Consider the following 72,089-nt stretch of genomic DNA (forward strand, 5'->3'; position numbering starts at 1 on the left):
GAAACAACCTAGGCACTATCGGCCTGGTGAAATTATCTATGTAAAACATAATAAAAGAATAGGTTCGAAACTTAGCGCTAGATACGTTAAAGAAACCGTTCAGGAGAATCATAACACTACAGTAACTACTGTATCCGGGAAAACTATCCATAAAACAAATATTCGGAACTAGTAACTTAATTAACGATATCCATTTCAGGTACACCTTTCAATCTGTCTTCTCAGATATTCAGCTCCTAGACTTCACTAACTCGTTATTAGTACCTATCATCACGGGAAAGGCTAAGATACAGACAGGCACGTACAAAATAATACATCTCATAGAACTGGACAGTTACGAAAAAATACTAACCGAAATAGAGTACGTTTACAATACAGACACTGACAGACAGCACTACTTACACCCTTATATTTCCTACGAAATTGACCAAATAAAAAATTTAATCGACAACCTTAAACCACGACAGAACAAAAGATCTTTAGACTTCCTGGGCAGCGCTTGGAAATGGATCGCTGGAAGCCCAGATCACGAGGACCTAATAACAATAAAGGAAACAATGAACAATATGCTTGAAAATAATAACAAACAAGTCGTTATAAATAACATTATGACCCAAAGACTAAATAACCTTACTCAGATAAATAATGACATTAGGAAAATATTAAACTCGGAATCAAATATTGGTAATGAAATTATTCTTAGTATAAAATATAAACTTAAAATTTTAAAAGAAGATTTACGTAACATTAATTATGCCATTCATTGGGCAAAACTCGGATTAATAAATTCTTTAATATTATCTCGAAATGAAATAGCAAATATAATTAAAACTTTAAATAAAGAAAACCTGCCCTTTTCAACCGTGGAAGAAGCATTGAACTTCTCCGAAATAAAAATTATAACCAATAGCTCAACTATCCTTTACATTATTAATGTTCCTGTAACGAATCAGGAAAACTATGATAAAATTTTGTTAAAACCAATAAAAAGGAACAATAAAAGTATTGTAATCCCATATAATTTTATAATCAAAAATGAAAATAATATTTATGCAATTAAAGAAAACTGTAAAAATGATATTAATAACTTTTCAATTTGTAAAGCAAAAAATTTAATAAATTTATCAAATAATACTTGTATACCAAAAATATTAAAAAGCCTATTAGCTGATTGCAACATTAGCAATAATCAACACATTAAAACAATAGATGAAATAGCATCGGGAATTATTTTGCTAAATAACTTTAAAGGGAACATTTCAATAAATTCTATTTCTCAAGAACTTAATGGTACTTTTCTGTTAAAATTTCATAACACTGAAATAATAATAGAAGGAAGATCATTCTCTGCCTTCGAAATTTCCAATTTCCATACTCTTCCTGCAGTTTTACAACCCTTGCCAAAAGAGAAACAATTAACCAAAGTTTTATCTTTAGAGATGTTAGACGAAATCCATATTAACAATACAAAGTCGTTAAATATTTTAAAAATGGAATCCACTACCAATCGAATAACAATCATGGTCATTATCATAGCCGTAGGCACAATTGTTCTAATTTTATTAGCAAGGACCCTCTTTTCAAGAAACTCCAAAATTGTTATTCAAACAACTCCACCTAAACAAGAATTCGAATCTAAATCTGAAATTGTCGAGGATCATAAAAATGTTCTAGAAACTAAGAAATCAAAATCCACTAAATTTAACGACATTCCCTATTTCTGATGATTGGGGACAATCATATTTAAGCAGGGAGGAGTTAACACCAAAAATGCAAACATTCCATAACTCACGTTGCACTGCCACGTGACCACGCGTAACAAACAAAACATTCCAAAATATTTTCCCACAATAATGTTCACAAGAATGTTGCAATAGGCAAATATGCTTATTTAGCATATTTACGTTATAAATATTAGCACCTAAGATTTAAACATTGTTAATCGTCAGTTAATCGTCTGTTAATCATAAAGTAATAACAGTCAGCATAACATCTTATTATTCTGTTATATAGTGTAATTTAAATACAGAAAAAATAAAAATAAATTAATATTAAAATTAAATTTGTGTTTTTTTTATAAAATAACACAGTAATAATATTAATTTATATACCCCTGTAAAATTAAGTTGAATTATAAAATTTTTCGGTAAACTGGTACGTTAATTTAACTAGCAACAACTGTTGTTTGTGCTGTACGATAGTTATTTTAACATTCCGACTGTAAAAATAAATCAACTTGATGTAGTTCAAACTTATGACTCATACACTATTTTTACAGTATACATGTTGTTTCTATCTACCTAATGTAATTCAAAACAACGGTCCGTACATTATTTTTGCAGTAGACATGTTGTTTTAACGAACCTAAATTGTAGAAATATAGTATCCAACGCATGCACGCTCATGTTTTTCAGTTATTTCGTTTTAGTCGTTTTTAGAATATTGAAAGTGAAAGAGCGTTTTTGTGTTTATGTGGAAAAAAGTGATTTTATGCAATTAAAATAAATCAATTAGAATATTTTAAATTTAAATTAGAAAATTAAAATACATATGTTGTAAAAAAAATCTATTTTAAAGTGACAGCAATTAAAAAGAAGAAAAATAATAAAAAGCTTTTAATATTTTGTGTAGGATTATGAAACCTAAGCTGAAAACCCAAAAAACTAAAAAAATAAATGAAAACGGCATTCTCATAAAACTTTTAAACTTATGGAATACGGACGAAGCTGTTATTAAGAAAGTTAAAGGTAAGCTTTTTAATAAAATGCAAGGTCTTAATGTATACATACAAATGTTATATCTACTGTGCTTTAGTTAATAACTCCATTTAAATATTATTTATAATTCACAAAATTAGAAACGTGGATTTAACAATTTTTGTTTTTCATTGTACTTAAAAAAAAGAAATTAAACTTATTGTTTTTCTTTTAAACTAATTCCTTTAAACCAATCTTTTTTCTCTAAATTAAACATAATCGGTGAATTTTGTAATACAAACAGCGTATTTCATAGTTACAATACGTGTTAATATAATCGTTTTCAATGTTAAAGTTTTTTATTAAATTTTGAGGATAGCAAATATTGTAAATTTTAAGTTCAAAAAATTAAATAAATTCAACATTAATAGAACATAATTGGTATAAATAACTTTTAATGAAAAAATGTGCTAAATATTATTTTTATTATTTACATATGTATACTGTTAGAAAAACTAATTTCAAAAATTCTAATATAATTTCAATTTCCAGAGCTGAAATGGAATATTTCAAAACTTTTAAGGGCTAAAGAAGAAGATTTAATGCAATTATTCATTAACAACAACCTGGGAGCTTTAATTGATTTAAATTATAATTTGAAAAAATTGAGAAAATCTTACGTAAGGCACACTTTGTTTAGATTGAAATTTTTGGAAAAATTATTATATTATTTGCAGGGATTGATTTCTAAAAAAAACTCTACTCATTACGAATACATAACTCAAAAATTACAGGAAATTAAGCTTTAAGTTAGTATCTATTTATAACTTTTATTAATTAATATGAAGTGCTTTCAATGTTTTTAAATTTTCCATGATACTAACTCATATTTTACACACTTAAAGAAAATACACAACCTTCAAACTTATGATCAGTATAAATGTTTAGAATGTAATCAATATTTTTCGCCTTCAAATATTTTTATATTTTAACATAAAAATATTAAAAAATGTTTTCAAAAAAATAATCAAATTAACCCACTCCTAAATAAATTTGAGACCAATTTTGATAAAATAACTATTCCAAAATCGTCTAATACCGATACAACTGCTTACAGAACTGATAACATTCTAGAGGGTGTCAGTAGTCCACCTAAAAACAATAAAATCAATTTAAACAATTATATTTTGAAATTTGAAAATATGGTGATTGAAATTTCTTTAAATCTTCACAGCCGTAGAAATCTAACAAGAAAAGATGTTTTAAATATACAAGATTTAATATCGAAACTTATTAATTTTATAATTGATACAATAATAATCTCAATAAAAGATATTGCATCTGATGAAACAATTCAATTAATAGAGCTTTTACATTCGCTTTCAGAGCCATTATCATTTGTTTCGTCTGAATATAAATTGATTCAAGAACTAAAAAATTTAGAGTTGATTAAAAACCCTAAAGAATTTACAATAAATAATCAAGTAAGTGAAGTTTACCTGTTAGGTATCTCGACTTTTGGAATTAAATTGTCAAAAGGAGTTGTATTACCTTTGCTATTTCAATTTAAAAAGCAAATTGAAATGAATGGTACCCTGGAAAAAATATTGCATCAAAAAATAAATAATAAAAGTAACGAAAATTCCAATTTTGCGAAGGGGAAACTTTGGAAACAGAAACTATCTCTCTATAAAACTGATGACATAATTTTGCCGTATTTTATTTACATTGACGATTTCGAAGTCAACAACCCATTAGGCTCGCATTGTCAGTCAGTAGCAGGAATATGCTACTCGTTTCCAACTCTACCAAATCCTCTTAGTTTGTCCAACATCAACATAGATAGTCTTATTAAAAGCAGTGATATGAAAAAATACGGAAATGATTCATTTCACCATTTGATTGAAGCAATAAATCATTTAGCGCAAGAAGGAATCGATTTCCATTTTGAAAATAATGTTGCTAATATTAAATTTATTTTAGGATTGATACTTGGAGATAATTTACGTTTAGACAGTGTTTTAGATATGCATAAATCGTTTTCTGCTGATTTCTACTGTAGATTCTGTATGGCATCGAAAGAATTAGCAGGAATATTAACAGTTGAGAAAACAGAACTTTTACGTAATGAAAAAAACTATGATGCAGCTCTTGAAAAAAATGAGCCATATACGTCGGGAATAGAAAAGCGATCTATTTTAAATAATATATTTTGTTTCCATGTGTGTACCAATTACGCAGTAATAATATCTACTGATATGTTTGAGGGGATATGTCATTCAGATTTGTCACTAGTACTTTTAAAATTTATGGAAGACAAACTTTTTACTTTAGATCAGCTAAATAGATGGAAGCAAAATTTTAGTTACGGTGAAACAGAAGTAGGCAATTTGTCCCCACCCATATCTTTAGATCATTTACAAAAAGGAAAATTTAAAATGTATGCTAGAGAAATGTGGACTTTTGTTCACACATTACCTTTTATTATTGTTCATATAATACCCAAAAACAGTCAATATTGGAAATATTTTTGTTCGCTTTTAAAAATTATCGACACACTTTTACTTCCATCATTTACTGAGCAAAAAATTGTTTACTTAGATAATTTGATTAAAAATCATCACCAACTTTATATTGATTTATCAGGAAAGCTGCTTACCCCTAAATATCATTTCCTTACTCATTACCCAACTATAATTCGAAATTCAGGACCACCGAAGTATTTTTCTTCATTCAGATTTGAAGCCAAGCATCGAAACTTTAAAGTCGATGCTAATAATGTATCTTCCAGAAAAAATATTACCTTAATATTATGCAAACAATTTCAATTAAAATTTGCTTATAAAATTTTATTAAATGAATGTAATAAAGAGTTACATACTTCAAAGAAATTTGTAGTAAAATTTCAATTTTATGACGACATTAAAACATACCCACCCTCTTTTAATAATTTTTGTGTATGTAGTTGCATTGACTACAAAGGCACAGAGTACAAAAAAGGCTATTTTGTTACTTCAAGTAACATAGATTTATATTTGTATGAAATTCTCGAAATTTTTGTATTTGAAGACACTTTAATATATCTAGTATGCAATGAAAACTTTGTGAGTACGACGATAATTTAGTATCTTTCATTTTAAGAAAAAAACGAGAAAAAATAGAGTTGACCTTGTCAACTCTGTGATACCCGTACCAATTGGTTATCCTATGTGCGAATAAATAAGCTATAACTGACTATGGAACAGACAATGACTTTTAGTTGCCGTATTACCATATTAATTTATGCAAAATTTCAGTACTGCGTTTTTCAAAATACTGTGTGTGTCAAACTACTATTGAAGTTGTATGGCAGCTACCAGAAAGGGCCAAAATATTTTAACGATATTTTTCAAGCACATCGGCCCTACTAATATATCCGCTTGTGTAAAATATCAATATTACAGCTTTTATAGTTTCTGAGATATAGTCCAATATCTTTTGAAGTTGTATGGCAGGTACCAGAAGGAGTCAAGTAATTTCAAGGACTTTTATCAGACATATTGGCCCTACTAATATATTTGTTTGTGCGAAATTTCAATACCACAGCTTTTATAGTTTCTGAGATATAGCCAAATAAATTTTGAAGTTGTATGGCAGCTACCCGAACCGGAACCCGATCATGTCCAGTAAATCATTTGTGAAAATTTGGTGAACTTAGCTCAATTAATTTTTGAGTTATCGTTGGGACGGACGGACGGACGGACGGACAGACAAGGCTAAATCAACTCAGAATTCGACGCTGATCAAAAACATACACTTGAGTCTATATCTGAGACCGTTATTTCTCAACGTTACAAACGGTAAGACAAATTTAGTATACCCTTCGAACATACGTTCGTACGGGTAAAAAAATCTGTAACGAAAGTTCTAAATATCGAGTGTGCGGAAAGTGCACCTATTCACATCTACTCTTTAAAAGATGGCAGACGAGATATACCCCAAAAAAAGAATTTTTTTTTAATTTAAAACAATCTTGTTCAATTTTTTTCGCAACCCCTTCTCTTATCTCTTACATTAATATTGTAAATATTATAATAATATTTATGTATATTTTTCAATAGGTAAATAAAAGGAAAATTCATTAGGTTTTTAATTATGTTATCTATACAGTAAAATTTTTAATAAGAATTTAATTATTTAGAAGGTTTTGTATTTTCAAAAATTATTTGAATGATGTAAAATTTATGCAACAATTTTTGAGTTTACAAGTGTTTTGAGTAGATACGAGTAATATAATTTATCAGAATAATATAATATTGTATTAGACGCAAAATTAAGATAGAATTCAAAACAACGCTACGAAAATGGATGACCAAAGTGAATTGTTGAATACTACAATAATAAGAGGGTCCGAATATCAATTGGCAGAACTGTCGAATATTGAACAAACTTTAACTATTCAAAATAATTCAACGAATCAAAACATTTATACTTTTTCACCACATCAAGAAAATTTAGAAACTTCTGAAACAGCCCGAAATTTGAATAATATGCTCTTGGAAGAAGAGTTAACAAGACCAGAATTTGTTACAGAAACTAACAATTTGGAAATCGAAGGTAACGCTTTTTCCGGTAATAGTGAAACCAAGTTAATAGAAGCACTGAAAGAAATTGACGAAGAAAACTGGAAATACGTTTTACAGAGATGCAAAGGTATAGCAAAGTTTAATTTTCTATTACTTTTAAATATAACTTTTTTTGCAGAGCTTAATGTCGACCTTGAAAATTTAACTAAAATGAACAGATTTCACATTGATATTCTTGTACCCGTTACCAATTTGGGTCGCAATATTTCTTTTTGCCACGGATTTAAGAAATGGAAAGAGAAAGCTAATTTTACCAATCGAATCACCGATAATACTGGTCTTACTACAGCGGAATGTAGCAGTGTTATACAAAACCAAAATATTTATGTAAGTAACTTTAATTTTCATAAGAAATGTGGTTTATATTTGTTATTGTTAATGTAAGCTAAATATTTTTTTTTTTATTCAAATATCAAAAATCAAAAAATATTGATAAAATCTTTGTTATCTTTTTTAGGTCTTAAAAGAAATAATTAAGGATAAATTTGATCATATTAACGAAAATTACAACAAAAATAAATTACTTCTACCAAGTGATAGAAACGAACTGGTCAAAAGTATTGTTGATTATTTTAAGTCTAGAAATATTGCAATGAACATCAGTATTTTCAAAAATTTAGCGCGTCAAATTTCAGATTATTTTCCCGGGGAAAGTGAAGTATGTACAAAATGTATTATAATTTATTGTCTTATATATTTCAATTAATTTTTTTCAAGAGTTACTACTACTCGAAACAACCTGGAAAGCGGGCAAAAGGCATACTGCTAAATCGGTATTCCAACTTGTCCCGCCTTAAGTGTGAATACAAAGTCCAACAAAACATTTTAGAACGGGAACATGGTCAAATGCTTGAAACCCTGGATCAAAAACGAAAAACATTAAACTTCGAATTCTCAGGTTAGATTTTACGATATTATCAAAATTTATTACATTATATTTAATTTATTATATAAATACATATTTTTACAAAAAAATTATTGTTTAAGATAAAACAAACTTTTCATTGTAATCATATTTTAATAGAAAACTGTTATAAAGATTAATTGAAAGTATATTATTACTTTATTTTTTCTTAAAATATAAAAAGGCGGAGATTTTGAAATGCAATGGTTAAAGCACAATAAGGGTCCATTTGACAAAATTCTGGACTTATGGAAAGAGACCTTAGAATTTAGAAAACAATATTTTGTAAAACATATTCAGAATTCCACCGTGTGCCAAATTTTACATGACTGGCCAAGCTATACATTACCTGATGGATACTTGCTGGTATACCATAACAAATAATATGATGAAGCTTATAAAATCGTTTATTATAATTTTTAGATCGACATAGATTTCTCATACAAGTTTGATATACCAGATGTTGACTTTTATGAAGAATGGAGAAAGTTTGAAACTTCAATATTTAAAATTTTTGAAACGGAACTAAAAACTAAAAATGCCAAAGAACTATTTCAAAAATTGTTATTAAGATCAGACTCATCAACAGGTAAATAAAAATTTTCTTTTCTATAAATATAGACTAATTTTAAATTGGTTATATACATATATATTTTTCTTTGCTACCGGTGTCGATTTTATTCTTAATTCTTTTGCTTTTAATGTACAATATTTTAATAATATTATTCGCTTTATTTTTCTATCATAACAGATTTAAAAAATGCAGTTATAATTCAATTGATGCATAATTATTTGTTTCCAACGCAAATGTTTAAAGAAGAAAGATCTAGGAAGTACAAAAAATATTCCATCATAGATTCGCAGTTAAGTGTAATACAAATTTTTAAGGAACCAGTACAACTCGATTCTCTTTTTCAATCGTCGTCGCCAATACAACCTTTTGTCATAATCATTGCTGATGATATTTTCAACATTAAGCAGAATGTAGTTTATTTTGACAAAAGGAAATATGAATGTGGAAATTTTTTAAAGTGTTTCAACACTTGCTTTAAAATATTTAATGTATTTAATTTGGAGTATCCGAAGCCCGCAAGAAACTTTTGGTACTTTTTTCAAATTTTATTCAAAATTCCAACAGGAAAAAACCTGCTGCCCCCAGAAGCTCACAATATAATATCAAAACTTAAATTAAATATTGAAAAAACTTAGTAGTTTTCAACTAGCTATTACTTTGTGAATAAGAACTTCTTTAATATATTTTTTAATTTTTATTTAAAAATTAATAATTTATCTTATTTTATATTACTTTTTCAGAATTTATATTTTCAAGATCCCATTAACTGTTAAATGGAATTATTTCAATGTATGTACATTTATACGAATTTATGAAAAATATATTGAACATGATTATTTTAGTTACATGAATATGAATTAGATTAACGTTTTAATTATAACAATAATTTATAAGTTCATAAATTGAAATAATTTCAAAATTCCCGGGAATATATGTACATATATACATATAATATGTTTATACGAATATATATCAATTTATTCATGAAAACATATACATATACCCCAATAATAACCCTGCCTATTATTTTAAGAGCAAAGAATGCAATATGAAAACAACAGTAAACTTCATGTTAACTTTATAATTTCGACATTTAATATTAATTCACAAGAGGTTGTCTATTGAGCTACACAAGAATGTAGTATATATTTTATGTAGGGGATGTTAAAATAACAGTTGAAATGATAAGATTTTAACATTCCACCGTTTAATTTTACAGCTCAAACTTTGATAATCCTTAATGACTTAGTTGTCAAAATAACTAGCGAACAGTTAATGCCATACAACAATCAAGAATGTTAATCTTACAAGCGAAGTCCCTAATTTCTTTTTAATAAGCGAGTCGTTAAATTTACAATCCTATCGGTTGTTTTTTTTCAGCCAAATCAACTGTTAAAATGATTGTTGAACAGTCAATTTTAAACAACTGTTCAAACAGTTAAATTGAATGATTACTTCAACGTACGAAATTCAACGACAATTTTAACAGTCTAAAATTTGTATTTTTTATTGTCGAATTCGGTGGCATAAAAAGTACTAGAAAATACGTTAAATCTATTTACCATTTCAATTAATTTTTTCAGTGTTTTTTCGTTCAGTGTTCTATCGTTCAAATAGTCCTCTGTTATCCTTAGGAAATACGCGGGAATGTTAGAACTTTCATTTAGTACCAATATCATATCTGGCCATCTATCCGAATTGAATGCATTATTAACGTCCAACGCCATGAGCAATACCATCCTTCTTTGATGTTGATTTCAGACTCAGCTGTATTTACCTCTTCTGTAAACCATTCTAATTGCATAGATCTTCCTTGTTGGCCTATTGCTGTTGGCAGTCTACCTTTAATTAATTTCTCCAATAATTTTCCTGCCGTATCTAATATGGCCAATGGCCTATAAGACGATGCCGAAAACTGTCCGCCTTTTCCCTTGTCGATGAGTACTAACCGCGCTTTCTTTCATGTTTAGCACTTTTCCATAAAAAATTTTGGAAAAAGTGCTTGTTAGTTTCACTCGGTCCGTCCGTCCGTCCGTCAGTCAGTCTGTCCGTGCGTCTGTTTACAAAACTTCTGCTCCCTGGAAGATATAAACCAGAAATTTTATACATATGTACATAGATCTTTACTAGAAACTAATTTTTGTAGAACATAATTTTTACCTATCTCCCCCCCTCTAAAAGTTATACTACCACAAAATCCTAAAAATGCCATTTTTCCTATTTATTGTAGTAGAACCATATGCATTTTTCAAATTTTACGAACGCAGAAAAGCAGTGGTTTGGTTCGTCTATCACGGCATATTATACTTGAATTTTAAAAAAACAAAATGGCTGTTAAAATTTACCGTTATATCCGTTTTTTCAAATTATCCGTTTTTTTCAAATTTTTGATATTGTTTTTCTTCTAGACCCCGGGTTGTGGGCGCCTGAAATTTTAGTACCTCTTAGGAACTTATAAACAGTTCATTTCGTTAGAAGAAAAATTTTTCCATTTCCAACCCCTCTCAAGTTATCGCTTCTTTAAATTTGTAAAATTTGAATTTTTGACGCCTTATATTTCTGAAACCACAAATTTTTCTAAATTTCTAAAAACGCTAAAGTTGGTTTGACCCAATTTTTTTTTTTTACATTGCTTTTCCTTTATTTATCAATCATATTACAAATTTATTACTTTTGAAATAAGTTTTTATTTTAATATTCCTTTGTTTGGAAAAGTTCTAAAAAAAAACAAAACTTACTTTGAATTATTTTAATAAAACTTAAAACCTAAATATAAAAATAATACTAAAAAAAACTAAAACTACTTTATTACGAATTACAGGTCTCAATAAACTTTTGCTATTTAACTATGGCTAGCATATATGGTGGCTTATATGTTATATGGTGGTTTTTCCGTTCCTATCTCCAATTTTCTGATATGTATCGAACCTAATTCTATCGAAATTTACATTTTCATTTAAGTTTATATTTGGACCATACAAAATTCTATTGTCTGTCGAATTTCTATTAACATGATATATAGTTGGAATTTTATCATCATTCTTTGTTTACTTATTTTTATCCAAATATAAAATACAAAATTCCATTACATAGATTCAACTCGTACCATCCGTATATTGAAATTGGTCTTCGTTATGCAATTGGTTTTACTCTAATGGTTATATTAGAGTATAAAATAATACTTTTCCGATGCCTTACGAGCTTTATTTATTTGTTTTTTTATTATGTAATTTTTATAGTTTTACCGACCGCATTGTATACAACGAGGTAGGTAATGTAATGGCACCAACTTTTGGATGTCAAGTTTCCGGCGGGAACGTACTTCTCCATAATAGCAAAGCGTAAATAAACTGCTTTTAGAGAGACGTTGGTCTGTCGGTCTGCGTGTGCAATCGTGTATCTTAAGTTCGGTTAAACCAATTTTGATGAAATTTTCTTTGTATACATTTTTACGTATATAAAGAGAAATAATCAACAAACTTCCGTGAAATTCAATATTTAATTTCGGAGTGTTAAAAAATGAATCTATAAATTTTTTGGAAAGATCAGGCTCGGACACCGAACTGCGGGCCGATTTTACATTTTTTACCATATCTATTGAACGGATCACTGGAATTTCTCGAATTTTGATATTTGAGTTCTGGTTGTTACCGAAACTAACTGGTGAACTTTTCAGAAAATGGAGGTGGCGCAAAGCGAAATTCTAGTAAGAGCCAAATTTACATTTTTAGGTATATTAACTAAATTTTACTAACGCCTCAAAAATTGTAACTAAGTTTTTAAAAAGCATTTTCATTATCCTTTTAAAATAAAATATAGAATTGAAAGCTTCCTTCAAACATCAAACATGCTCCCATATACTTGTTTCTATTTAAATATCAACATAAGTATATCGGAAGTGAATTTATTTATAATTTGAAATAAAAATGAAATTGGAGAAATCAAAGACTTCATAGAATCCTTAGTAGATGAAAATATTAACCTCAGAAATGAATATAAAATACTAAAAGACGAGATCAGTAGAAACAAAGTTGAAATAGAAAAAATTAAACAAAAAAAATTCATGAAGCATATCAAATAAGTGGGGTGCCTAATGAAATAAGCCGAGATCCTGTTTCCGCATTAAAATCAATTTCAAGTGAAATAGGTGTTATCTTAAACGTTGAAGAACTCAAAGAAATCCATACCGTAAAACAGAAAGCTGGAAGATCAGGTGAGCCAGATAATATTGTTGTTAAGTTTAGAAATTTTGAATTTAAAAATAACTTTATGAAAAGTTTGAAGAAAAAAACGATTACGACAGATATTTTCAACACTGAGAATAACGACAACATCACTTCAGCAACTAGGAAAAATATAATATTTATTAATGAAAGACTGACACCATATTATAAATATCTCCACAAAAAAGCAAGAATGTTGAAAAAAGAAGGAAAAATCGTATTTACTTGGGTTAGAAATGGCAAATTGTTTATTAGACAATCTGAAAACATCAAAATTATACGAGTTTTACAAGAGCAAAACCTAGATGTACAATAACATGATTTGCGATTTGCCATCAAATACCAATATTAAAACCAACATTTTTCATACAAATGATATTATATTCAATAAAAAAGACTCTCTAAAAGTTTTGTACTTCAATGCTAGAAGTTTAAAACATAAAATTGATGATTTAGCTCACATACTTAATACTTTCAAAAATACTATTCATATAATTGCTGTCACTGAGACTTGGATACTGGATTATGAATGTAATCATATCAATGTCCCAAATTACGATATTTTCTTGTAGAAATAATAGAAGGGGAGGCGGTGCTGCAATATTCATACATAATAGTTTAAAATACACAACAAAGGAAATATTCTGTGATAATATTATTAGCCTTATTCATATTGAACTTATTATTAATAACAATAAGTTAAGTACAACATTACCACCGTCTATAGACCACCTGAAACTTCTCATCTCCATATAAGCAAATTCTTCGAAAAGCTTGACTCGCATTTTGAGAGCCTTAAAACTAAAAACGCTATTATCATTGGTGATTTCAATTTCAACATAAAAAGCATAAATGATGTTAATGTACAAAATTATATTACTATAGTAGAGTCGAATGGTTTTAGTATTTGCAGCAATGAAGTTACGAGTCTAGACCATGTACTTAAAGGAAATCCAAATTCCGAAATCTCGATTTTTTTATTTCACCATGACTTGTCAGATCATCTAGGAATGGTTGTTGAGCTGTGTGATCTGAACCTAAAAAATAGCCAAAATAGTGAAAGTGTGGTTATGTACAAAAGAATTAATTATAAAAAATTTAAGAATGAAATAAGTGAACATGTCATTAATGCAATGGACGTCAATCAACTGGCAAATGAAATTATATCTGTTTGTCAAAATGCCATTAATAGCGCCACCGTTTTAAAAAAAAGTAAAGGTAGTAGAGTAAAATTTTTTTCTCCCTGGATTGATGATGAATGCGCCAACGTAATTAAGAAAAGAATTATTGGTACAAAAAATATACCGGAAATAAGAATTCTATGATAATTAAAAACAAGTATAAATACTGGTTGAATAAAGCGACCAATATAAAAATATTGAAACGTAAGCAATATGACGAAATTCAATTTTCAAAAGCTGAAAATGATCCTAAAAAGAATTGGCAGTATATTAAGAAATTGTTATGTGGAGAAAACAAAAAACAAACAGTTTTTTTTCCGAAAGAAGCAAATGCTGATGAAAAATGTGCCAAACTTAATAGCTTTAATGAATTATACGCAATGGTAGGAGAAAAAATGGCTGAGAAATTCGAAAAATCCATATACTTACCAAAATGTAGTGTAGCTTTTGAGTTCAAATTTAGAACAATTAATTTAAAAGAGTGTATACAAGTAATAAATGGCTTATCTATTGCACGTGCGGCAGGGCCAGATAATATTCAGCAACACTTGGTTAAAGCATGTAAAGAAGAGCTAGCTGGCTGTATAACATATTTGATCAACAACTCCTTAATGCAGGCAGCATGCCTGAGCCCATGAAATGCAGTAAAGTAATACCTGTTTTTAAAAACCCTGGTAGTATGGCTGATTTAAATTGCTTTAGACCTATAGCACTTGTATCAGTATTTAGCAAAGTTATTGAAACTGTCGCTAACAACCAAATTAGCAATTACTTATACAGCAAAGGTTTAGTTAAGCGGCAACAATACGGGTTTACGAGAAAATCCAACACGCAAGCAGCTCTTTTTGATATTGTGAGTGATGTACAATCTGCGATCGATAGGGGTGGTAAGGTGGCCACCGTCTTCTTTGATGTTTAAAAAGCTTTTGATAGCGCAGATAGGAGAATTTTGCTCCGAGTACTATTTGAACATGGCATAAAGGGTAAAGAATACGAATGGTTCCGCAACTATTTCAGCGACAGAAAACAGTTCGCAGAATGTGATGGTGTAATGAGTAGTTGTCAGAAAAACAATTTTGGTGTTATACAAGGAAGTTCGCTTGGGCCGGCTCTGTTTTCCTTGTACATAAGTAGTCTGTTGGATTTAAATCTAAATGGCAAACCGTACTTATACGCAGACGATCTAGCTATTGTCTACATTGCTAAAACATGTCGAGAAATAGAAGATGCTATCATTTGCGATTTATTCCTGATAAAAGAATGGATGGTTCAACATAAACTCACTATTAATGCATCTAAAACAAAATATATTTTGTTCAAGCCTAGAGCGAATGATATTTTATGAATAAATTTTAATGGGTCAGACTTAGAAAAGGTAACCATATATAAGTATCTAGGCGTTATAATTGGCGAAAATCTCAGCTGGCAGCAACAAATCAATGCACAATTAACTAAAGCTAGAAGGGTTGCTGGAGTTTTTAGGCTGATAAAAGACAGAGTTCCACACAGATTAAAAAGATCTTTATACTTCAGCATGTTTCACTCATCTATAACGTACCCTATACATATTTGGGGAAACGTATGCAATAAAAATATTAAATTAATTCAAACAGCGCAAAATAAAGCGATTAAGAACTTATTTGGATATAAAGCCAGAACGGCCACACGGGAAATTCATTTGAGCAACAAGTTGCTACCGATTAATTTTATAATTAATTGCAGTCTAGCAACTCAAGTCCATTTAATGTGTAATAACAAACTAAATACAAACGTAAAGTTTTATCTGAACAGTGAAATCCATTCATATAAAACGAGGAATGCTGGTAAAATACATGTGAAGTCGTCGAAGGTTCGATTTAACTTTCAAGATGCTATATATAACAAGGCTTTTACCATCTACAATGATATACCGGCAAATATTAAACAGTTAGGTGATATTAAAAAATTTAAGAGTAAAATCAATGAATACTTTTTAAACTTAATTTAAAAATAATAGATTTTTGAATTTCATCAAATATCTATAAAACTTGGAGAAATTCTCGTAGTATTGCAGCCGGGTCATCTTTATGTTTAAACCCTTTAACAAATTGTCTAAACGTTATCCTTTTTGGGAGTGTAAGTAAGAAATTTCGACATTTTGTCTTTCAACATTTCCTTTATTATGTAATACGTATAACCATCGATATTATCTAATCTCAGTAATTGCTTAATTTCTGTTATTTTTTTTAAAAAGAAAGTCTTTTATTTTTATTTCAAGTAAGGTTTTTTTCAATCTTATAAAATCTTCATTGAACACTACTCATTATTATGGTTACTCTCTTTAGTTTCTCACCATTACAATTATAAATTTTGCTTTTGTCTTGTATAATTATTAACCTCTTTTCTCATTAATTTTATTCTCAATCATTATGAGAATTTTTTTATCAACATTGTCATTGTTCTATTTAAATTGATCAATTTTTTTTGTTAAATTGTTGGTTTAAAATTATTTATTTTTCGTTTTAATTCTGCATTTTAATTTTTTAATTGATCCTTATTTTTATTTTTAGAATTTTTTATCTTTTTACTTTTTTCTTTTTCATCAGAGCTTTTTATATTATCTGAATTACTAGACCTTTTCAATATCTTTATTTCACTACTTAAAGGGAAATCCATATTACTGTTAATTTTCTCCATGCTTTTTTTCCTATTTTATTACTTAATTATTGGAATGCGATTCATATAGAAATCCTTTCAAAATGTACCAAATTTAACTGTCTCTAATATTAATTTAATTTCATTTTTAACCAAATCAGTCTGCAAACTGTCTGACATATAAAACTTTTACGGATAGGAATGTAGTAAACTTTTTACTTGTAATTGACTTTGAATTTTGATCATCCGTAAACGTCAAAACAAAAAAAAAAACTTTTTTAGATTTAAAATAATTTTATACTTACATATTAAAAATTAACAAAAAAAATATTTTTTATATTATTTTTAACGTAATGATAGTCACTCAATACATCAAATTTATTTACTGAATTACTACGTCAGGCTGTGTGCATGTAAAAAAAAAATCTACAATTTTGACGCTTAATTGACTTTTTTTAAACGTTTAACAATTTAAACTTTGACTGAAAATAAAAACACAGTATAGTATTCGTAAACTCAAACAACTCAGATTTTGTAAAATTTGACGTTTAAGAATTTACCATATCTCTTCAATTTATTTAATTTTATTAACACTTTAAGAAAAAAAAACTTATGTTCTAATTTTGGTAATTAATTTTGAAATTTTCACTATTTTATTATTTTAAATTAAATTTTACATTTTTAATTTCTTGATGACGATCTTCTCGTAATCAGCTCTCTCAACACCTATCAACTCATTGGATTATGTATAGGTGTATAAATATGATAGTTTTTTTAAGATAGTTTTTTTAAGATTCTTGAAAAATTTTACATATAGAGAAATTTAAAAATTTTCCTTTGGATAATTACTTTTTAGCACTTTTCCAAAAAAATTTTGAAAAAGGTGCTTATAAGTTTCACTCTGTCCGTCCGTCCATCCGTGGACATGTTTACAAAACTTCTACACACTTGAAGATAGAAAGCTGAAATTGTATATCTACATAGATTTTTACTAGAATCTTTTTTCCGCAGGAGAAAATTTTTACCCATCTCCACACAAAACCCACAGCTTATTGGCCTTGAATGGAATCCGCATAGTAAAAGAAGAGTAACCAATCTGTAAAGAAACTTGGCGCAGATCAGTTGAAAAAGAAATGAAGCCCGAAAGACATGGCCCAATAAAAGAACTAGCACAAAACAGAGTCAGATGGCGAAGGGAGTAGAAGGAAAAAAAAATTTGTGATATGAAGCTTTTAGGTAGATATCTGAATAAATGACGTGTTACATGATATTATTCATCTTTAAGTAATAATTTACAAAAAATCTCGCAACGAATTAAGTTGGTATAATTAAATATCAGGAATATTAATTAGTATAAAGTGGTAGTTTTTTAAATCGGAAAAACCTTTTCCGTTTTAATGAATCTTCTAAATAGATAAATACACTGGTATTTTATATTCTATACCTCAACTACGTACAACTTTATTATCCATTATTTTGTTTCATTTTTTTAATAATTGTTTTAAATCATTTGCTGAACTTCTATGAAATTTGTATTTAAACTCCATAATTTTATATATTTTGGCATGCTGAAGGCGTATTACCAAAACCAATCAAATTATGTTATATTTGATGTCATATACTGTATGTTCTGTATATAGTATATACGTACGTATAGTACATTATATACATATATATGTTATATTGTATTTATACAAAACTATAATTATATATATAATTATCTATAATTATATATATATGAATATTTGCATTGAAGAATAAAGTGGAATTATGTTTTTAAAATTTGTAAGTATTTATTTATAAGATGTATATTTATATTACATTACATATTTTACCAATTATGTCAAGCTTCGAAAAGATTTTTTCGTTGTACCAGTGATATCTTGAATTTAAAAGTTTGCTCAAAATTTTATTTTCCTTTTAAGCTACATTGAACTACTTCAAATAATGAAACTTATTTGATGTTGTAAAAAAGATTGACTCTTAGTAATTGTTGCCTGAATCGTAGCATATTGTCGAATTGCCTAATCAATTTGTTTTATCAAAAACCTATCAGAACTTATTCTGAAAAATAAATCCTTGAGTTATAGTGACATTTATCGTCAAAACTAAAAGAAGATCTTTGTTATAGACACAAATCACTAATCTAAATTGTGTTTACATTATTATTATGTAACAATTTTTTATGAAAAATATCATTATGACATAGCGACTCGCTCTTTAGAACAAGTTCCAATACTTATTACATGTGCTTAGTTTTCTTTCGCTCCATTTAAATTTCCTTTTTAAAGGTTATGATTTGTCACTGTCTCAACGAAAATTTTATAATGTGCATGATATAAAACAATAGTATGAAACATATTAAAAGTAATTATTTTATTTTTATAATATGAAATAATATTAAAAGTAAATAATTATGTATATATAGATAGATACATACATATTATAAGTAATATTATAATTTTATAGGAAATAATAGATATAAAAAATATTTGAAATAACATTATGATTTTATAGGAATGTCATCACATAGATATTAAATTTCATATAAATTTTTTTATGTTTTTGAATTTACAGGTTAGGGTAACATAAAATGTTAATCAAAAAATCTTACATCAGTAATCATGTTACATTATATATATATATATATATAGTATATATAAATACAAAAATTTGATAATTAATAGATTAATATTACTACAAAAATGTTTGCTCTTTTTGATTAATATTACTATAAAAAAGCTTGAACATTTTATTTTAAAATTTTGCCTAAAAAAATATTAATAATTGAGGAGCATAAATTAAATTGTAATTAAATTGTTAATATCTAGATGACGATAATTACAACATAAAAATAAGAATAAAACAAAAAGGAACAAATTTAATTAGGCAATATGAAAAAAAAGATGTAATTTTTCAGTAACTTACAATTTTCATTTAAGGGAAAAAAATTTTACAAATTAAAACTAAATCTTTTCTTTTTTTTATACATGTTTTAAAATTTACTCCTGATTTAAACTTTTCAAAATATAATTTACAATTAGAGCAAAAATAGCAAAGCTAAGTATTATAATTACATTAGAACATACAGATTGCCAATTATAGAATTCAGAATTAATTTTATTATTAATATTATTATTTAAATTATTATCACCCTTATTGCTTTCATTTATATTGTTTAATGAATTATTAATTGGTATTATATCTGTTATATTTTTATTATTGCTTTTAATATTATTATTATTATTATTTCTTGGATTATCATTTTTGTTATTTTTACTATTTGAATTTTGTTGATTATTATTATCTAAATATAAATTATTATTATTATTATTATTTTTGTTATTCGTATTATTATTGATATTATTTTGCCTTTGTTGTTCTAATAATAATAATTCTTTTATTTCATCGACAATATTAGGAAATAGTTCACGAAAATTTGAATTTTTTAAGTTGAATGTTAATGATTTTCTAGCGTACACTTTTTTTTCATATGGCGACGATACGGTTGATCCTAAGGTTGGAGTAGATTCAAGCTGAAATAAACAAAAAATTAAATATAAAAAAAAACATATAAAAGCATATATAAAACAAAATAATATAAATGAAAAATTTACCATGAAACTGAGCAAACCTGTTAAAATGGTTGCAACAGACCACGCTGGATTCCACGTGTCAGGATGAAAATCTAAATTTTGCAAATTAAAAAATAAATTCTTGAAATTTTATTTTTAAATTTTTTTTTCAATTTTATTTTATTAATAAATTAGTGAATGAATTGGTGTTGAGATCAGTAAAATTAAGAATGGGCTAAATTCCAATTGAAAAAGGACCAAAAAGGGGGAAATTCTGAGTGAAATAGTTTACTTAAACTATTTAACTTAAACTGCTTAAAATATGATTACTTTGTAAAATTTACGTCGTAAGCGCATTATTGAAGTCACGGATACTCTGTTTTTAATGATGTGGTAACGTTTTTGCATTTGCAAAGAAGTTTAAATTGAAGTTTTCAAACAAACTTCAAAGTATGTATTAAAATTGTAAAAACTGTTTTCCAAAATGTATCAAAAGCTCTAGCAGTTTTTTTTACAATGTAAAGGTAGTGAAAGCTCTGAGACTGTAGTACAATCATATTAATACCGTACTTAAACTTTTTATACAGCATTACCTCAATCAGAAATTTTTTATTTGACTCCCTTTAATATTAATTTTGTTTATACATACATACAATTATTTTTTTTTTAAATTTGTATTTTACACAAAACATTTTCATAAATACAGTGTTAGAAATTTTTATATGATTACAAAAACAAACAGCTTGAATATTCAAGTTAAGTGATTTTTAAATGAAAAATTAGCCCATGTCAGAAGAATCTAGCAAAATATATTGCATTTTCAACAAAGGACGATCTTAAATGAACGAAAACACTTTCAAAGACAATTTTGAAAAGGTACATACTTATCTTTTAAATATTGAGACACCAAGCAAAAGTAAAAAAAAGAACTCGCCCTCTTTGAGCATTTGGCAAAATAATAATATTAATATTTGTTATTAATGTTATATTATATACAAAAGTTAAATATAATATGTAATTGAAGTATGCACATATTTTTTCTTGTTTTACTAAAATAATAATACTCTTGTTTTGATAAAAAATGTAAAATAACCTTAAAGAATTAACTTTAAAAAAAACTAAACTAATATCTGAATGCATTTTGGAATTGGAGCCACCTATATTTTAACACTTATCAAGTTGATAAGTGGTAAAATATTATATATATATATATAAAATTAAAATCTTACCCGATATACTAAGGCATAGTCTTGTATTAGTTTTGAACCTTCCATTTGGCGTAAACATATAAATTGATGGCGGTTTAAATGGGTATTCGCTGGGAAATAATAATGTTCCATGATAATATCCACCAAAATATGGTGAATCCTCTGGACCTTTAACAACATAATGCCATTCTAGCATATTAGATGGTAATGGTTCAGCATAAATATATGGTACAGGATCTTTTTTAAAACGTAGATAATCTTGTTTTAAACGTGACGTTGCAGTTAATTTTTTAGTCATTATTATATTATTTGGTTTTTTATACTTCTTTTTTTATATATATTTTTATATTTATAAAATATAAAAAATTACTTTGTTAATGCACTAAATTTATTGGTTGAATAATACTTTTTTTAAAAAAGGAAGAAAATGATCTGCAGAAAAAAGCAAAAGAAATTATTATGATTAAGCAATAACTTATATAGAATTAAAAGGATTCATGATTTCAAAATTGCAATCAAGCTCTTATACTGAACAATTTACGAAGTTGTTACCGTTCACAAAAAGTCTACAGCAATTTTGAAATCAAGACAACATTTAATGTATGATGTATTACAGTATAATATGTAGCATAAATGAAGTAATATGTAGACACATAGTTCTGACAAATTTTTTATAAACAGTACGTTATAATATCATATATATCTATATATTGTGATTTTATATATAGATATATTATGTACATATATGGCATTAGTTAATAATATGAAATCGTACATCAGATTTTTTGCTTTTATTTTTTTGCATAACTAAAGAAAGAAAGCAATTGAGTTTCGTTTTCGATTTTTTATAAACAATTATTTTTTTTACCAAAAAAAAAAAAAGAAAAAACAAAAAAAACTAGAATGAAACTAGGACAAAATTAATAAAGAATTTATAGAAAAATTTCTTGACTTTAAAAACTATTATTCATAACACAAAATGCATAACTAATAATCCTACACAGTTCGTCTACAGAGTTCTTATTTTTTATTAATAAAATGAGTTATATCAAAAATATATAATACATGTACTTAATTGGTTTACTTCGAATGCATAATAAATTATTGTTCTTCTTATGAACTATAAATTACAAAGTAAAATTAATCTAAAAACCAATATTTTTCCTAAGAATATTTGAGATAACAAATTTAATTTTTCAAAAAAGAAATATGAATAAGAATTTTTATATTTATACACACCTGTATACATACTCATGCACATTCATAAGTATGTATATTTTTGTCATATATATATAAGTACTTAAATAGCAAATAATATAATTAGATTCACCTCGAAATTAATTTGTTTCATAAGTATGTAACTAATTACACGTATTCATACACAATTTGATCTAGTAGGTGAATAGGTTCTAATATATCATGCATTAAGCCTATGATGTTGTTTTATGTTAAAAAATTCCATAACTTAACTTCAGCCAAAACTCATCTCAATAAAAACAACCAGCGCAACAAAAAAAAAATCTGATGTGATCAGCACATAACCGATCGCAATGTGCATTGTCTAGTTAAGTGAAAGTGTTACAGAATATTATAAAAATGTCTGTTAAATACTTATTTCCAATTTTTAGGATATTAGTAAGCTTATGTGCTACCCGAATTCCCTGAAATGCTCGTTAGTTAGTTTCGAAAACAACCAGAACTCAAAAATCAAATTTCAAGAAATTCCATCAATTCACTCCGTAAATATGGTGAAAAATGTAAAATCGGCCCGCAGATCAGTTTTGGAGCCCTGAACTTTAAATATTATATTTCAATGAAATATTATATTTCGGTTGATTTTTTTTCTTTATGTAGACCGACAGACCGACAGACTGAGAGACCGATAGACCAACAGCTTGCTAAAAAAAAGTTTATTTACACTTCCCTACCATGGAAAAGTCCATTATTACCGAAAACTCGATATGCAAAATTTGTTGCCATCACATGACCTACGTATACACAATACGGTCGATAAAAAGTAAAACAGAAGTTCAATATTTTGCATTCGCATATACTTACATCGTTCTTAATTTCTATTAAATGATATCTTTTTTATTCAACTCATTTCTTAACTTATCTAAAAGAAATTATTGTCGTTATTGCTATAATCTGTATTGACATATGTATTATATTGTTAACACAATGAAAAATTTGGTTTTTTTTTATTACTAACTAATGCCATATGCATAAAATATCTATATATAGAATTACAATATATAGATAAAAGTATATGGCATTATAACGCACGGTTGATAAAAAATTTGACACAATAAATAAACGCACAAACTCTTGAAAAGAATTAAAGAACCATACAAATCATTAAAAGAAAAAAGCTGCTGAAAGAAAAAACTTAATTTTTTGTTTAAGGGGTCAATTGCTTTTAAAAAAATTTTTGTTCTACGTGAATTATCTATGTAAATGCAATTTATGTATTGTAGTTTATAATATATAAAATTTATTACACAAAGTAGGTATTCAGAATCTGTTTCTTGAAATGATAATAAGAACATTACTTAAGTATTACTTTATCATTAAAGAGTTGAAATTTAAAATAAAATTATGAACTGAAATTTCATAATAATATAATATAATTCATGGATAAAAATTAAAATCCATAGATAATTTAAGGATAATAAAGGTAATTGTCGATAATTCAGACATGCATTGGGAATGCCTTAAAACTGTTTTCAAGCATACTTACAAATCTACAAAAATAGAATATTTTACTTTTTGATTTGTAACATACTCGAGCATTTCTTCAATATCACATATTTTTCTATTATGTTCCTCTTCTAATTTATAATAATATTTTTGCATTAGTTATAAAAAAACTTGAAATTTCCTTTAGAACTTTAAGCACATCTGTCATTTTCGAACAGGCTATTTTTGCAGATGTTACAGTTTGGATATACCAAGTGTGTCTTATTAATTATATTAGAACTGAATTATCGAAAATCCTCAAACACGTATTTCAACAATCCTTTCTTTTTTTTTTTTTTTTTGAAAAAATACCTAAAAGCATACATTAATAAATTTAATTATAAAATTTATCTGTAATTTAAAAAATAGATAAAAATATTATATTAATATAAATAATGCGAAAATTTACTTACATACAAAAACTTTAAATACAGAAAATTTAGTTCAAATTTTATTAAATTTCAACAAAAATGTTCATAGTTAGGTTGATAAATAAGCACTTACGAGTATGTTACATAATTATGATTTTTATAATAGAAATTTTAAATTTTTTTAAACAGAAATATTTAAATTTGTGTACCACCTCAATATTACGAATGAATTATAAATATTGACGAGTTTATCTAAAAATGTTTATTCAAAATAAAGTTTTCATAAGTTTGTTAAAGAAAATTTTTAGCAATTCTAATGTCCTAGGTTACTTGCCGTCTATACTACTTTCATATTAGTTTCATATTGTATTTTTTCTTGGTTGGTATATAAGTAGGTAGTATCAGATAAATTTTATTTGGAGGAATTATATATGCAATTTGTAATATTTGCTATTGAAATACATACATAATTACCTACCTTAACATCCTTTTTCTATAGTATCCTTTATTAGGATTTAACATTTTTTTTTATCTTTTAAATTCATTTTAAAATTTAATTAAACAAAATTATAAATATTCTAAATAATTATAATACGTTACATATATGAGAGGTTAGGTACACCTACCACGTAGTTAGCCAATTAACATGTTATGTACCGATATACATACAGAAACATGTGCAAATTTTTTCAGATAATTTTGATAAATTTACATATGTATTCATATAATAAATAACAATATATCCAAACTGTAACACAGTACCATTTATGTGTGCCATTTATGTGTGCAGACAGACAGTTGAATATAGGAATAAATAAATATTTCAATAGGACTATTTTTAGATGGGTAATGTAAGTAAGTAACTACAAATTGATATCCACTTGATTACTGTAATTAATTTCCAAATAAAATTTTTTTTTTTTTTGAATTTTGAAAAAGAAATCAATTTTTCATTAGTATGTTTCAAAATATTCTATTTAAAAGGAAGAAATACAGAAATACAGAAACACAGAAATAGTAATGCCCGTCAACGGGATTCATAAAATCTACCACATTTCCCTTATACATGAATAGCAATACATACAAGTATATAATTTCTGATAAACTACGTGGTTTCGCTATTTACATATATTTTTTATTTCATAAAATTGTTTTTTTGTTTGTTCGTTTTTACTTTTTTATAAATAACTAATAAGTACATATACTTTTAACACAATATATGGGTATTTAGGTACCTACAAATGTATATATTTCTTAAAATTTATTATTTGTCAAGTTCAAAAATAAAATCGAGAAAACATTTAGTATTATTTTCAAGGACTTTTTTAGATGATTTCTTCGTAAAAAAAGTTCAATAAATTAATGTTTCACTTCATAAACGGCAGCCAAGGAATATTATAAGAAAACTAATTATTTCTCCGACACATACTAGGTATTTCACATGATACTTTTTTCTTTTATCTTAAAACAAAAAATATATTTTTTTAATATTGACAATTTTTGCTATTTTATAATTATTTGATTTACGTATGCGTAATTATACATATATATATATATATATATATATATATATATGACCCATATATATATTTTACTAAATATAATACGTAAATATATTATATAATACGTATATAAATATTTCATGCATGTAAATTATCATTTAAATTATATTACAGCTATAGCTATAATCCAATACCTTAATAATTTTTTGTACAAATAAATTTTATCAGTTTAATAAACACAAAAAGTAATTACATTTTAAAAAAGACCACTGATTAAATGTATGTATAAATGTATTATTTGACACTTAAAAATAATGTAAAATATAAAAAAAAAAATCTTTTTTTTTCTTTTAACGTGTATGTATATAAAAACTAAAAATATTGATATTTAATAAATTTGAGTGATGACCAAAATATCAAATTGACTGACGTGTAAATTAAAAAAATAAAAATAACTAAAATAAACAAAAATAAATATGTAAACAAATAAAGCAACAACAATTAATGTCAAATTTGAACATTATACCTTAACTTAGAGGTGGAGAACTATCGATGGTACTATCAATACTATTGATAGCTTTCAACTATCGAAACTATCAATGGATTTAAAATCGATAATACTATCGTCAAACAAACATCAATTTTTGTCAAGTATTAATAAATTTTGAAAAATGGACAAGAATGGGGAAATATCGTTTTGAATTTTATGAATTCCATAACATTATTTTCGTATGTATACACATTAATTTGAAAATTTTATTTTTGTTCTTTTTTTCATTTCAAATATTTCGGGAAGACATGAAGTGAAGTTGGCACTGAGTTTCATTATTCTTAATGTTCCTTCTTCGGAATGGAGAAGCAAAAAACTTATTACTAACTATGTCAGATTTGGAGTTTAACACTTAACATGTCGTTTAAGTACCCAATTTAACTGAACGTTCACATAAGCGAGTTATTAGCATAAATGTATATTTAATGTATATCATAATTTTACCAATATTCTAAAATATTTTAATTTGCCAGTTTATTGGCAGCAAACAAAAAATTTTTTTCGCTTAAGCATATCACAAATTTTAAAATTTCAAAACAAGCGATTTTTTATCGATGAAATAAGGAATAAAAAGTTAATAAAATAAAAATATTTACTAAATAATAAAAATGATTTAAAGTGATTATTATTCATATTAGAATGCCTATGTGAGCTGCTGATAGGTCTAATTACTGTTGATATTTTCCAAAATAATATTATTTATATATTATTTTATTCTTTTTATGTTCGATTGTAATAACACTATCATGTATATTATAATAACGCTAGTATAACACTATTGCATGTTTCTTTACAAATAAAACTCAGGCCAACGGTCCATTATACAACACAGCAAGTATCGTTACAAAACTATTGATATATCGATAGTTTTGCTACGATAAATCGCAAATATCAATGGTGCAATATATTGATAGTTTTCCAACACTACCTCAACTGTCAGGGTTATGCAACGAATTAAAAATACTAAAGGAAGGAGTAAAGAACTAGAAATACTAAAGAAAGCAGCATCTTGAAAACACAATGAAGCCAAATTTTTACTAGATGTCTATTTCTTTGCTCCGATCATTGTCAAAGTCATAACAGAAGCATAATTATTTTCTTTCCTGGTCTTTACTATAAAATGTGTGTAATTTGTAAAAAAATAAGTTAAAAACTTTTTTCAAAGTAAAAACTAAAAAATATTTCAAAATTTTTTTTCATGTGAAAAAAAAACAAATTTAAACAAAACTCATTATATTTCTTTTTCTTTTTGAATAAATTTATTTTATAAATTGCAAATATTTATAAGCATTTTATTATCACAATATTTTATGACCTTCGAAAATTAACATTTTTGTTAAGAAATTTGTTATATTATCAGTTTTGTTTGATAGTTTAACTGAACAACTCTTAACAATATTTATAACAATAAGTATAAATGCATATGAATCTTGAGGAATCTAAAACAGTATAGTTTTAAAAAATTATAATCGATATGATGGTTATTCTTCACTGAAGTAGATGGCATGTTATCATATTCTTCCTATTAATCAATTAAGCTTCACATACTAATTCCTTTTAAAACAAAATATTTTATAAAAAACTATATAAAAAAAATAATAATTTAAAATATTAGTTTGTATGCTACATTTAATCAAAATGTAGCATACAAACGGTAAAATTACGGCGTCCGAAATAATTTTAATTTAAAACAAAATAAAAACAGATGTTTTTTTTGCAAAATTAAAAACTTTTATAAAATTAGAAATTATGAATTAATCAAAGCACTATTGAATTAATATTTCTTTTAATTATTGGAAAAAATGAATAATATTCATATGCAAGTATATGGTATAACAAAAATATTTGTTTTTGCAAATGGAAATAACAATTTAAAATTGTACACCTTTCTCTTTTTCAAAATAATTTTTTCTTTCATTTTATATTTTTTTTATAAATTTTTATAAAATAGTATTCTTTTTTTAACACTTATTATTAGATATTTTACAATTTTTAATTTACAAACTGCACTTGTTTTATAAATAAAAAAACAAAATCTTCTTTGTTTACTTTTTATATAGGGGCGCATAATTTTTTAAGAAAAAAATTACATTTGGCATTTAATGTTAATTTCAGTCTCTAAAAGAGACTTATCCGAAGTTTTTATCGCGCTTATTAAGTATAAGCGCGATAGAAATAAAGATTCCGTGTTTCTAATTCGATGGGAAAGAGTATCTGAAAAAAAAAACAATGAAATCTTTCTTGTTTTAAGTCAGAAATTAATTTTTTTTTTTGAAATATTTTTTACAAAACTCAAAATTTTTCGAAAATTTTTGTTATTAATTTTTTTTTGTTTTTTTTTTCGGTGCACTATGACGGGATTTAAAAGTTAATAATTAATTTAATTAAAATTGGTGGCTATTTTAGCGCATTATGTACATTAAAATTTACATATACATGTTGTAGTCCCCGGTGGGTTGGGGAATAGAAATAATCACAGCAGGCATACTTGTGGTCATATAGAAAGATGGTCTGAAGAAGACAACAAAATTAAAATCTCTGAAGGTTATATAAAAGGCCCGTTACATCAGGAACCAATGCCCGATTCGCGTATAAGCGACTTCAAGAATCTGTGTAAAGGCTGAAAAAAGAGATCTGAAAATTTAAGATTATTGGTACAGCAGAATGTAGTTTCGAATGCCATCGAGAAAGACAAAATAGGTGTGATCGTCTATGAAACAGGTGAGGAAGAGTTGGCTAGAGAAACCGATTGGATTCTTAAAACCAAAACCAACTCAAAGAAGAGAAAAGCCAAGAGTTCACCAGAAATGGAACTGGCACTATAAATAAATAGCACCAGGGTGGAGAAACCTCCAACAAAGAAGAACGCTCAACTTAAAAAGCATAAACATCCACCGATAATAGTAAGTAGTATAACTAATTGCACGCAGCATTAACGTGAAGGTAAACATGTTGAACAGCGATCAACTAAAAATAAATGTTGAAAATGAAAATGAATATAGACAATTAACTAAAGCGGTTAATAGGGCCTTATTGGAATGGTATACTTATGAAAATAAATTGACGAGGCGAATTAAAGTAATGATCAAAAACATACTTGTGAGCTTATCGAAAAGAGATTCAAGTGCGCAAATTTCATAAATAAAGTTAAAAAACTAAAAATAAAATAATAACGGGACACACTCTGCTAGGCACAGGGGTTGTTTAGTGGCTAAGAAATTACAAAAAAATAGAATGAAAAGGAATCCTGGGGTAATGAAAAGGAATGATCCTGGGTAATCATGAAGGGACCTCGAAAACGAATAGTGCTTTTTCATCAAATAAGGTACAAAATGGTGTTACACCCTCACAAGTGGCTTTCAAAATCGTAGAAAATTATATAAGTAAAAGACCTTAGAAAGACATGAATAATAAAGAAATTGACAAAAATACAACGCAAAAACCTAAAGAAACCGACGGTAGCATAATGCCAATGACGCAAGACATGCTAAAATGAGTTGACGAAATCTCGAGACTAACTACTATGGAGAATAGATACACTAACGTGTTTCTAGCAACGCCGAAGCAATTTCTGAAAATACCAGTAAATAAAATACGAATTAGTACGTGGAACACAAATTGCGCTCTGAGTAGAATGCACAAATTGGAGATAGAGATTGAGAAGTTTCAACTTGTTGTGCTTAAGATTGAGCCTACCAAGCAGGACTTCAATATTGGTCCACTAAATTACCCATCGGAATGTAACATGAAGAAGGATATTTTTAAGCATCTGCTATGCACGGTAGAAAACCGATTCTTACTGGATTGGGGCTCTAGATTGACCTCAATTAGAGGTGCAGAACTAACTGATGCTAACGACGTCCCGGATCTTGTTGACTTTTTTATATCTAAAAGAATTTCAGCAAATTTTTTGAACTTGATAGATGATTTTAATTTTAATTCCGATAGCTCTGCTGTAATATTAAGCCTTAGTGAGAAAATAGCTAACAAACGGAGCGTACCCACTTTAGTCAAAAAAACCACAAATTGGATAGGCTTCAAACATGATGTTATTAGACATTTAAATCTCAATGCTCAACGGCAGACTAGAGATCAACTAGATTTTGAGGTGGAGGGTTTTATCAAATTGATACACAAAGCCGTATCAAGTAATTATCCTAAGGACATAACTGATTTAATAATACAGAAAAGATTGGCTAGGTGCAAATAGCAAGAGTCGCGTTACCCAGACGATAACATGATTGTGAATAGACTTTTTCATACACTCAAAAGAAAAAAAGAAAACTTTAAATCCGTATCATACGAGAATTATATAAAGCGCGTGTCGGAAACTGAAAAAAACAAATTATTCGTTGTGGAAAGCAACGAAGAGTACCAAGAAACCGATAAAGCGAATCCTCCCACTGAAAAAGCAGATGGATCATGGCAAAAAACAACAGGGATAAAGCTGAACTATTTGCTGATCACATGGAAGGAGTTTTTCAGCCAAGTGAACTAAATTCTAATATTTTCGTTGTAGAAGATTTTGATGTGGAAGAAAGCATTATGGCTTTATTTCATGAAAAGGAAATTTGCCAAGCGATGAAATCGCTTAAACCGAATAGGGCTCCAAGTTTTGATCTCACTACTTCTGAGATATTAAGAGAGTTTCCGAGACAGACTATGAACTTTTTGAAAAATTGTTGTTAACAAAGCTGATGAATATAATAGAAAAAAGAAATTGATACCCAACCATCAGTTATTTATTTATTTATTTATTTAACTCCATAAATTGACAAATTTTCTTATAACTATATACTATATTTACAGAGATACAGAAATTTGATTCTTTACAGCTGTTAATATTATTTATTTTTTTCTTTTAATTTTAGAACTTAACTTATTACTTTATTAATTAAGAAAAATGAGGTGTATAAAAACCTTTTCTGAATCTTATTTATGCTAAAACTTAATAACTAAACTAAAACTATCCTACATACTATTTTATAAATTGTTATTGAAAATAAATTTTTAATCAAAGGATTATTTGACATTTGTGTCTTGGTTATAAATTTGTCGAACATAGATGTAATTTTATTTATAATGATATCCATGCCAGCCTTGTCGTGTAACTTTTTTGTTGAAAAATAAAAAGGAAGATTGAGCATTAATTTCATTATCTTATTTTGTGACACCTGTAGTTTTTGTATGTGAGTTGATGCACAATCACCCCATACCGGTGCTCCGTACAGAATAATAGGCTAAAAAACTGTTTTTAACAAAATTAATTTATTTTTTATAGAGAGCTCAGATTTTCTGTGGATAAAAGGATATAATATTCGAATGTATTTGTTAACTTTATTTACAGTAGCAGATATATGGTTGGCAAAAGTTAACTTCTTATCGAAGTTAATACCAAGATACCTAACTGTGTCGAGCCACTTTATTTCTTCATTATTTAGTTTTAACATTGTAGCTAGTAAGTAACATGGTTTTCTTCTTCTTGTGAAAAAGATGGAGTTAGTTTTTGAAACATTAATTTTAATTTTCCATTTAGTAAAGTATTCAGATAGACCATTTAGTGCATTTTGCAAGATATTTAAAATTTGGTTGCAATCAGTGTCTGCACAATAAATCGCAGTATTGTCGGCGAAAGTTGATAATATGGTGTTTCGAGTTAATGGCATATCAGAAGTATATACGTTATATAATATAGGCCCCAGAACTGAGCCCTGGGGCACACCAGCCTCCATTTGATGATAGTCAGAGAATATACCATTTACAGAAACCCTAAACTTCCTTTTCTAAATACACAGAAAATCTATACATTTTAAGCTTATGCAGTAGCCCCCTATGCCACACCGTGTCAAATGCCGAATTAATTTCAAGAGTCACCAAGCCAATCGATTTTTTGTCCTGGAAATTTGCCTTAACATAATTTTTAACACGCAATAATGGATGCAATGTATTATGGCCTTCTCTAAATCCAAACTGCTCATTAGGAAGCAATTCTTCTGTTTCAATGAATTCATTTAGTCTAATTTTAATAATTTTATCAAATATTTTTGACAGGTTACTGAGTAGACTTATCGGTCGGTAGCTGTTAACGTCGTCAGGAGGCTTTCCCGGCTTAGGAATTGCAATAACATATGCCTCCTTCCATGCATTAGGGAAATAGCCGAGCTTCAAGCGTTATAAATTGAATTTAAATAAATCTCTGTACAATTAGGAAGTTTTTTAATACATAAGTTTGTAATAAGATCTGCACCAGGTGATTTTTTTGTTTTTAAACCAGAAATGACGTGATTTATTACGTGAGATGTTATAGGTTCAAAATTTTCGATGTCCAAACCATCTATATCGTTATTCTTATGTTTATTATAAAAATTTTTCCCTAAATCTTTAGCTTTTTCAATATTTGTAATGTGAATCGAATTACTATCCTCAAGAGCCGGAACATATTTATTTTTAGTTTTAACAATTTTAATTAACTTCCAGAAAGGTTTCCCACCTCTGTTCAGAGAGCCTAGTGTACTAGACCACTTCTTATTTCTGTATTCTATAATTTCAGTCCTAATTTTATAATTCAATTGCCTCAACTGTGCACAATATAACAATAAACGATTGCGAATCCACTTCCTTCTGACTGAGTTTCTACGATTAATTAGTGAAACCAAATTAGGAGGCAACTTTGTATTATAGGTATTTATTTTTTTTCTGGGAACCGCCATTTCAAGTGCTGTTCTGATTTCTGAAGTTAAATTAGACACTACGTTATCTATTTCGTAAAAGTGAGCAATAGTATCACCGTTACTAGAACCACAAAACCTATCCTTTAAATAAGCCCGATAACAATGCCAATTTGCGTTATGATAATCCAAATAGGTATTATCAGTACTGACAACCGATCCACTAATTTGCACCCCCACCGGAAGATGATCAGACGATAGATTATCAAGAACCATAAGTTGAGAACAAAAATCAGGTGAATTTGTGAGAAAAAAGTCAAGTGTAGAAGGTTGAAAATCTGCATTAGCTGGACAATATTGTAGGTTCAAAAGGATAAAGCAGTGGAAATTTATCAGTTTGCAACAGGTCATTTAGAACATTTCCCCAACAGTTAGCCCGAGCACAGCCCCAGTTCCTGTTCTTAGAATTCAAGTCGCCGCCAACAATATAATTGCCCGTGATCCTTGACACCCTCAGCAAATCATTTTTATACAAAGTTTTAATTTTTTCACATTTGATTTTTTTATCTAAGTTTAATTTATTTACATAATTTTTAGTTACCGAAAAGTATACTGCATAGAGCTTAAATGTTTGAACATCACTAGTAGTTATTTTTAAACCCATATTTTCAATTAGCTCAGTTTGCAACACTGGTAAAGGAGAGTGCTCCAAAACGCCCTTTACAATTATGGCAACACCACCCTCTTGCCATCCCTGCGATCGTTTCTATATATTTGGCATTAAGGTGAAGCTAAATTAATTGTAGGATTCAACCAAGTTTCACATATCAAGGCCACATGAATATCATTCGACTGGAGAAAATTAAAAATTCAATACTTTTATTTGCTATGGAACGATCATTCCACATTATAATATTAATTTTGTTAGAAGAGATCATTTTGAATACAAATATTTTACCGAGAGTTCGGTTATAATCATAAACTTCTCATGTTTATTTTTACATTGGCTTAATTTACCTAAAATTTCTTTAGTTAATTTTAAAATTTCATCTACAGAAAATAAATTACAATTTGTGTTATTTAAATTATTAAAATTGTTGTTGTTTTTTTCATTATTGTTATTGTAGGTATTAATATTACTATCTACATTATTGTTAAAATTACCTTTAATCGTATGATTGTTGTTTTGACCATTTACATTATTAGTATTATTAATTATATTGCTCCAAGGTACCTGTAGTGAAGATAATGTGTTGTTTTTATTGTTGTTGTTGTTGTTGTTGCAGACACCAAGAGAATTTAGAAATAAAGTATTGTAATCAGCGGCACTGATGTTGTTATAATTTTTTTTGCTTGACGTAGTAGTTATTCGCAATGTTTGATTTTTACGATTAACCAAAGCGAAATAAATGATTTTATTAGGGCAATTGGCACATTTTTTGCTATCCTTTCTGTCACATAATGAAGTTTGATGCGAACCAGCGCAATATGCACATCTTGTAACAACTTAACAGTTTTTAGACCCGTGGCCATACATTTGGCAGTTGTAGCACTGTGTAATTTTTTTCTGTGAGATCTTACGTTCCTAACGAACTTTAGTGTTATGGATGCAGCAAAAGTTATTCCTTAATTCATTTAGAGTTGTTGTACATTTTTCAATGTACACAATGTACAAGTTTAACTCATAATTAGATTGTGTCTTTTTATTAATTTTCTTTATTTCAATACATTTAAAACCTTTATTATTTAAGTATTTTATGATTTCAGCCGGTTCTAATGCCTCCAAACTCGATAACACAGCCTTAAAAGGTTTCATATCTTTTGAATCATAAGTAAAGAATTCATATTTTTGTTGATTTAACGCAGAAATGAGTTTGTTGTTTGATTCTACAGACTTGCAATAAGTTTTAATCTCAATCGAAATCGATCTAATATAATAATCGTCAATTTCACAGGCTTTGAAAAGCTCATGAACATCTTTTGCTTTTTTTTTTATTATAGTAATTGGAGAAAGCACATGTTTGCTTTCTATGTCACTAGTTCACGTCACGCTTTCATCATCAATGTGATTATCCATATTAGAACTATTATCGTCTATTGTTTGTAATGGTGCGTAAAAATTATTAGTATTAACTTTAGATGTGGTACTACCACTCTTAGAATTTATTTTTTTTCTTGCCATTTTTGAAATTACATGCGGTGCATCCCCAGTAAGTACTTTTACACTAATTCTTCGTTTTATTTTGGTATTAAATTTTTTTTTCTTAATTTTTTTTGTTGTTTTATAACTGTTTGTATGTTTAATTATTGTCGTATAATACAAGTGCACTCGTTGCAAGCAAAGAGAGAACTGACAACCACCAGTTCGGTTTTAGAAAAAAGCATGCAACAATTGACCAAGTTCACACAGTAACAAATATTGTTTAGCACGACGGTTTATTATTTAAACTTAAGAAATTCGTGGATTTACTTGAATCGCATTTATCTGAAAAACAACACAATTTTCCAGAACAACGTTCTTCGTAATATGGTAAGTGCTGCCTGGTATTTGTGCAATAGTGATATACATAGGGACCTGGGTGTCCCCCAAGGAAATAAGGAGATAAGGAACTGTGCCATGAAACATAGGGCGCGTTTGGAACTGTAGAATCTGATTTATAGGGGAAAGGGTTTGGACAAAAAGACTGAAGCGAATGAGACATCTTTAACGAAAAACACGATAGAGCAAAACTAACGGTTAGTCAGTTTGACTATTTTTAGAACTCTATGACCATCTAGGTACGTTTTAGGTTGGCTTAAAGTCCTCCCCTATTGATAGGTCTGATGACAGGTTCGGTGCGTTTATCTTTGTCTTTCAATGATTTTTAACACCTGTATTAAAAAAAAAGACATTGTAATACAGAAGTTATATTCATGCATTTTAGTATTCACCATGACATAACAAAAATATCAAGACCTGGGCCCAGCGTTTCCACTTAAATGCAATTGTATCCATTTGGGTACATTGTTGTTTTAAATTTAGCGTGGATAAAAATATACTCAAATTTGCTAAAATGCCGAAATTCGGTACATTTATATATATTGCTGAAATATGGACGCATTTCGTAATCAAATACTAAATGAATTTTGCAAAACTGTTAAAGTGCTGCTTATATTAAATCGCTAAAATGCTTTATATTCAAAAAAAAAGTTATTTGCTGGTTTTATTAAACAGAGTTCCACATTTTGTTAGAAGAAAATAAGAAAGATACTTTATTAAATGAGTACCGCCTCTTCCAGCATTCAAATCTGGAAAATTTAGACAAGAACGTTTCAAAAATATTTTGATGTAATCTAAATGAAACAGAAAATGCATTGGCTGTACATATTTTTTAAAATTTGTTCCCTTTCATCGTGAATCGCTCTTACCACATAGTAAAACAACTACAGAACGTATATTTTCTGAGCTTAACTTTTGAATTTAAAATGCAATAGAAGTTGTATGTGACATCTTAAAGAATTAACTGTAGATAACAAAACTCACATTGCAGAATATGGCTAAATTAATATTAATTATGAGATTTGTACAATATAAGACGAATTAATATAATAATTCTACTTTAGAAAGCTGGACACATTTTAGATACATTTTTTCTCGAAATTGGATACATTTTGTTTTTACTGAAATGGAACACTGCCTGGAGCCCTCTTTTTTTGTAAATATATGTGTTAAAATTGCAAATGCATGTGTTAAAATAGCGAAATGCGACATTTCTGATTTTTTTTTCTTTTTTTTTTCAAAAAAAAAAAAGATTTTTCATTTCAAGTTTTCTATGAAAAAAAAACTACTAAAACAATTTTTATATTAAAATTAAATTTGCACTTTTCTGAGCAGCATATCAAAAATTCAAATTTCAGCTCGAAATTTGAGAGCAAAAAATTATAATATACTGAATAAAAAAATCTGATGCGGTCAGCACATAACCGACCGCAATGTGTATTGTCTAGTTAAGTGAAAGTGTTACAGAATATTATAAGTGTCTGTTAAATACTTCTTTTCAATTTTAAGGACATTAGTAAGCTTATAGTTAACATATTTAAGGACATAGAATTCACTTAGTTTCGGTAACAAGCAGAACTCAAATATCAAATTTCAAGAAATTTCATCAATTCGTTCCGTAGATATGGTAAAAAATGTAAAATCGGCCCGCAGATCAGTTTTCGAGCCCTGATCTTACCAAAAAATTTATATGTTCATTGTTTTAGTACGAAGAATTTAAATATTATATTTCAATGAAATCGGTTGATTATTTTTCTTTATATAGGCAAAAATGTATATTTAGCCCGTAGTAAACGCCCAGTTGCTGACACCTGATTTCTTCCAAAAGTAAGGAGGATTTGCAGACGGTCAAGCAAAGCTTATATATGAAATTTCAAGTAAATCGGCTGAATATTTTCTTCAAAACGTTGAAAAATGTAAAACAGGCCCGCTAAAAAGTGCAGTTCCCGAGGCCTGATATATCCCAAAAGGTGATCAATCCGTGCCATGGTGGAAATAAACTTACATATAAAATTTCATCAAAATCGGTTCAGCAGAACTTGAGATACACGCATGCACACACAGACCGACAGACCGACAGGTTGCTAAAAACAGTTTATTTACACTTCCCTACTATGGAGAAGTGCATTCCCACAAGTGATACGCAAGTATGTCAGAATTAAAGTCAGCTGTTCGTTTAATTAATCAATTTTGAATAAAGAATTAAAAAGAAATGGAGCGCGAATTAATCTCAAATATGTTGAAAACACAATTATTGCATAAATGAAATTTAAAATAGATAAATTTCAAAATAACTTAAATATTTAAGCAATTTAAACAATCTTCAATGTCCGACATTTTAATGTTAAAAATCACTTTTGCAATGAAATTTTTTAAATCTAAATGCTACAGCTTTTTTAAAATTTTACTTGAGCTACAGAACATGCTGCAAAATAATACTTCAAAATCGAACACTACAATATTGTAGTTCTTCAATAAAAAATATAATGCATGTTAAATCTAACTAAGAACTGAAATACCGAAAAAGCCCGTTGCTTTCATAATTTCTAATCTAAATTTTTACTTTTACGTTCTTCGTGTTTGTGATATATTAAATTTGTCAATTCTACATTTGTTTTTAAATTCAAATATTTTTTTTAAATCAACATTGTTTTAATTTAAATATTAAAACTTAAAAAAAGACACTTGTTAAAATTTCTTTTTTCTCTTCGAAGCTATTAATTTTTTTTAGATTTTTCTTTGCAGAAATTTTATTTTTATCTTTTCGAATTTGAATTTTAAAATTTTACAAGTTAGGTTTTTTTTGTGCTTTCCTTCAGCTTTATATTCTCATTAATTAATGTTTTTTTTTTAAATTTATTTCGTGTTTTTGTTTTAAATTTTTGGAATTTTATTTTTGCTACAATGCCACTTACTATAAGAAGTTAAGTGACACCATGTCGGATCCTTCAAATCCTGGTCCTGAAATTTTCGAGGAATCTTCGTTGAATACCACTTTGAACCCATTTGTAGAATAGGAAAACAAAAACTTGTTGTACAAAAATCAGTTGGAATCAGTTCGATTAAAGCTGAAAGCTGGTTTACCCAAGCGGAAATTCAGTTTCATATGTATAAGAATTCGAAAAGTGAAACAAAGAATTGGTTAACGGTTGCCTTTCTTCCGCCGGAAATTGTGACATCTGTTATAGATATTTAAAATAGTTAACACAATCATCAACACCCGCCCACACTTCAAGAAAAGTTCACATCTACACTTCTCAAAGGATGTTTTACGTAAAGCTTTTGTTAAAAGCTTTACGTAAAACATCTTTCTGTTTGATTTTTGAATGCAATTTGTTTCAGCTTAAATCTTTGTTTTTAAATGAGATCACGCAAGAAATGGTATTTAGTGTCAAAATGTTTACTTCGCTTGGTTTCTGCATTTTTACTTCACTATACATCCTGTGTTATCACTACCATATGTGCACTTTTATTAGATATTCAACTTGTAATTTTAAGTCATTTAAAACTTTGTTCAACCAAATTACTTCCTGAATTGCAGAGCATTAACAGAATTAGTGTTAGTTAATTCTGTTTTTCACTCCACGTTAGTGTATTTTTATATAAATTGTACTGAAAACTACCGGCACTTTCTCTCATTTGGGTCGTTAACCAAGTCTGAAACCACATACTCAGTTAAAATTTCATCATTGTTTCTTGAATAAAGTGGACCGTAATTTACCGTACCTTTAAGATAACGTAAAACACCTTTCAAATGAGTTCTTCTTCATAACAGATGTTCTTTTTCATAAAATGTTCTTCATGAAAAACGAATTTATTTCCCATTAGGTCTTGTTTCTAGTATTAAATTCCTGACAGTTCCTTGTATGGTAATTCTGTATTACATATTGTACTGGAGTTTAAAAACAACCCTGGTTCCATCGGAATTTTTCTTTCATTGCAGTTGTTCATATTAAATTTATTAAATATTGAGGAAGTGTACTTCGACTGGTCCATAAATAAATCATCTTTATGGTGATTAATTGTAATATATATTCCCATAAAATTCTTTACTTCGCCCAGGTCTTTCATCTCAAAATTATCATCAAGTTCTTTCTTTAATTTATTCACCTTTAAACGGTCACTTCCTATTAACAGCATGTCGTCTACATAAATTAGTAGAACCAAAAAATGTTCTTGATTAAAGCTTGTATAAATACACAGATCAGCAGTAGATCTTTGAAAACCCAGATTAGTTATACACATATTAAATCTCTCATTCCAGCACTTAAGAGATTGATTGATACCATAAAGGCATTTCTTTAACCTTCACACATAATCCTTTGGAACTTGACCACTATCTGTAGATTAAATATAAATCATTTCTTTCAATTATATCTTAACGTTTAAGTGATCCATAAACATATTATGTTTAATGCCAATTGATAATAATAATCTAATATTTATGTAACTTTGCCAGTGGGGCGTATTTGTCATTGTAATCTATCCCTGGTCTTTGCATGAACCCTATTTTGATTTCACCTTCCTCATTCACTAGATTAGTTGACATTTCGTATTTACCTGACATTTGCCATTGAGGATGTGATCAAATTCTTGACGGAAGTGTAATAGTATATTCTGATACATCAGTTTCTTTTACATCTACCAAATCAACACTTGAGGTATCTTCATTTTCTGATGCTGATATATATGGAACTTCATTTTCTTCTACTTGCTCATTACTTGACAGATCTTCATCTTATGTTACTATTATATATTTGTCTATTATATATGAATTGTCAATTTTCCTATTAGTGAAATTTACGTGTACTGATTTCACCTCGTTAAGTTTTATATTCCACTTTCTAGTCCATTTCAGATCTCATCACTGGCCCTTTACAATTTTTGTGTAGATTCATTTTCATTTCGTCCTATTGCGATAACTGCTGTATCTTCAGCAAATGTATAGTATCGTATAGTATCGGGCCCAATATACTCCCCTGTGGTACCCCCGACCTGATATCCCTAAGCGAAGAGTACTCCTCTTCCTGTTTAACTCGAAATACCCTATTAGTCAGGTAAGATTCGAGCAGGTCAACATACTGCCTTGGTAGTAATCGCCTAAGTTTTTTTATTAATCCACAATGCCAAACCTTATCGAAGGCCTGGGCTACGTCCAAAAATATGATAGAACATATTGTTTTTTCTTCCAGTGAATTTTCTATTAGGTCAGTTATTCTATGAATCTGATCCATGGTTGAGTGGTTCCGGCGAAAACCAAAGTGATGATTCGGGATTAACCTTTTGCTTTCAATTATAGGCTGAAGTCTTCTCAATAAAAGTTTCTCTAGCAGTTTTGAAATCATAGGAAACAATGAGATTGGTCTATAAGAAGTCGCCCTGTCTAAAGGTTTGCCAGGTTTGTGCAGCATGATTATCTCTGCAACTTTCCAAATTTCAGGCACGTAACTGAACCTTATACACGCATTTATTAGGCGCGCGAGCATCGTTATACCCCTTTTGGGTAATTCTTTCAAAATATCGGCCGTTATTAGGTCAAATCCTGGGGCCTTTTTAGGTTTAAGAGTCCTGATTTCTTCTATGACCTCTCTTTCCTTGACAATTGGAATAGTCACACTATCCCCAACAAAAGTATATTCCTCATTATTATCCACGCCCTGGCTGTCATGCGGGCAGAATATATCGGCCAAATGATCCGCAAACGCATTTGCCTTGTTCTTGCCCACGTTCCATCTTTGTTTTTGATAGGAGCGAGATGTTTGATAGGTTGCCTCATTTTCTTTGTTGCCCTCCACAGTGAGTAATTGGTTTTCTCACACGCCGTCAAATTTTGAACATAATCAGCAACCGAATCCTCTTTGTATTTTCTAATACAGCGTCTTAGTTGCTGCGATGCACGATTATATCTGATTTTATCAGCACGATCACGCGTTTGCTGCGACCTCTTTCTCGCCCGCCTGCTTCGTCTTACTTTTGTTAGTATATGTGGGGGATAGTTAATGCCCCCCCTTCTAATAGCACTAATTTTGGAACTACTCCAAGCCGCATTTTGAATAATTTTAGTAAAGTTTTCGGCTTCCTCATCTATGTGCTGGGTCGTTCTTATTCTTTTCCTTAGATCTATATTTGTCGTTCAATCTCTAAGCGAAATCCTGACCAATCTGTAGTTCCATTTGTCAGCGCAGGTTTCGCCCCTTTTATAACTATATTTTCCCTAAGTTCAAGAATAACCACCGAATGATCGGAGTCAAGATCATAGTTATCATGTACCTCCATGAAGTTTTTCGCAATCCGTTTTGTTATGAAGAAATGTATTAAATCTGGACACTTATTAACATCGGTTGGCCAATATGTTGGCTTCGCAGTAGAGTGAAAAAGGCACCCCGTGCCGCCAATTGCTGTCCTAAGTTCTCTTCCTCTAGTTGAGGTATGCCTTGAACCCCAATCAGTGTGCTTGGCGTTAAAGTCACCCCCCAATATAAATCTATCGCCTAGGTCTGTCAGAACGCCTTGAAACATTTCTGCCGTAATTTTAAATCTAAGGTGACAATACAATGCAGTCACCCTAAATTTTTGCTTAGTCGAAGTGATCTGAACCGCCGTCATTTGCATTTGGTGCAGATCGCAATGCACCACATTTTCTTTTATTATTATCACCGTTCCGCCCTTCGCTATATTTCCAGGGTGGTCCGAGTTGTAAATTCTATAACCTGGAAACCGAATCCTGCTTCTTGAGGTCATATGTGTTTCAGTTACGAGGCACACGTCTATATTCTGCGTATGAAGAAAAACTTCCAGCATTTCCCTTTTATTTGCAATGCCATTGCAATTCCATGTTGCTATTTTAAAATTACCTCGTGCCATCATTTACCAAGCCTTTTGGTACTCGATTTTTTCCCTTCGCTCTCTAAAATGCTCAATCTCTGAGAGATTTTGTCCATCATATCTAGCATGTTCTGCATCATATTTTGTATTTTATACAAAATATTCACTTGCTTTATTGCTCGTGCCACCGTCATCAGTTTTCGTTTGGAGAACGTCTTTATATGTTACATCTTTTGAGATTATCCTCGAGGTGAATTGCCTAGGTGGCCGTTCAGAATTTTTCAAGTTGTTGTTGTTGTTCTTATTTCTACGTTTTTGTAGTTCGTTAGCTGCAAGGCATCCGCTATAGTTTGCTGGGTGGGCCTCCAAGCAATTTGAACACTTTGCTGCAGTACTCTTTGGCTTACTACAATCTGATGTTAAGTGCCTGCCTGCACATTTAACACAATTCGGTTCTCTCTGGCAAAATTTTTGTGTATGCCCATACCTTTGACACCTTTTACACTGCGGAATGGTCTTATCCTTTCGAAGTGCCTCTATCCTAACTTTCATCCTGTTTATGTGATCGATTTCATAAATTTTTTTCATCTCCTCTTCATTTGAGAATGTTAACATAAACAGCGGTAGAGGCACCATAATGTTTTTCCCATTTTTTTTTATTTTTTTAATTTTATTGGTTACATCTAAGATCTTGTAACCCCTAGAGCTTAAGTCTTCTTTTATGTCTTCCGGTTTACAACTGGGGTGAAGATTTCTTACCATGACTTTTATTGGTCTGGTCTGTTTGTTTTCATAGGTATGCCATTCTAGTCCAGATCCATTCATGGCCCTGGTAAGATTCCTGTAATCTATTTCGGAATTTACAATGAGCTTAAATTGATTGTTGCTCAGCATTTTAACCTTATAATTGATGTCCTTATTTTTTAATATTGACTCTATTTGATTATAATCAATCACATTACTTATGACTACAGGAGGCTGCCTAGAGTTTTTCGTGGCATTTCCTCGATTTTTAGAATCAGAAACATCCGCTTTCTCAGCGTTGGTTGTCACCTGAACCACTTCCGGAGACGATTCCGCTTTTCTTTTTTTACTGGACCTCTTTTGTTTTAGGATCCAATCCGTTTCTCTGACGAGTTCCTCCTCATCTGTTGAGTAATAGTCCAAGACTGACCTCACCTGCTTTGCTCGTGGTGCAGCGTCTTTTTCTTTATGACTGCCCACATTAGACTTATTGTTTGTAATTTGCGTATGCTTCTCTTTTTTTAGCTTCTCATTTTCAGCCCTCAGTTGAAGAACTTCGCTTTTCAAAGCCACACAGAGCTGTTCCAGTTGGCTAATCCTTTTGTGTATGTCAGCATTCTGATCATCACTTTCTTTGTCTTGAGCTTTACTTATGTTTATATCCTTATTGGTCTGTGGAGCTTGAATGTTCGATAGTCCACCTTCTATATTTCTATTCTTTTCTAAAATCCGCACATCAGATGTAGGTGGTGAACGCCGGGTTTTCGCGTTCCTCCTGAACGGATCAATCAAATGCAATAAATGGCTCTCCCCAGAATCCGTAGAGCCGACCTCCGAAGAGGGTGGATTCTCCGACGTAGTTGAATTACCACCTGGGGTACTAAATCCTTTTGTTTTGTCCATTGCACATATGATTAAATTTTGCATTTTATACCTACTGCCAGGATTCAAAAACTGCCGTCCCTTAGGGATCAGACACAGACCAGGGAGCCGCCTATTCTAGGTCAGACGCTTCTGGATTTACCGCCCGCGCGCTTCCTAACCAACGATACCCGGATTATGCGCCGAGTACTCGCTTTCACCCGCTCTCGTCAGCCTTACTAAGTAAGTTGCCCAGGAGACACCCGGCATGCTAGGAAAATGTGAGACTGACTAGGACCCATGCCAACTTTTGTCCCCCTAATACGTATGTAATTGTCAAATGTGAAAAATCATCTGTAAACGCGACGTAATACCTTTTGAAATTATATGTTTCGGTAGCAAATGGTCCACAGACATCTGTATGCACACTTTCTAAATAACGTTTTATTTTAGGCCGCCCATTGTCAAAAAATAAAAAGTTTAATGTGCCTCCTTAGTCTATATTTAGTGCTTATCCATCTTTTGCAACATGAATTCCAAATGGCTTTACTTGTTTTACATTAAGTACAAAATTGACCCAATCATAATTTTATTTTATACTTTTTTCATTAATATAACTTGTTAACGAAGTATTGTTTGTAATACTTTTAGAAAAATCTTTTTTTGAAATATTGTTGCCACTACTTGCATTAAATTTAGATTTATTTTTTTTTTCTTTCTTACACATATTTCCTTTGTGACATAGTTTATTGTGGTTATAGCATCGTATATTTTCATTTTTCGAACTGGCTTTAAATGCTGCATCTGTTGCATCTGATGATATGTTTGGTGGAACTCGATTTTTCCTTCTTAATTCTTCTTCAATTAAACATTTTCTGATTTTACTTGAACTAAAATCTTCTTCTGCTAATGTAGACAAAGCTGTTATAACTTCGCCATATTGCTCAGGAAGACATAACCACATTATTACAATTAATTTAACATAGGTGTTCCTTGTTAAAGGAAACCGCTAAGAAAAGGAAGAAGCACCTGAATATACTGCAGCTAGCGAACTCTTCAATTTCTCCTTTTCACAACACAATTTTTCATAAATTATTGGATCTGCAGTATTTATTTTCTATTTGTCAAACAAATTAAACATAAACTCTTAGTTTTCATTTTATCTTAATGCAAAAATTAAATATCACTCAATAAAGAACACATTTGTTTATATCAGTTCATTTATTCGCAATTAAGTTAATGTTCACTATTATGAATTAATGTCTATTGTCTGTACATATTATTATAAATGTATGAAACAACACTTTTTTATCTTAATAAAATGTATATTAAATGTATTACATATGCATGTACACAATCGAGTGCTACATTAACAATTAGTGCGTTGACCTATTTATATACTTTACATGATCATATGTTCAATATTATTATATACAGTTCCTTTTTTAACAGCATAACTTTCTATTATGTTATTACGCATGACCTTTTAGTTCTGCCAATCTGTTATTATTATCATAACAGAGAATTAATATATGATTATTTTTATCCAAACTCACAAATTGTGCCATTTACAATAGATTTTGATTTGTAGATGGAATCTACATGTAATAATTTTGCGTTGACATAGTGACCCAATTATTTTGACAATTAGTAAACAAAATAAACTTTCGAAGCAGATTGATAAACATGGTAAGTATATTTTATTTTTAAATTCTAATGCCATGATTATTAATTATATCTTTCTTTTTGCAGGAAATTAAAGATGACTAATTAATTAATGTTTTAAAGTAGAGATGGTTTGCTAAGCAGCAAGTAGATACCAAATTTCATCGCAGGTAACTTGATTTCCAATTCAATTTTTGCATTGTATGTGTGCTCATGCGTATGATTTATTTTTCAGGTTAATATTGCATTAAAGTATAGGTATGAAAATATCAATACAGATCCGAGGACCAAATAGGCTTTTATTGTTGTTCAGATATGTATTTGATAATTTTAATTCTGTAGAGGTATATTTCTTTGGGTTTTTTTTTTATCTCATTTTAGGTGCAACATTCTTCCTTTCCGAAACATCCTTCCGGCTTTGGCAGCATTGACATCGTGATGGAAATGATTGACAATGTAATACATGTATAGTTCAACTCCGGATTGTGTAATTGCGTTTTCATAATTAATTATTTAAAAATGTATTGTGTTGAATCTAACGAATTATTTTGTGAAGCGGCAAGATGACAATTACGTTTTTTTTTGAAATTTTAATAATTGGTGTTGCTATTACTGCTATTGTTAGCACGCTGTTGTCATCAAATTTTGAAAGTGCAGAATACGACGCTGTTGAAAATGATTTATCTAAGGCTACTCGTTCCAGTGATGCTTTCCAGTTAGATGAGTTAAAGTAAGGATTAGTAATTGTGATGACTAGTGATAGGTGTGTGGATAAATGCTGAAAACATGCTGGCATGTGAGTGAACGCTACTGCTGCTGATTTGTTGACTGCATTTGATGATGTTCGTTATGTTGATAGTCGGTGGCTATGCGAACATAAGAACATAAATTAGTGAACGATGAGTCCTTGTATCTGTTGGAATCGCCTTTGAACATCATTGGTAACTAATAGTGTGTAAATTGGTAACTTAAAGATCTAGTAGTCGTTCCAAAAAGTTGATCTCATATTGTTTCTGCATTTAAGCTTTTTCTAAAGTCGCTTTGTATTCTTTTAGGTTTTATATGATGTCACCCGAAACGATAAGAGAAAAAAAAAGGAAGTGAAGGAAAAGAGGTTATAGCGCCTCGGCTCGCAATTAAGGAATGTAGGATGTTGGACGGGTGAAGAAAAAGAAAATAATACATATTAGTAATAGATATAAGAAACTATTTATAAGTTAGTATTATTCTAAGTTGAGGTTACCGTAGCATACGTAGACATAGCATCAATGTTGAGGTTAGTCTAGACTAAGTAGGCATAACATTTAAGCTCAGGTTAGTTAGCCTAAGTAGGTGTAACATCTAAGTTGAAGTTAGTTAGACTAAGTAGTTGTAGCATGCAAGTTGAGGTTAGTTAGCTTAAGTAGGTTTAACATCTTAGTCGAAGTTAGTTAGATTAAGTAGTTGTAGCATTAAAGTTGAGTTAGTTAGGCACGGTAACTACAAAACCTAACAAGCGTCTGCTTGTGTACTTAGCCGTCTCGTTCTTGAAATTGCTCCGGTTCACGATCCATAGGTAACAAACATATTTTAGCGATTGATCGCTTGAGGGTTCCGCCCCTTGTTTTTACCTGCACTACCCGAATTAGTCCGTTTGAACCAGGATGTACCTCAATAATTCTTCCAAGTAGCCATCTCGTTGGAGGTAGATTCTCATCTTTTATCAAAACCAAATCATTTATTTTAATATTTTCAATTTTTCTATTCCACTTTGGTCTCTGTTGGAGACGGTTCAAATACTCCTTATTCCATCTGTGCCAAAAAGTTTGAAGTAGGAATTGCAAATGTTGCCATCGATCCATACGATTAATTTTCAAATCCAATACTGAAGGATCCGGTGGTGTGATCAAATTATCACCAATTAAAAAATGTGCTGGTGTGAGTGCGGTTAAATCATTTGGATGACTTCTTATTTCGCATAAGGGTCTTGAGTTGAGGCATGCTTCAATCTGTAATATTAATGTTGAGAATTCCTCATAAGTTAATGTACTGTTGCCAACAATTTTTTTTAAGTGCAGTTTTTTGAACGCACACCTGCCTCCCATAAACCACCAAAATGTGGCGACCCAGGGGGGATAAAATTGAATGTAACACCTTCTGATTCAAAAGCGTCAGCAATATCTATGTTGAGTTGATTCAGCATTAGATGATGATTTTTTGAAATGATTTTGTTGGCCGCAACAAAATTAGTACCATTATCACAATATAGTTGCTCGCTTTTACCACGCCTTGAACATAATCTACGGTACGCTGCGATGAACCCATCTGCTGTCAAATCAGTGACTATTTCTAGATGAATGGCCTTGATTACCATACATACGAATAAAGCTATGTATGACTTATATTTTTTTGGATTTTTTCCTTTGTGTGTTTTCATTTCGAATGGACCACAATAATCCAAACCCGTGTGACTAAATGGACGACTTCTTCTTACACGCGATATTGGTAGACTTGCCATAAGTTGTTTTTGAGCGGATGCCTTCCACCTATAACAAGTCACACACTTATATATGTGATGTCGTATGGTATTTCTTGCATTTAAGAACCAGTAGGTGCTATTCAAGTAATTTAACATGAGTTGAGTACCCCCGTGCAATGTTTCCTTATGAATTTTATCAATTAGTAGACATGTAAATCTATTTCCGTCAGGTAAAACAATAGCGTGCCTTTGGTTATATGGTAAAATTGCACTCTGATTATATCGTTAGTATCGACAAACGGGACCAATTTAGCCAATCGACTTCCTAGATACCGAGCCCTGTTGTTTCAAAGATTTAAGTTCAGGCGCAAAGTGTTGTCCTTGTATAAAACGAATGAGTTCATACAGCGATGCCTTGGCTTCCTTTGATGTGATGTATTTTAATTTGATTTGATTTGAGAGATTTCTGCAATTTTTGATAAATCTTCGCATGTAGCTCAAAATTCTCAATAATCTTTGCAAACTTGATTGTTTCCATCACAATTTTTTTCCAGTCATTACATATTTCACCTGTTATTTCCTCGTCCCAATCTACTCCAGATAGCCAACGTCGTTGCATGATCATTTTTGCCAAAACGATTGATGGTGCAAGCCAACCAAGAGGATCAAATAACTTAGCTATTTCAGATAAAACCTTTCTTTTTGTCCATGTTATATTTTGAGACATATTAATATTAGTTGTATATACAAATCGATAAAACCTGTTATGATGTAATCTGATCCCGATAGAAGATCATCAACGTAAAAGGATGACAATGTCATTTAAGCTGCAAGAGGGAACCTATGACCTTCATCTATGGCAAGTTGCTTTAAAACCCTAGTTGCAAGATAGGGAGCTGATTTTGTTCCAAAAGTGACTGTTGTCAATTTAAAATCATGTATTGAATTATCCGGGGAATCACGCCAAACAATTCTTTGGTAGTTTACATGTTTAGGTGAAACGTATATTTGCCTGTACATTTTTTCTAAGTCGGCGGTGAAGGCTATTTTGTTTATTCGAGCAACGAGGCCAGTTCATCCTGTAACACTGGACCCCTAAACATTTTGCATTTAGTGACACATGTGTACTTGTAGGACGTGAAGCATCGAAGACAACTCGCAATTTTATGGATGTACTACTTTCTTTAACTACTCCGTGATGCGGAAGATAGCTCGAACCCATCTCGTCCAAATCAACGTCCGTTTCATTCAATTGTTCCATGTGCCCCATATCTAGATATTCTTGCACGCACTTTTTGTAGTTATTTTTTAACCCTTCATCATTTTTAAAACGTTTTTCTTCAAGAGAAGTTTCATTACCTTCAGGTCTCAACGGTAGTTCGACCATGTATTTACCATTTGATAGGCCTGTGTGTGTTCTCATAAAATGTAATTCACATTGTTCTTCCACCAAAGTGAGTAATTTTTTAGTGGATAGTGGATACCTCGATCTCCCAGAATCCATCCAAATATTGTTCTCTGGGCAATGGGTGAACCAACTAGACCCTTTTCCACGCCATTTAAAAGTATGCGACCATAAACGTCAGCACCCAGAAGCAAGTCCACCGTAGACGGAATATAATATTATGGATCAGCCAGTTTTAATCCTCTGAGATGCATCCAATCGTTCCTAATCACTACTTTTTCCGGTATCATGTGCGTTAGTTTTTGCAATAATAGACCAGTGACTTCAATCTGTTTGAATGAACTACTATGTTCAATGTCCGCACTATGATTCAAAGTGCAAAAGAAGAATTTCGCTGAAAATTTGATTTGAGCAATTGATGTTTTTCCAATGTATGTATCTGTGCGCAGATTTCCTTCCGCTTCAAACCAATTTGTTGAGCCAAAGTCTCACTTAAAAATGATGCCTGGGACCCCGGATCAATTAAAGCTCGTGCAATTTGGCATCTGCCAGAAATCGGATTAATTATTTTGACAAGTGCGGTAGCCAACAATATTTGCGACGACTGATTCGTTTTATTAATTGCGTATGTCTGAAACTGCATTTCATTTTGTATAGGTGAAATCTGATCAGCTCGCGAGGAGCCTCCATTTGAAGATGTGCCTGGTATGTTGTCATTGTTTCTGGGTGTACCATGTATGCTAAGTGGCCGAAGATCTCGGGAAGTTTCATACGTATGATGAAGTAAGGTGTGATGATTTTTATTACATAACCTACATTTACTTTTACTTTGACAAGTCGAAAATCTTTGACCACTACCTAAACAATTTAAACACAGATTCTTAAGTTTTGCTAATTCTATTCTTTTTTCAACTTCTTTATTTAAAAATTTTTTACAATTTTTTATATGATGAGGTTTATTACAATACACACAAAGCGCAGATGTAGTAGCGAATAAGTTATATGAATTTTGCTTAATTTTTTGGTTGCCGCCATAATTGTTCTTTCGATCCTGGTAATTTTGACCTTTTTTTGTTGAAATAGCTTCCAGTGTTCTAAATCTTGTCTCTAGAAACTGCGCGATTTCTCCCCATGATGGAATATTTTTGCTGCAACCTATACTTTGCTCCCATAACTGGTGAGTCTCTGATGGAAGTTTTTGCACTGTCAGATAAACTAAAATGGGGTCCCAGCCTTCATATTCGTTAAAGCTTACAGGCATTCGTTAGTTGTATCGAGTAGTTTCCTTATTCCCGCGGCGGATTCATGTGAGATTGTGTTTTGGTTTAACAATATCTGTAATTGAGTATTCACGAGTACCCTTTTGTTATCATAGCGATTTTTTAATGTGGACCAAGCTGCAGTATAGTTGCTATCAGTTACTTCAAAAGGTCGTAGTAATTTTTCTGGTTCACCCACAAGATGTAACTTTAGATACTGAAGTTTTTGAACAGGTGCCAACATATCATTAAAGTCGACCCATGATTGAAATAAGTCATGAAAAGATGGCCACTTCGTGTAATCTGTAAGGAAACTTTGAATTCATTTCACGCTCTATTTCTCTGTAGCTTGTCTGATATAACTCCCGTATTTGTTTGAAGACGTTCTTGTCTACGTAGTCTCCCTTGGATTCATCTGTAGAATAGTAACACGATATAATTTGCCGATGCCTCGCTTTCAGGTCATGCCACAAATCATCAACATCTTTCAATATATCATCGTAATATGTTGTGTCCCTATTCGTCCGGTCATCCTCTCTGAAATTGGTCACATGTTCCTCAAGGAGATGCTTGTCCGCTAATTGTTTATTAACCACCTTCTCCATTTTTATTTTTCGTTTAAATATTTTTCGCGAGCCCGATTTGCTGCAAGAATATTATTAACACCAGTATAAACCTTCTTTAGTTTTATTGAACAAATCTAAAAATAATAAATTAGTTATTATTCAAGACAGCCAATCAAAAAAATTTATTATAGCAAAAATTTATTGATAGTCAAACCAATCGGCACCGTTAGTGCGCGTTACTGCAACCAGTATAAAATCGACACCGTAAGTGTGCGAAACTTCTTTAACCTTCTTTTCCTTTTTTTATTATAAATTACAATACAATTATTCACAGTTTCGAGTTCACAGTTTTAAATTGTTTTTATATTATTTCCTTATTTTTTGAATTCATATTCTTAGGATCACAATTTTCAAATAATTCTCATTTTATTCCGAAAATCACAACTCCTTAATAAAATTACGTATGTACCTCAAAGAAATACAAGCTTAATAAATTTTGGCACCGTTAGTGCGCGTAATCCACTTAATTTTTTTGTGAACACAAATCAAAGTTTTAGCATATAATTTTAAATTTTTTAACACAGTTCGTTTTTTCTTCAATAATTTCATTTTATTTAAAAAATTATAGTTTGCTAGCAAATATTTTACTGATATTCAAAAAAAATATTGTCTATAAATTTGGCACCGTTAGCGCGCGTAATGTATCCAAAATTTTTTTTTCTTTTTGAAACCACAGCTTCGTTTTATTTGCCCTGAAATAGATTCGGCACCGTTAGTGTGCGAAATTTCAACCACTTTTTTCGTATCAACTTGAATTTGATAATTTATAATTTTAAGTTCATTTTTTTTTAGGTAATTCTTTCCTTGTTTTACAAACAGTAATATATAAATAGAAAGTGCATATTTTAAAGAATACCTTTACAATGCTCGATAATTTACCGTTCACATTTAAATTTAAAGTACAATTCACTTTTATTACTTTCCCTTATTTTTAAAGTTCATAATTATTAAATTGATATATGCAACAAGTCAGAAAAACACTCTATCCCTTAATGTAATGAAATTAGACTTTTACATTACCTTGGTTTCCAGTGCTATCCTTGAATTTATTGTAATATTAATTCTGTTATTTTGTTCGCCAATAAATACCAGCTATCCGGCTCGAAGGACCAAAATGTTCCGTGCTAAAGGAACCCGCTAAGAAAAGGAAGAAACATCTGAATATGTTGCAGCTATCGAACTCTTCAATTTCTCCTTTTCACAACACAATTTTTCACAAATGATTGGATCTGCAGTATTTACTCTTTTTGTCGAACAAATCATACATAAAACCCTTAGTTTTAATTTTATCTTAAAGTAAAATTTAAATATCACTCAATAAAGAACACATTGTTTCATTTGTTCATTTCAGTTAATTTATTTACAATTAAGTCAATATTCACTATTACGAATTAATGTCTATTGTCTGTATATATTATTATAAATGTATGAAACAACACTTTTTCATTTATATAAAATTTATATTTATAAAACAAATCATTGCCTTCTAACAAATTTGGAATTTAATAAACTCTTGCTCTACAACCAGGTTGTTTATTTAACATAATAAACTCTTGCTCTACAACCAGGTTCTTAAGCCTATATGGACTTATGGTATACAGCTCTGGGGCTGCGCCAAAGACAGCAATATTAAAATTATACAGACTTTCCAAAATAAGGTCCTCAGAATCATTACTAATGCGCCATGGTACGTAAGTAACGATACTCTACATCGAGATCTGAATGTGCGTACAGTCAAAGAAGAGATTAAAAAACACGCCATACACCATCAGTCAAGATTACTTCAGCATGACAATCCCGAGATGCTGCAACTATTAGATGTTGGTCAAGTGCAAAGACGCCTAAAACGGACCAGACCACTTGAACTCGTCGACTAGATCAAAATAAATTTTGTTACGGGGAACTCATCGGTGGATGATGCGCCCATAACCCCCACTTCAAGACAGAAAGAAATTGCTAGATAGGAATTACTTTCTTAGTTGCAATATGAAATATAATAAAAAAAAAAAAAAAAAAAAAAAAAAAAAAAAAAAAAAAAAAAAAAAAAAAAAAAATATTATTTTATAATTGAATACAATTTAACACACACATTAATATTTTAGGAAATTAGAATTTAATACTTTAAATAAAATTGATTTTATGTTAAACTTTAGTAAAATATATTATGATGATACTCGTTGGTTGAATACTTGTTTTCGAATGAATTCTGGAAAAAACCGTCCTTGCTTCTTTCTTATAATGTTTAAAAATAGTGGTACCTTTTTGCCTCCAAATCTTGCCATCATCGTACCTTTTCTTGTTAACTTGCCTTTTATTAAATACACCGCAATCTGCTATTGCAATACTCTTTTTACCTTAATTCATAACGCTATAATACATACCGTTGACCTATTTATATACTTTATATGATCATATGTTCAATATTATTATATACCTTTCCTTTTTTAACAGCATAACTTTCTGTTATGTTATTACGCATGATCTTTTAGTTCTGCCAATCTGTTATTATTATCATAACAGAGAATTAATATATGACTATTTTTATCCAAATTCACAAATTGTGCCATTCACAATAGATTTTGATTTGTAGATGGAATCTACATGTAATAATTTTCCGTTGACATAGTGATCCAATTATTTTGACAATTAGTAAATAAAATAAACTTTCTAAGCAGATGGATAAACTTTTTTTTTTTTGTTTTTTTTTTATATGTTCCGACCAAAATATACTTTTTGACTAGGAAACCTTTATCTCTAATAAATATATAACGACTTATAAACTATTGATGAGCCAGTTCATGTGGCTTCGTCCTTTTTAAGCGGCGTACTTCATTGCCAGTGAGTATCAGTTTCTTCGCTTCCTCATTTTGATGGTTCGTTAGTCTTTCTTCATGTTTAGAGGCAAATCTTTTGAATTCACTCCCAACGCTACTAATTTTAAGGTCCCTATATAGGTCTTTATTGCGAACATACCATGGTGCGCCAACAATCTGCCTAAGAATCTTGTTTTGAAATATTTGAATAATTTCCACATTAGTTTTTTTCGCACAACCCCAGAGTTGGATTCCGTAAATCCATATTGGTTTTAGCACCTGTTTATAAATTAGGATTTTATTGTATATAGACAGTTCGGAATTACTGCCCAACAGCGAATTTAGTTTTCTTATTTTATATTTAGTTGCTCCTTTTTCATTTTTATGTGCTCTTTCCATCTTAACTTCGCATCCAGAGTCATACCCAGATATTTTGCAGAATTTGAATATGGTATTGTTTTAGAATCTATTGTGATCGGTAGTGTTGAAATGTTTTTGTTTGTGAAGTTAACATGTGCGGATTTAGACTCATTCAGTTTTATGCGCCATTTCTTTGCCCAGCGTACAACGTCATCCACTGCAGCTTGTGCCTTTTCAGTTGATGAATTGACATTGTCAGCTACTGCTAGCAGTGCGGTTTCGTCCGCAAATGTGACTGTGGGGACCTAACCCCCCACAGGTAAGTCTCTCGTGTATAAAGAGTATAGTAAAGGACCAAGGACGCTGCCCTGTGGAACACCAGCACTTATGTTTTCTAATTCAGAATACTTCCCGCCATATCTTACGCGGAATTCTCTGTTCGTCAAGTATGAGTTTAGTATTTCATAATACTGAAATGGGAGGTCACGATGAATTTTGAACTTCAGGCCTTCCAGCCAGACCTTATCGAAGGCTTGCGACACGTCAAGAAAGACTCCAGTACAAACTTGTTTTGCTTCGAGAGCTGATTCAATTTCATTGGTTACCCGATGTACTTGCTGAATAGTCATATGACCATCCCGGAATCCAAATTGATGTGAAGGTATTAGATTTCGATGTTGAATAGTGGAAGCTAATCTTCTGTACAAACGTTTTTCAAAGATTTTAGACATAATTGGCGGCAGCGATATAGGTCTGTACGACGAGACGTCAATAGGGGATTTGCCCGTTTTTAATATTACTATGATTTCTGCAATTTTCCATATTCTAGGAACGTACATTAACTTAAAGCAGGAGTTTATAATTTCTTTGAATCTCAATAACGCGATGTGGGGTAGGTTCTTCATGATTTCACCAGTGATGAGATCGAAGCCCGGAAATATTTTGTTACTGATGTTATTAATTTCAGATTTGAGCTCGGCTAATGTTGTTAACGGAACTTGTACCACGTAGTTTTTATAAATATAACTGGTATCTTCCTCATCACTCAACTTAGGGAAGGGTTTAGACACACTCTTCAAGTGAAGAGCAAAGATATCAGCTTTTTCCTTCTCAGTTTTCGCCCACTGGCCGTTTGGTTTTTTAATTGGCGGGTCCTGCATTTTTGGACGCCGGATTTTTTTGGTTGCCTTCCATATTGAATAATCTGTTTCTTTATCGTTATCCAGTTCGCTTAGATACTTTCTGATGGACTCGTTTTTAAATTCAGTAACCATCTTTCTTAATTTGTTGTTTAATTGATTAACTTTTGTTTTGTCACCTAGATATCTAGTGATTTGCCACTTTTTCCTAGCCTTTCTTTTTTCTTTAATTAACTGTACAATTTCAGAAGGATAACTCTTTTGTACGTTCTTTGACTTAATTGCAGGGGTACTTTCGAGTGCAGTTTGCTGTATATCCGCCGTAAGTTGCTCGACCTCTTTGTCCAGTTGTGCGCATTTGAGAATTGCGTGCCCAGGCAGTGAGAAAAATATTAGTTTTTCCTTGAATACCTCCCAATCGGTTTTTTTATTTATCAATCGGGGAGCAGTTTCCTTTTCAATAAAGTTGTCACTAATACTCAGTGTTACTGGAGTGTGATCAGAATTTAAGTCGAAATGTGATTTAATTTCCAAGAAGTTGCTATTGATTCCTTTAGAGACAAAAAAGTCCAAAAGGTCAGGTATTTTGTTTGGATCAGATAGCCAATATGTTGGGGAGCCTGTTGATAGGAAATCACAATTTTTTTCTCTTGCAGCGTTAAAAAGGGCTCTGCCCCTAGGAGTTACCAGCCTCGAACCCCAGAAATTGTGCTTAGCGTTGAAGTCGCCACCAATTATGAAATTGTTATCAAGATTACTAAATATATCTACAAACTGTTCTTATTCTATTTTTATTTTTAGTTTGGATACAGATTGTTGTGAGTTGGATACTTGATGTTTCGATTTTGTAATCTTCATACGACAATAGATTTTCCTTGACAAAGATTGCTGTACCTCCATGTGCAACGTCGTTTGGAAGGGAAGTTAAAATTACGAATATTAACATATGACTGGTTAGTAAGATGTGCCTCGGATATTAAGCAGATGTCAATATTATAGTAGTTAAGAAATATTTCTAGTTCTTTTAGACGGGATAATAGTCCACTTGCATTCCACGAATACGAGTCATTATTTATGCTTATTCTTAAGTTGGAGATGTCTTGGCTTGCTTATTTCATAGATAATTTTTTCATAGGACTTTTACTGCCCGTCCGGCCTTCTAATAATATAATTCAATAGCACCTTCATCGAGTCTTCTTCATTTTTCCTATGATTCTTAACAATATCCGAATATGTATTTTCAATATCTTTGCTATGACTTGGGATACTTTTTATGACGTCCTTAGTATTTTTAACCTTGTCTTCTGAGGCACTTTTTGCCTTTTTTTCTTGATGCGAAGGAAAGTTTTTTTCAGATAACAGCTTGAGTCTCTTTTTCTGTTGATCTTTTGCGAACGGGCAACCCCTATAGCTTGCGGGATGCTCGCCCCGACAGTTGACACATGTAGCAGGAACGCTTTTATTTATTTCGCATTGATCGGAGGGATGATTCTGAGCACATTTGACACAATTATAATTTCTGTTGCAGTACCGTTGGGTATGATTGAACGCTTGACATCTTGTACATTGAACAATTCTGCTGACCTTTTTGCGAATAGGTTCTATTTTGACTTTTATGCCCATAACCGAGGTAATGCTGTAGATTTTTTTCACATCATTTTCTTTGCTGAATGTTAAAGTGAACAGGGGCATTTTAATTCTTCTAACTATTCTGGAGCCATCTTGGTTTGTGATAGTATCTCTTTTTATCAAATTTATCGCACTTACGGCGTTGAAACCTTGCATTAACAAGTCTTCAAGTATGTCCTTTTTCTTACATGACGAATCAAGTCCTCTCGCTACAACTCTAATTGGCCTATCAAATTTGTCTTCGTAGGTGTGGTATTGTATTTGAAGTTGATTCAGTTTTGCGGTAAGAGCCCTGTGTGAGTCACTGTTTGGCGTATTAACTTTCCAGTTCTGATCCTTGATTAGAGTAAATTTACATGGTTCTTTGGTTGCATCTACTGTGACTTCCTTAAGGAAATCAAAGGTTTCGATTCCAGAGACATAGATAGGTGGTGGTATATGCTTATCCGTTCTGTCTACTACTGTTGTGCTTTTATTGTTCTTAGCTTGTTCTTTTCCTTGAACATATTTTTCTACCTCAATATTTTGGGATGGGGTTTGTTCAATGTGTATACCTTGCTTACTAGTTTTCTTTTCCTCACTTTTTTAATTTTTTTTTGCCATATTTGAACTGACACCAATAGGTTTTTCGGGTGATCTTTTGGCCTTTCTTTTCGTGACAGGTTTTGGTTTAAAATTAAAAGATTTAGCTAACATAGTGTTGCTGTCTTCGGTTTCAAAACCAGTAAAGTCCTCTTCACTTGTGCTAGGTGCTGAACACACACTTGCTACTTTTGGTGGTTCTGAATTATTTAGGCTATTATTGTTTCTTTTTGCGTTTTCCAGCTCTGCTTTCAGTGCTGCGTTTTCTTCTTTTAGTTCTTTAATTTCGTTTCTAAGTTTTTGACATACAGTTTGAATTTCTGACTGACTTACATTTAAAGCATCATCCTTTCGGTTAACCGTGCCTAGTTCAGAGTACTTCTCGGACACGTTTACCTGTGGTATCTGACTCTCCATGTTGTCACTTCGGTTGTTTTTATCTGTCATGGCTACAGCCTCCTCTAACTTCTTCCAATAATCATCGGGAGGATTATTGGAAGGAGGTTAATGTGATCCTCCCCGAAATACTATTTGTCGGAGTTACCGATGTCGAAGTTGAATTAAGCAATAGTTGGCCCCCCCAGAATCCGTGGGACCGACCTCATTGGAGGGTGGATTTACCAGACTAAGTGGCTTACCACCTGGGGTAATCAATCCTTTTGTTTTTTCCATTGCATCTTCATCTACGTGTAATCCTCGTCAGGAGCCCTTACAAGGTACTGTCAGCCGGGCCTGCTGAACCTTTTTTTTTTTAACGAGGTTGTTACTCCCCCCCCCCCCCCCCCCTCCTTTCTCATTCGGGCTTGGGACCGACAATGGCAGAGTTATGGATAAACTTGGTAAGTATATTTTATTTTTAAGTTCTAATGCCATGATTATTAATTATGTCTTTCTTTTTGCAGGAAATTAAAGATGACTAATTAATTAATGTTTTAAAGCAGAGATGGTTTGCTAAGCAGCAAGTAGATACCAAATTTCATCGCAGGTAACTTGATTTTCAATTCAATTTTTGCATTGTATGTGTGCTCATGCGAATTATTCATTTTTCAGGTTAATATTGCATTAAAGTATAGATATGGAAATATCAACACAGATCCGAGGACCAAATAGGCTTTTATTGTTGCTCAGATATGTATTTCATAATTTTAATTCTGTAAAGGTATATTTCTTTGTGTTTTTTTTTATCTCATTTTAGGTGCAGGTGAAGCCGAAAGAATTTCATCGAAATTGGTCACATGTTCCTGAAGGAGATGCTTATCCGCTATTTGTTTGTTAACCACCTTTTCCATATTTATATCCGTTTAAATATTTTTATACTAGTATATTTTTATATTTTTATTTAGATTAATCCGAACCCGATTTGCTGCAAGATATTATTGACACCGGTATAAACCTTTTTTATACTTCTTGAACAAATCTAAAAATAACAATATAATTATTATTTAAGATAGCCAATCAAAAAAAAAAACTTTATTATAGCAAAATTTATTGGTAGTCAAACCAATTAGTACCGTTAGTGCGCGTTACTGCAACCAGTATAGCGTATAAAATCGACACCGTTAGTGTGCGAAACTTCTTTAACCTTATTTTCCTGTTTTTATTATAAATCGCAATACAATTATTCACAGTTTCGAGTTCACAGTTTTAAATTGTTTTTATATTATTTCCTTATTTTTTTTTTTGAATTCATATTCTTAGGATCACAATTTTCAAATAATTCTCATTTTATTCCAAAAATCACAACTCAATAAAATTCCGTATGTACCTCAAAGAAATAAAAGCTTAATAAATTTTGGCACCGTTAGTGCGCGTAATCCACTTAATTTTTTTGTGAACACAAATCAAAGTTTTAGCATATAATTTTAAATTTTTTAACACAGTTCGTTTTTTTTTCAATAATTTCATTTTATTTAAAAAATTATAGTTTGCTAGCAAATATTTTACTGATATTCAAAAAAATATTGTCTATAAATTTGGCACCGTTAGCGCGCGTAATGTATCCAAAATTTTTTTTTCTTTTTGAAACTATAGCCTCGTTTTATTTGCCCTGAAATAGATTCGGCACCGTTAGTGCGCGTAATCGACACCGTTAGTGTGCGAAATTGCAACCACTTTTTTCGTATCAACTTGAGTTTGATAATTTATAATTTTAAGCTAATTTTTTTTTTAGGTAATTCTTTCCTTGTTTTACAAAGAGTAATATATAAATAGAAAGTGCATATTTTAAAGAATACCTGTACAATACTCGATAATTTACCGTTCACATTTAAATTTAAAGTACAATTCACTTTTAATACTTTCCCTTATTTTTAAAGTTTATAATTATTAAATTGATATATGCAACAAGTGAGAAAAACACTCTTTCCCTTAATGTAATGAAATTAGACTTTTACATTACCTTGGTTTCCAGTGCTATCCTTGAATTTATTGTAATATTAATTCTGTTATTTTGTTCGCCAATAAATACCAGCTATCCGGCTCAAAGGACCAAAATGTTCCGTGCTAAAGGAATCCGCTAAGAAAAGGAAGAAACATCTGAATATGTTGCAGCTATCGAACTCTTCAATTTCTCCTTTTCACAACACAATTTTTCACAAATTATTGGATCTGCAGTATTTACTCTTTTTGTCGAACAAGTCATACATAAAACCCTTAGTTTTAATTTTATCTTAATGTAAAATTTAAATATCACTCAATAAAGAACACATTGTTTCATTCGTTCATTTCAGTTAATTTATTTACAATTATGTCAATATTCACTATTACGAATTAATGTCTATTGTCTGTATATATTATTATAAATGTACGAAACAACACTTTTTCATTTAAATAAAATTTATATTTATAAAACAAATCATTGCTTTTTAATAAATTTCGAATTTATATTATTTTATAATTGAATACAATTTAACACATACTAATGTTTTAGGAAATTAGAATTTAATACTTTTAATAAAATTGAATTTAAGTTAAACTTTAGTAAAATATATTATGATGATACTCGTTGGTTGAATACTTGTTTTCGAATGAATTCTGGAAAAAACCGTCCTTGCTTCTTATAATGTTTAAAAATAGTGGTACCTTTTTGCCTCCAAATCTTGCCATCATCGTACCTTTTCTTGTTAACTTGCCTTTTATTAAATACACCGCAACCTGCTATTGCAATACTCTTTTTACCTTAATTCATAATGCTATAATACATACATATGTATGTACACAATCGAGTGCTACATTAACAATTAGTGCGTTGACCTATTTATATACTTTACATGATCATATGTTCAATATTATTATATACCATTCTTTTTTTAACAGCATAATTTTCTGTTATGTTATTACGCATGATCTTTTAGTTCTGCCAATCTGTTATTATTATCATAACAGAGAATTAAAATATGACTATTTTTATCCAAATTCACAAATTGTGCCATTCACAATAGATTTTGATTTGTAGATGGAGTCTAAATGTAATAATTTTGCGTTGAGATAGTGACCCTATTATTTTGACAATTAGTAAACAAAATAAACTTTCGAAGCAGATGGATAAACTTGGTAAGTATATTTTATTTTTAAGTTCTAATGCCATGATTATTAATTATATCTTTCTTTTTGCAGGAAATTAAAGATGACTAATTAATTAATGCAAGTAGATACCAAATTTCATCGCAGGTAACTTGTTTTCCAATTCAATTTTTGCATTGTATGTGTGCTCATGCGTATTATTTATTTTTCAGGTTAATATTGCATTAAAGTATAGGTATGAAAATATCAATACAGATCCGAGGACCAAATAGGCTTTTATTGTTGTTCAGATATGTATTTCATAATTTTAATTCTGTAAAGGTATATTTCTTTGTGTTTTTTTTTATCTCATTTTAGGTGCAGGTGAAGCCGAAACAATTTCATCGAAATTGGTCACATGTTCCTGAAGGAGATGCTTATCCGCTATTTGTTTGTTAACCACCTTTTCCATATTTATATCCGTTTAAATATTTTTATACTAGTATATTTTTATATTTTTATTTAGATTAATCCGAACCCGATTTGCTGCAAGATGTTGACACCGGTATAAACCTTTTTTATACTTCTTGAATAAATCTAAAAATAACAATATAATTATTATTTAAGATAGCCAATCAAAAAAAAAACTTTATTATAGCAAAATTTTTGGTAGTCAAACCAATTGGTACCGTTAGTGCGCGTTACTGCAACCAGTATAGCGTATAAAGTCGACACCGTTAGTGTGCGAAACTTCTTTAACCTTATTTTCCTGTTTTTATTATAAATCGCAATACAATTATTCACAGTTTCGAGTTCACAGTTTTAAATTGTTTTTATATTATTTCCTTATTTTTTTTTTGAATTCATATTCTTAGGATCACAATTTTCAAATAATTCTCATTTTATTCCGAAAATCACAACTCCTTAATAAAATTCCGTATATTTCTTTGAGGTATAAAATTACCTCAAAGAAATAAAAGCTTAATAAATTTTGGCACCGTTAGAGCGCGTAATGTATCCAAAATTTTTTTTTCTTTTTGAAACAATAGCCTCGTTTTATTTGCCCTGAAATAGATTCGGCACCGTTAGTGCGCGTAATCGACACCGTTAGTGTACGAAATTGCAACCACTTTTTTCGTATCAACTTGAGTTTGATAATTTATAATTTTAAGCTAATTTTTTTTTTAGGTAATTCTTTCCTTGTTTTACAAACAGTAATATATAAATAGAAAGTGCATATTTTAAAAAATACCTGTACAATACTCGATAATTTACCGTTCACATTTAAATTTAAAGTACAATTCACTTTTAATACTTTCCCTTATTTTTAAAGTTTATAATTATTAAATTGATATATGCAACAAGTGAGAAAAACACTCTATCCCTTAATGTAATGAAATTAGAGTTTTACATTACCTTGCTTTCCAGTGCTATCCTTGAATTTATTGTAATATTAATTCTGTTATTTTGTTCGCCAATAAATACCAGCTATCCGGCTCGAAGGACCAAAACGTTCCGTACTAAAGGAACCCGCTAAGAAAAGGAAGAAACATCTGAATATGTTGCAGCTATCGAACTCTTCAATTTCTCCTTTTCACAACACAATTTTTCACAAATTATTGGATCTGCAGTATTTACTCTTTTTGTCGAACAAGTCATACATAAAACCCTTAATTTTAATTTTATCTTAATGTAAAATTTAAATATCACTCAATAAAGAACACATTGTTTCATTCGTTCATTTCAGTTAATTTATTTACAATTATGTCAATATTCACTATTACGAATTAATGTCTATTGTCTGTATATATTATTATAAATGTATGAAACAACACTTTTTCATTTAAATAAAATTTATATTTATAAAACAAATCATTGCTTTTTAATAAATTACGAATTTATATTATTTTATAATTGAATACAATTTAACACATACTAATGTTTTAGGAAATTAGAATTTAATATTGCCAGAGGGGTGGCAGTTTTATTTTACCTGGCAGTAGGTATAAAATGCAACAAACAACAACAAAAATGTCATTAAACAAAAATAAAATAGTTACGGGACAGGGGTTCGGAGCCCCAGAACCGGTACGTGTAGGGGGCGAACGAGTGGGCTCCCACGGACCGTCATCATGCGACCGCTCTGCATCCTTGGTGGATCACCAGGCCGGGATGCTGGATAAAGTTACTGGATCAATCGCGGCACGTTCAGGAACGGAGGCTAATCCGTTTAAGTCGGGCAACAAACTACTTCGATCGCCTATAAAAATAAGAAGTCAATCTTTGGCTGACTTAAGGAGCCATTCCTCACAACCAAAGGGGCAGCAACCTCCGAGTAAGAAAAGAGGTATTTCACCACCAATAAGCCCGGATGGGGTTTTCGAAGGGTTCAGCTCACCTATCAGAAACAATCAAGAGGCTAAAAATATGACAATAGAGCTATTACAAACTCAGCTTAGTAACGCCATGGCTGAAATAGAGGAGCTCAAACGCACTATAAATATGCTTAAAAATCAAGCAATTAGAGAACCAACTAAAGAAAGGATGCCTATAATTGAGGTAGATGAAAACAACAATACTGAAGAAAACCTTGTAGCAAAGGAAACTGCCTGGATACTCCAAAAGAATAAAAAGAGAGTTACCGTGGCTTCAAATATAAAGGTGAAAGGTAACCCAGCAACTCCTCAACAGCTTAAAAAGAAAACTAAAACTTCAACACCAAATTTAACGTCGCAGGAAAGCGTTCTTAAAAACACGGAAACAAACCAAGTCACAGCCAAAGAATTAAAACCACCCCCTGTAATCATTAGTAATTTAAATAACTATGGGGAAATGAAAGAAACTTTAAAAGCAAGGGGCATTAAGTTCCAGGCCAGCCTTATGAACAATAATCAAATCAAAATTAATGTAAATTCCTCAGATGAATACAGGAGTCTGACCAAATTTGCAAACGATGAAAAAATTGAATGGCACACTTATGAAAATAAGCAAACAAGACCAATTAGAGTCATGGCAAGAAATTTACACCAATCTTGTGACCCTGAAAACATAAAAAGTGAGCTTTTAAGCGAGGGTTTCAAGGTTATTGAGGTCACCAATAAATTCATGAAGAAGAGGCTCGAGGATGGGAGTGTAGAAATGGTCAAACTGCCTTTGTTCATGTTAACCTTCGAAAATACTGAAGACATCAAAAAAATCTACAGCATTCAGTATTTAAATCGTTTGAGGGTCAGGATCGAAGCCGTTAGGTCTAACAAACAAATTCCGCAATGCAAACGTTGCCAAAGACATGGACACACACAAAGATACTGCCAAAGAAACCACATTTGCGTTAGATGCGCTGGTAACCATCCAACAATTAAGTGCGATAAGCCCAAAAATACTCCACCAAAATGCGCAAATTGCGGTCAACCTCACCCAGCTAACTATAGGGGTTGCATAGTTGCCAAGGAGCTTCAAAAAAGGAGGCTAAATAAAATATACAATAGAGATAAAATTAATCAGCCTAGATCGTACACAACAGAGCATTACAACCAGCCTAGATCGTACACAACAGAGAAAGTGTCACGGGAAAAATCTTTCGCCGATGTTGCATCACATAGTCAAACAAGCCAGAATCATGACATGAACATTCCTGCCATGTTCAATAATCTCGTAAGCATGATAAATAATTTATCAATTAGGCTTGGTGCCATCGAAGCAAATCCGACAAAGTTATTATCCCGCCAACCAGCCTTATGACCAGCAGGGACGTCAGAATAGCTACCTGGAACGCAAACGGAATTAAGGAAAAATGTCACGAATTGGAATTATTTTTAAATACACAAAACATTGATATCTGCTTGCTATCAGAAATTCACTGGACAACTGATAACATCCAGAAATTCAAGGGCTATGAAACGTTTTATGCAAACCATCCAAATAACCAGGCTAAGGCAGGAAGCGCAATTGTAATAAAAAATAACATCAAAATTCTCAAAGAAAATTACATCAAAAGTGAAGAAACACAATTAACAATAATACAGGTTAAAAGTATGCAGCAAAAACTTTCTATCGGCGCGATCTATTGTCCACCTAAATTTAACCTCAAGAAACTTTACTACAAAAAAATTCTGGAAATGATGGGTGACAGATTTTTAATCGGCGGCGACTTCAATGCCAAACATGTTGACTGGGGCTCCAGATTAACCACAACAAAGGGCAAAGAGCTAAGGGATGCAACACTAGAGCTTGGCTGTAACTTTCACAGCACAGGTAAACCAACATACTGGCCATCCGATCCAAACAAAATTCCAGATTTATTGGATTTTTTCATATCAAAAAGAATTTGTGCAAATTTCGTCAACTTAAAGGATAGTTATGATCTAAGCTCGGATCATTCAGCAGTCATTCTCACGCTTAGCGAAAACATGATCTCAAAGCCATTAAAACCTATGCTGACGAATAGAACAATGGACTGGTGTAGATTCAAGGAGGAGTTAACAAATTCTATTAATTTGAAAATCAAACTTCGCACTGTACAACAGCTTGAGGAGGAAGTAGAAAACTTTACTAATGCGATCCAACTTGCTGCTTGGAATAGCAGTAAAGAATTATCCACAAAGACTGTAGGTGTTAACTACCCAGCTGAAATCAGAATTTTAGTCGCTGAAAAAAGAAGAGCAAGGAAACGGTGGCAACAATCTCGAGACCCGATAGACAAAAATACTCTCAACCGAAAAACGCAACAACTGAAAAGGGAAATACTTAAATGGAAAGAAATATCTACTCAGAGTTACCTTGAAAAATTATCTCCAAATGACAAAAATGAATACTCTTTATGGAAGGCTACGAAATTCTTGAAAAAACCAGTATCACAGATTCCTCCTATCAGGAAAAACGATGGGTCCTGGGCAAGAGATAGTGTGGAAAAGGCTAACGTATTTGCTGAACACCTAGCTGAAACTTTCAGGCCAAATAATTTCAACACAAATCACGTAACTATAACTGATACAAGTTCGGAAAATCAAGAAATTACTATAGTTTCGCAAGCAGAAGTCAGCAGAGAAATAAAAATCAGCTGTAACACAAAAAAAGCTCCTGGATTTGACCTTGTAACCAATGAAATATTAAAAAACCTGCCCAAAAAAGCCATAACATTGTTGACTTTCCTGATTAATGCTGCCTTCCGCTTAAAACATGTCCCGGGTATGTGGAAGGTTGCAGAAGTAATAATGCTGCAAAAACCAGGTAAGCCGCCAAACGAGGCAAATTCATACAGGCCAATTTCACTTTTACCAATTATCGGTAAATTATTTGAAAGGATCTTATTAAGGAGATTGAAGCCGATTATTGAAGACAAAGGGGTCATCCCTAGCCACCAGTTTGGCTTCAGGGATAAGCATTCTACAATTGACCAGATTCATCGTATCACTGACGTAATCGAGCAGTGCCTGGAAGAAAAGAAAGTTTGCTCTGCTTTATTCCTAGATGTATCTCAGGCCTTTGACAAAGTGTGGCACGAGGGCCTGTTGCAAAAACTTAATACGATCTTACCAAGGCGGTATGTCGAGCTGTTGGCTTCATATCTTACCGACAGGCTCTTCAGAATAAAGGTGGAGGACGAATTCTCGGAGTTGAAGGTTATAGAAGCTGGGGTTCCTCAGGGTAGCATATTGGGACCTGTCCTCTACTTGCTATATACGAGCGACTTACCTGTAGTGGAAAATGTTGTTACAGCAACCTTCGCTGATGACACATCGCTACTGGTCCCTGAATCCGACCCAGCCGAAGCAGTGAGCGGGCTTCAAAGAGCCAGTAATATTGTGCACGATTGGACAAAAGAGTGGAATATTAAACTAAATGAACTCAAATCGACACACATCAATTTTACAAATAGACATGTTGGCCAGTTTCAGCCCATATATTTAAACAACACGATTGTACCAATAGAATCAACGGCTAAATATCTGGGGATGACGCTTGACACTAAGCTGAGGTGGAAAGAGCACGTGAAAATAAAGGTGGTTGAGCTAAATCTGAAATATAACAAGCTTTACTGGTTATTGGGCAGAACATCGAAAGTTTCACTTAAGAACAAAATTCTAATTTACAACCAAATATTAAAACCGATATGGTTATACGGCATCCAAATTTGGGGATGCGCTAGTCAAAGCCACATTCAGAAAATACAGCGTTTTCAAAATAAAGTATTAAGGAACATGGTAAATGCACCTTGGTATGTTCGTAACTACGACATACATAGGGATTTGGGGATAAATCTTGTTAAGGACGAAATTGTGTTAGCCGCCAACAAGCACAAAACTAGACTGCAGAATCATGTTAATGAAGAGGCTCAACGTCTTCTAAATGTTGCTCCTAGTACAAGGAGGTTGAGGCGTAGAAAACCGTTGGACCTGGCCAGCAGTTAATCTAGCAGACATCAAATTATGAGCGATTACCTACAACAATACCTACACAACAGATTTGATTTTGGGGATCCACTGGGAGACCAAAAGTTTAGGCGAATCTAGATTTAGGATTTTTAGAATTATATTGATGGTTGGTCTGTAAAGACCAGTTTCAGTTTTATAATAAACAAAAAAAAAAAAAAAAAAAAAAAAGTTAAACTTTAGTAAAATATATTATGATGATACTCGTTGGTTGAATACTTGTTTTCGAATGAATTCTGGAAAAAACCGTCCTTGCTTCTTATAATGTTTAAAAATAGTGGTACCTTTTTGCCTCCAAATCTTGCCATCATCGTACCTTTTCTTGTTAACTTGCCTTTTAGTAAATACACCGCAACCTGCTATTGCAATACTCTTTTTACCTTAATTCATAATGCTATAATACATACATATGTATGTACACAATCGAGTGCTACATTAACAATTAGTGCGTTGACCTATTTATATACTTTACATGATCATATGTTCAATATTATTATATACCTTTCTTTTTTTAACAGCATAACTTTCTGTTATGTTATTACGCATGATCTTTTAGTTCTGCCAATCTGTTATTATTATCATAACAGAGAATTAATATATGACTATTTTTATCCAAATTCACAAATTGTGCCATTCACAATAGATTTTGATTTGTAGATGGAATCTACATGTAATAATTTTGCGCTGACATAGTGACCCAATTATTTTGACAATTAGTAAACAAAATAAACTTTCAAAGCAGATGGATAAACTTGGTAAGTATATTTTATTTTTAAATTCTAATGCCATAATTATTAATTATATTTTTCTTTTTGCAGGAAATTAAAGATGACTAATTAATTAATGTTTTAAAGTAGAGATGGTTTGCTAAGCAGCAAGTAGATACCAAATTTCATCGCAGGTAACTTGATTTCCAATTCAATTTTTGCATTGTATGTGTGCTCATGCGTATTATTTATTTTTCAGGTTAATATTGCATTAAAGTATAGGTATGAAAATATCAATACAGATCCGAGGACCAAATAGGCTTTTATTGTTGTTCAGATATGTATTTCATAATTTTAATTCTGTAAAGGTATATTTCTTTGTGTTTTTTTTTATCTCATTTTATGTGCAGGTGAAGCCGAAACAATTTCATCGTAATATGTTTTGTTCTTATCTGTCCGGTCATCCTCTCTGAAATTGGTCACATGTTCCTCAAGGAGATGCTTATCCGCTATTTGTTTGTTAACCGCCTTTTCCATATATCCGTTAAATATTTATATCCGTTTAAATATTTTTATACTAGTATATTTTTATATTTTTATTTAGATTAATCCGAACCCGATTTGCTGCAAGATATTATTGACACCTGTATAAACCTTTTTTATACTTCTTGAACAAATCTAAAAATAACAATATAATTATTATTTAAGATAGCCAATCAAAAAAAAAACTTTATTATAGCAAAATTTATTGGTAGTCAAACTAATTAGTACCGTTAGTGCGCGTTACTGCAACCAGTATAGCGTATAAAATCGACCCCGTTAGTGTGCGAAACTTCTTTAACCTTATTTTCCTGTTTTTATTATAAATCGCAATACAATTATTCACAGTTTCGAGTTCACAGTTTTAAATTGTTTTTATATTATTTCCTTATTTTTTTTTTGAATTCATATTCTTAGGATCACAATTTTCAAATAATTCTCATTTTATTCCGAAATCACAACTCCTTAATAAAATTCCGTATGTACCTCAAAGAAATAAAAGCTTAATAAATTTTGGCACCGTTAGTGCGCGTAATCCACTTAATTTTTTTGTGAACACAAATCAAAGTTTTAGCATATAATTTTAAATTTTTTAACACAGTTCGTTTTTTTTTTCAATAATTTCATTTTATTTAAAAAATTATAGTTTGCTAGCAAATATTTTAGTGATATTCAAAAAAAATATTGTCTATAAATTTGGCACCGTTAGCGCGCGTAATTTATCCAAAATTTTTTTTTCTTTTTGAAACCATAGCCTCGTTTTATTTGCCCTGAAATAGATTCGGCACCGTTAGTGCGCGTAATCGACACCGTTAGTGTGCGAAATTGCAACCACTTTTTTCGTATCAATTTGAATTTGATAATTTATAATTTTAAGTTCATTTTTTTTTAGGTAATTCTTTCCTTGTTTTACAAACAGTAATATATAAATAGAAAGTGCATATTTTAAAGAATACCTGTACAATACTCGATAATTTACCGTTCACATTTAAATTTAAAGTACAATTCACTTTTAATACTTTCCCTTATTTTTAATGTTTATAATTTTTAAATTGATATATGCAACAAGTAAGAAAAACACTCTATCCCTTATTGTAATGAAATTAGACTTTTACATTACCTTGGTTTCCAGTGCTATCCTTGAATTGTGCATATTTTAAAGAATACCTGTACAATACTCGATAATTCACCGTTCACATTTAAATTTAAAGTACAATTCACTTTTAATACTTTCCCTTATTTTTAAAGTTTATAATTATTAAATTGATATATGCAACAAGTGAGAAAAACACTTTATCCCTTAATGTAATGAAATTAGACTTTTACATTACCTTGGTTTCCAGTGCTATCCTTGAATTTGTTGTAATATTAATTCTGTTATTTTGTTCGCCAATAAATACCAGCTATCCGGCTCAAAGGACCAAAGTGTTCCGTGCTAAGGGAACCCGCTAAGAAAAGGAAGAAACATCTGAATATGTTGCAGCTATCGAACTCTTCAATTTCTCCTTTTCACAAATTATTGGATCTGCAGTATTTACTCTTTTTGTCGAACAAATCATACATAAAACCCTTAGTTTTAATTTTATCTTAATGTAAAATTTAAATATCACTCAATAAAGAACACATTGTTTCATTTGTTCATTTCAGTTAATTTATTTACAATTAAGTCAATATTCACTATTACGAATTAATGTCTATTGTCTGTATATATTATTATAAATGTATAAAACAATACTTTTTCATTTAAATAAAATTTATATTTATAAAACAAATCATTGCCTTTTAACAAATTTCGAATTTATATTATTTTATAATTGAATACAATTTAACACATACTAATGTTTTAGGAAATTAGAATTTAATACTTTTAATAAAATTTAATTTAAGTTAAACTTTAGTAAAATATATTATGATGATACTCGTTGGTTGAATACTTGTTTTCGAATGAATTCTGGAAAAAACCGTCCTTGCTTCTTATAATGTTTAAAAATAGTGGTACCTTTTTGCCTCCAAATCTTGCCATCATCGTACCTTTTCTTGTTAACTTGCCTTTTATTAAATACACCGCAATCTGCTATTGCAATACTCTTTTTACCTTAATTCATAATGCTATAATACATACTATGTATGTACACAATCGAGTGCTACATTAACAATTAGTGCGTTGACCTATTTATATACTTTACATGATCATATGTTCAATATTATTTTATACCTTTCTTTTTTTAACAGCATAACTTTCTGTTATGTTATTACGCATGATCTTTTAGTTCTGCCAATCTGTTATTATTATCATAACAGAGAATTAATATATGACTATTTTTATCCAAATTCACAAATTGTGCCATTCACAATAGATTTTGATTTGTAGATGGAATCTACATGTAATAATCTTGCGTTGACATAATGACCCAATCATTTTGACAATTAGTAAACAAAATAAACTTTCGAAGCAGATGGATAAACTTGGTAAGTATATTTTATTTTTAAATTCTAATGCCATAATTATTAATTATATTTTTCTTTTTGCAGGAAATTAAAGATGACTAATTAAT

At 30.4% G+C, this 72,089-nt stretch overlaps 3 protein-coding genes across 5 annotated transcripts; 2 read left to right on the forward strand and 1 right to left on the reverse strand.

Annotated features, from left to right (window-relative positions):
- The first annotated feature begins 2,658 nt into the window (after window positions 1-2,658).
- LOC129607308 (uncharacterized) lies at window positions 2,659-9,434 on the forward strand. The gene is made up of 10 exons (XM_055518216.1): window positions 2,659-2,747; window positions 3,249-3,376; window positions 3,434-3,505; window positions 7,001-7,388; window positions 7,440-7,648; window positions 7,779-7,979; window positions 8,039-8,219; window positions 8,410-8,591; window positions 8,649-8,814; window positions 8,977-9,434. The coding sequence occupies exons 4-10, from the start codon at window positions 7,040-7,042 to the stop codon at window positions 9,432-9,434; spliced, it is 1,746 nt and encodes a 581-aa protein (XP_055374191.1). The 5' UTR covers window positions 2,659-2,747; window positions 3,249-3,376; window positions 3,434-3,505; window positions 7,001-7,039.
- A 3,044-nt stretch (window positions 9,435-12,478) lies between these two features.
- LOC129607314 (uncharacterized) lies at window positions 12,479-15,548 on the forward strand. The gene is made up of 6 exons (XM_055518230.1): window positions 12,479-12,530; window positions 12,869-13,012; window positions 13,908-14,312; window positions 14,384-14,764; window positions 14,821-15,090; window positions 15,142-15,548. Exons 1-6 carry the CDS (start codon window positions 12,479-12,481, stop codon window positions 15,546-15,548), a joined length of 1,659 nt encoding a protein of 552 aa, XP_055374205.1.
- A 3,641-nt stretch (window positions 15,549-19,189) lies between these two features.
- On the reverse strand, window positions 19,190-26,672 carry LOC129606540 (ubiquitin-conjugating enzyme E2 J2). Of its 3 annotated transcripts, none has more exons than XM_055516922.1 (4): window positions 26,486-26,672; window positions 21,642-22,052; window positions 20,455-20,525; window positions 19,190-20,373 (listed from the first exon to the last, which is right to left on the reverse strand). In XM_055516922.1, the coding sequence occupies exons 2-4, from the start codon at window positions 21,916-21,918 to the stop codon at window positions 19,840-19,842; spliced, it is 882 nt and encodes a 293-aa protein (XP_055372897.1). In that variant the 5' UTR covers window positions 21,919-22,052; window positions 26,486-26,672; the 3' UTR covers window positions 19,190-19,839. The 3 variants fall into 3 exon arrangements, with proteins under 3 accessions (XP_055372897.1, XP_055372888.1, XP_055372908.1); XM_055516913.1 differs by having other exon boundaries at window positions 26,427-26,672; XM_055516933.1 differs by lacking the exon at window positions 26,486-26,672 and having other exon boundaries at window positions 21,642-22,401.
- Window positions 26,673-72,089: the final 45,417 nt, after the last annotated feature.

Source organism: Condylostylus longicornis, unplaced genomic scaffold (assembly GCF_029603195.1).
Source record: "Condylostylus longicornis isolate FDR11 unplaced genomic scaffold, ASM2960319v2 ptg000003l, whole genome shotgun sequence".
Lineage (NCBI taxonomy): Eukaryota > Metazoa > Arthropoda > Insecta > Diptera > Dolichopodidae > Condylostylus > Condylostylus longicornis.

What these genes read in the sequence shown, in the direction of transcription:
- LOC129606540 (XM_055516922.1), bottom strand. Translation starts at nt 21,918, where the DNA reads ATGACTAAAAAATTAACTGCAACGTCACGTTTAAAACAAGATTATCTA. An exon ending in ACTATGCCTTAGTATATCGG is followed by an intron (nt 20,526 to 21,641) that starts GTAAGATTTTAA and finishes TGCAAAATTTAG; the next exon opens with ATTTTCATCCTGACACGTGG. An exon ending in CAGGTTTGCTCAGTTTCATG is followed by an intron (nt 20,374 to 20,454) that starts GTAAATTTTTCA and finishes TGTTTATTTCAG; the next exon opens with CTTGAATCTACTCCAACCTT.
- LOC129607308 (XM_055518216.1), top strand. Translation starts at nt 7,040, where the DNA reads ATGGATGACCAAAGTGAATTGTTGAATACTACAATAATAAGAGGGTCC. An exon ending in CGTTTTACAGAGATGCAAAG is followed by an intron (nt 7,389 to 7,439) that starts GTATAGCAAAGT and finishes CTTTTTTTGCAG; the next exon opens with AGCTTAATGTCGACCTTGAA. An exon ending in ATTTTCCCGGGGAAAGTGAA is followed by an intron (nt 7,980 to 8,038) that starts GTATGTACAAAA and finishes ATTTTTTTCAAG; the next exon opens with AGTTACTACTACTCGAAACA.
- LOC129607314 (XM_055518230.1), top strand. Translation starts at nt 12,479, where the DNA reads ATGGAGGTGGCGCAAAGCGAAATTCTAGTAAGAGCCAAATTTACATTT. An exon ending in ACAGAAAGCTGGAAGATCAG is followed by an intron (nt 13,013 to 13,907) that starts GTGAGCCAGATA and finishes ATATTACTATAG; the next exon opens with TAGAGTCGAATGGTTTTAGT. An exon ending in GCAACACTTGGTTAAAGCAT is followed by an intron (nt 14,765 to 14,820) that starts GTAAAGAAGAGC and finishes TCCTTAATGCAG; the next exon opens with GCAGCATGCCTGAGCCCATG.